The sequence below is a fragment of the Rhipicephalus microplus genome, chromosome 8 (assembly GCF_043290135.1).
Source record: "Rhipicephalus microplus isolate Deutch F79 chromosome 8, USDA_Rmic, whole genome shotgun sequence".
Classification (NCBI taxonomy): domain Eukaryota; kingdom Metazoa; phylum Arthropoda; class Arachnida; order Ixodida; family Ixodidae; genus Rhipicephalus; species Rhipicephalus microplus.
Window position 1 is genome coordinate 106,974,947 of NC_134707.1, and position 66,098 is coordinate 107,041,044.

Genomic DNA, 66,098 nt, shown 5'->3' on the forward strand with positions numbered 1-66,098 from the left:
CACTAGGACAGCCATCTGTGCGCCTCCCTCAGACGTCGCGGCTGTGTATAACATTTGCTCAGTCACACATTTGACGCCCGGTAAAACGAGGAGGGATCGATGGCACACGTTGTAGACTACGCAACGTTTTTGCTGCTAACTGGTGCCGGTCTTGCTGTGGGGTGCTACTTCACATTTCGCAAGAAGGCTTCACAAGCAAGAGTAGAAGAGATATTCTTGGGCAGCAAGAGCCTGATGGTGATACCACTGGCCGCGTCGAGTCTGGCAACCGCCGCCTCTGCGACGGGCGTCGTGGGCGTTCCGGCCCACATGTATGCGTACGGGTTTCATCTGGCCTGGGCATTACTGTTCCACATCGCGATGGTTCCGGTTGCCATCAAGGTTGTTGTGCCGGTGCTGTACCAACTCAACCTCACTTCTGTCTTCCAAGTAAGCAGATATTACTCTATCACCTTTCAACTGCAGTGCCGGTGTCTTCGACGGCTGTAGCTTCTGAAAACTACTCGACTAAACACTAGACATTAAGAATACCCCTACGCTTGGTAATTACGACACCACGCTTTGTCATCTTCCTGTCTTCATCCTCATCCTTATCACTTTTTCTCCTTTCTCTTTTCCCCTCAGCATAGTCACGGGCTCTGTACCCAGAGTAGTTCACAGAGTATAGTACCCAGAGTGCAGAACCTGTATGTGACGTCACAAGAGAATTAAGCTATACTGCCACATAATAACAGACGTTCAACGGCGTGTTTGTAAGACACATAATTTATTCAATTGCTTCTCGCTCTAATAACAAAAGAAAAAACTAAATTTTGGGGGGTAATAATGTCGAACTACTTTTTGTTGCGAATGCATCGACTGCAAGAAGTCTCGCTAGCTTCCGCAGCATTGCACATGATGTGTGAAACAGAATATAACTGCCTCTCTATTCCTCGTTCCCCCGTGAATGTATCGGTCGAAATGTCCTCACATGAGACAGTTATCGTGCACTCTACACCTCCACGTATTTTCTTACGTTTCCGTTTTTTTTTCTTCTTTTCCTCAAGAATACCCCGCCCCCCCCCTAGCTCCACTCAACGTATCTGTCTTTCTATAATATATCTAATCTGTTCTTATTTCAAGAGGATTACTGCCGACTACTGGAGCCTCACTTTTCCTGAAGAATTAAAGCCAGAAGAGGTCTCTCAGCAGCGTGGCATTTGGTGTTCATGGCGCCAATATAGTGAATATGTGACGATTGCTAGATACGTTTGCTAGATACGGGTCGCCGCTACCTATGTCGGATATTTCTTAACACTCGTGCGTTAATATTGCCCATGCGTGTTCTGATTGTTCCTAGGTAAATATTTAGTGTCAATCACCTGTGGCACGTACCCGCATACCAGCGGCACATACCTGCCCGTGGGTATGTGCCACTGTCTGGCGGGAAGTGTTTGACGATGTAGGTGACTGCATTGGGACATTATTCATGCCTTGACCAGCGCATCTTATTTGTTGAGCCATCTTACCCTCCCATGCTAATTTTGGTTCACGCCAAGTTAAGGGAAGACCACAAGAGAACCCATACGTAAGCGGCTATACATAGATAGATAGATAGATAGATAGATAGATAGATAGATAGATAGATAGATAGATAGATAGATAGATAGATAAATAGATAGATAGATAGATAGATAGATAGATAGATAGATAGATAGATAGATAGATAGATAGATAGATAGATAGATAGATAGATAGATAGATAGATAGATAGATAGATAGATAGATAGATAGATAGATAGGTAGATAGATAGATAGATAGATAGATAGATAGATAGATAGATAGATAGATAGATAGATAGATAGATAGATAGATAGATAGATAGATAGATAGATAGATAGATAGATAGATAGATAGATAGATAGATAGATAGACAGACAGACAGACAGACAGACAGACAGACAGACAGACAGACAGACAGACAGACAGACAGACAGACAGGCAGGCAGGCAGACAGACAGACAGACAGACAGACAGACAGACAGACAGACAGACAGACAGACAGACAGACAGGCAGGCAGACAGACAGACAGACAGACAGACAGACAGACAGACAGACAGACAGACAGACAGACAGATAGATAGATAGATAGATAGATAGATAGATAGATAGATAGATAGATAGATAGATAGATAGATAGATAGATAGATAGATAGATAGATAGATAGATAGATAGATAGATAGATAGATAGATAGATAGATACGCTCAAAGAAATTCGCCGAAGTTAGATAAGAAACGCTTCACATTTATAACCAAAATAAAATTAGATAATTGGAGTAAGTACTAAACGAATACCAAGGCGATAAAGACAGACTTACACTCGAAGTTTGCTTCAAAAGATTCGTGTTTCTCACCTCAAAAACTGTTGCATTTTCACGCTTTTTCTTTTTAGAAAAACGAACAAAATCGCCATATTTACGGTGTAGTAGGTACACCATATATTGAACTGGTAATACTTATAGGATACTCATTTTATAATCATGACATGCAGCAAAGGCTATCTGGCATTGGCAGTGCTGCATTACATTACTCGGGTGTATACTCGCAAATGTATATAGGCGAGAGGGTGGTTGCCTGTAGGCTTGCATGAATGTGTGCACATGAATGTATTCCTCGGAAGGGTTTCGACTCCTACTAACCAACTTTCTGGTTGTGCCACTAACGTCGCTATCCGACTCCGGTGGCTGAATTTTTGATGGAGGCGAAAATGCTGTAAGCCTGTGTGCTCCAATTCGGGTGCACGTTAAACAACTTCAGGTGCTCCAAATTTCCAGAGCCCTCCACTACGGCGCCTCTCATAATCATATGGTGGTTTTGCAACGTTAAATCCCACATATCAATCATCAATGTCGCTATCCGAAAGAATTCGGTTCAGGTACCCTCGCTATAAACAGCATGCATATATTGAGCTGAAGGCATGACTATTTACATATTGGTTTTTAAATTTCCCCGCTGTCGGACTGCGTGCACAATTCAACGTCGTTGCAGTGCTTATTCCTACAGCCGTCGGCGTACCCATTCGCCAAGTAGCAACTGAGGGCTTCGAAAGCATTATAGACCCTCAGTAGTGATGTGCAAAGTGCAGATCTGCTGAGCTGTGCGTGCGTGGTATATTTATGTGCGCGTATTTTTTGGAGACAGGTACACGCACAACATAAGGAAAATACAATGCGTTGTCCCTTCCGGCATTCCCAAATATGATAATGCGACATACATGGCAGGCCCCGAGACAACAAAGCTGAATATGCCGGGATATATGAGCGGTCGCGCCCGTGACTCGGAATGCGCGACAGCACACCCACCACGCAAGCGCGCTTGTAGGGCTTTGCGCACTGGTCCCTTGTTTCATAGCGCTACTATTCTATTTTGATTGCACATGTGTCTGTCAGATAAATTCCAAATGGCACAACGAGAAGATATAAGATAGCTCGCAGTCTCTAGATTCCATTTGTCCACGTAAAATCCGGGAGTCGTATTGAGCAGAATTTTGCGAAAGTGTCTAACAGATACTTTTCGAAGAATATAAATGTTGAGTCACGCATTTCTCTGCCAATCGTCGCGTTTAAACGTGTTCGCAGATGAATGAAGGCTTGACAATAACGTCACAGTGGTTACGCCGCTTCAGTGAATGATAACGTAACGTAATAATGATTTATCGTAGCGTGTAATAAAATGAACATACTAATTATTGCTAATTATGACAATCAATATAGAAGTCTGCATAGGCACTATTATAAATGGCTCTCATTTCGATAAAGGAAAGATCGTCATGGTCTCTAGGAAAAAGCCATCCGCAGTCAGTTGACGCCACGCTGATTGGAGGTATTCTCTAACAACAGACGAGGCAACACACTAAGCGATGTATCTTAAACTGGCTTATATCTATACTGAAACCGTGGCAGCCGGTTATAGTGTTTTTGTTTCTTCAGTCGCTCTGGGCTGTTTCAAGTGTGGAGCCTACACTTGTTTAAAGAAAATAAACTTCCAGCTCCACTCAAAGTCATTGATATACCTCCCACAGATAATTCTTCATGTTTTTTAGAGGTTACCGCCTCGTTCAGCAATTCTGGCCACACCTGTGTGTGCGTTTGTGTGTGCATCCGATTCCCTGCCTCCCTCTGTCTTTCTTACTTTCGTCTCCCTTTACACCTTTCCAAATGCAGAATATCCAACCAGATATTTTTCTGATTAATCTCTCGGACTTCCCGCATCACATCTTGCTCTTACTAGTTCGCATATGTGCTTTGTCCATAGCGCTTAATAATTAACCTGACGTCAATCAGTTATTGAACGTTTCGCGCAGTTGACTTTCCCAGACATTGGCACGCTTGTTGTCACAGGTCTCTATAGGCTTGAATCTTGAAAGTCCGGGTGACTTTTATTAAGGACTACCCCGTCGCAGCTCGGGTGAACGTGACAATTTGTAATGACGAGCACATTTAACCCTTAATGTGCGTACTATGTACATCAGCTGAAAACACGTTCTAAGAGTGACCAGCGAGTGCAAATGTATTTCACAAGTGATGAAAAGGCGCGCGGCGGTTCTCTTTAAGTGCAGCATATAATTATTCATTTCGCGATTCATACAACTTTATTTATTTATTTATTTACTTATTTGTTCCTTATAGGGCCCTGTAAATCTTTTCTGAGTTTTAAATGGTATAGTCCCACTATTTAAATGTTAAATGTGTTAAATGGGACAGACACACTTCCCGAATCACACACCGCAAACATCTTTCGGAATCCGTCAAGTAGCAGCGGAGCTACAGGTATTCGTCGCATGCTTCAGGCGTTTTCGCCCACTCCTCTCAGGCTAGCGAGTTCGCTGAAAGGAAGGAGGATCACAAGCAATACAGAATAGGCGGCCCTTCCTGGAGCATGCGCGACGATCCTCAATACTTTCTTTTCTTGTTTTTCTTTAAACGTGTAGCCTAGTTTTGATGTGAGTATAGGCCCAGCGGCGTTTTTGACGCCTGAATCAGCCAATCGCCTTGTGCGCTCTGAAATGCAGGTATATTACATCATTCGTAGGCGATTCCTTTGTGAAATTAGGAACTGACAGTAAATTCTAGGCCATGTGCTATGCTATAGTTTGGCTCGCGTGTTCTCGCGAGTCTCGACTACCGATCAGCAGTGTTTGCTGACCATGCTCAGAGAGTGTTGCCGGGCTCCTTTAAGTGAAAATATATATAAAGTATTGATAGGGTCGTTTCATGTGCATTTTTCTATTAAGCCTAACGAGCCCACAATCTTTAAAAAACAGGTGGTAACACTTTATTATTATATGAATATTAATCAATGACATCAAATACCACCCAATCTCTGTGATTCTATTTCAGTACGTTCGAATGCGCTACAACACGCCCATTTCCGTGGTGACATCTGTGACCTACATTATTCTGTCCGTGAGTATCCAAATAACAAAAAAAGACGACCTATACACTTAAACTCACACTCGCCAGAATGTGCGAATGCACACTGAACCGAATGTGTCACGATTTGTCGTGAAACCGGTAAATAGGAAATGAAAAACAAAAGTTCCGGGCCTCAAGATGGAAGCTGTGCCGTATATGTACCATTGTTTTGATCATCGTTTCTGTTGAAACTCTGATAAGTTGAAAGCAAGATGGCGGAGTATGGAAAAGATGATAGCAGCCGCAGCCAATTTTTTTACATCATTCCACCTATTCGCTAAATACACAGCTAATTTTATGTATTGTATTAGGTACATTGAAGGGTTTACTCTCCAAGTGGGTCTCTGCAAATATTTAAGTGCGAGCCGTGGCCTTGAACGTCCATCATGTTTTAAATATAGCACTTGAGGCCTCAGCAATTGTCACAACTGTAAACGCTTTCAATGCTGATTCATAAGAGTGTGAGCTGTTGTCAGCTTGTGCTGTCCTTTTATTCTGTTCACGGAGTCTGTCTGACTCTTCTTTTGCTAATTTTAAGCGGAACCTAAGAGCGAAACGCCAGCTGATCTTCCTGAATACGCTTGTCGCACTGTACGAATGATGAGTGCGGGAGCTAAAAGATAGTGATGCTGAATTGGAGCTCTGGCAGCCGGGTCTGGCCGGCAGGGCACGAAAAATGCTTTACAGAAAACATTTTTCTTTAGATCAACAGTCATCGTAACTTCGATACGCGATGACTTAGTAATCACTCTTCTTATGAACTGTAAGTTAATATTGCCGAAGTAATTCCCAATGTTGATACGCCTGATATTGTGCATAGATTCACCGTTCAGCCAGTACCTGTGTTTTATGCAGCAGGGTACGGAGTGTTCTGATAATTGTGTTTCGAAATATTCGAAAAATAAGCGAAATACTGAATTTTCGTCCATTCATTGCCTCCGTTATTTTTCAGTAGCGGAAGACAACTTCATGCGGCATGTCTGTGGAGAAGAAACATTACTTGCGAAAGTATTTAAAAATAAAACCAATGAAATTTCATTAAACGATACAGGTGGTCTGTTCAAATACAAGTGTTCTCACTGCAAAGAGCCGAACGCTGCTTTCATATTTCCGAAATTAGGCCTTTCAATGTTTTTAAAGCAGTGAAATTAGATTAACTCTAAATCAGAATGACTAGAAGCGCAACTGACAAATAATTTCAATACTACTTGAATGAGCGAGCATTCAGTAACCAGCCTTGATTCTTCTTCGCTTCGGGGGTGCCCTATATGAAAGCGTGCATATCAACCATGTATTCACGAATACCGAACGCATTGACGGAAACAGTGACGTTATTCATGTTGTCTGCTTGGCTATTGCAGCTGCACGCGTGGACGCTATTGTTTTCGCTTTTCGGTGAAATACGTCATATTTTATTACTCCGTAAACTCAATTGGTCAAGAGGCTCGTCACAGGAAGGGCTTCAATACACGCATTGCATTCGACCACCCATTTAATTCAATAAATAGTTAATAATACACATGTCCACAATTGTTGGTGTAATTATTCCATCGAACAACCCTAACGGGACCAGAGACACCTTATTATACGGTTGTCTGTCGCCTCAAATGTATTAGTTACGAAGACTGTGAAAAAATATCTTATTGCCACTATTTTTCAGAACTGTTGCACGCATTTCTTGAAGCACAGGAAGATTTATAACCATTGTGCTTAAAAAATGAACAAATGTGGCTATTTTGTTCCAAAGAAAAAGACAAAATGAAACAGCGAGCCTTCTCACGGCTGGCGTATAATACAGAGTACACTGGCTATGTGTAAGATAGTGTTAGCAGTACTTTCGATAGTTTACCCACTTCATTGTTGGTGAATTTTTCAAACAGCATGGCAAGTTTCACGTGGATCTGCTTTGTTGTCTTTCGTTTTTTTTTTTGCTTTCTCTCGTTTGTAATTATCCTGAGTGCACTCAATTTATATATCTCTATACGCATGTGGAGTTGGTTTGCCTGTTGTCAAATTACATTCGAAGACATAAGACGATTTTAAATGTAATAGTTCTAACGAGTGGATTGATGCAACGAGCGTCAAGAAACGGGTCTGGAATAGGACCGCACAGGACAGGCACTCTACTTTCGAATAAGCTTTATCGAATGTAAGACAAAAATTTGTATGAGAAACCAATGAAGGTGATGACATTGATGATACATTCACGCAACAACAGTGTCAAGACCTCATTAGAGAGCACATCGTCGCCACGTACCTATGTAGAATCAGCTGTTTGACATGAAAAGGCGATGAAAATCGTCTGAGATAATCGTATCACCTCATTCCTTTATTAAACGAGCTTAGAGAGCGTTATGGTTGTAGTGAATCTGGGCTTGTGCTTATGCACCCACTTGTCAGCACTCGTTTGTTACACGTCATTTTCATTCAGGCTTTGCGTTGAGACAGGATACGGATTGAGTATGGAAAGAAATGTTCACCCTCTAACATTACGTGATGAGTTGGATTATGTAGTTAGCGCCAGTACAAATACTACTGTATTTTATGGCAGTATTTTAAGGACAAATCGTATAAAGCAGATGTGCTGCATAGTACGAATAGTTTTGAAATGAAGCGCTTCACTTACCGGCAACTGAAAATTTTTATATGAAACACCCGTCCGTAACAAACACTTTCTGTTTTACAGCAAATGGTGGGAGCAATAGCCATCTTTGCCTCGTCCGTGGCCGTTTCCACAGGTGAGCTATATGCTGAATTACATAAACAGGTATCTGAACAGCGATGCTAAACTTCTGGGAGAATTTTATATATTTAGGACTCCTAAAGGCACTGATAACCCAATTGCCGAAACAGGCATACGAAAGAATGTTACGCTAGTTTCCTGTAACCTGGTGATTCAAATGTAATTCACGCTTTACACATTGTGCGTAACGCTTAAGGTAACATGCAGACGTGAGACTACATAGGCGTGGAACTCGGTGTGGAATAGAGTTGCATTGCGTAGCAGAAAGGCCACCCATCTTGTTTTGTTTTTTTAAGAATTGTTTTAAGTTTTTGTAATGGAAGGAAACAGAAGAACGTTTGCACTTGAGACGCAGTTCCTAACACAACAAGGAAGTGATTTGGTCACAATGTCCATAGAACGAAATGGCCATAGAACAAAAACAACACGCTAAACAGTGCGTCTACTGCACTACAGTGGAAGGCCTGTCGCAACCACTACTTGTTGTTACAACAAGCAACATGACACCTCCCACGCAGCTTACAGCAGCGTACATCTTCAAGCAGCTTACATCTTGAGTGAACGTTGTCTTGTGTACTTTATTAACACCGTGCGCACCCAACCTCCACGTTTAGGCAAAAAGCAAACAGGAGTGAACATATGCAACAAAGCATTAACCAATATCAGCAAGCACTATTTAAAAAAATCAGCAAGATAGCTTGTGTGGAGGTGTTATTACCGGGATAAAGTTTCACCCGGGTGAGTCAATGAAAATTAGAAAAAGACTAAAAGAAACAAATAAAGAACAATAATAATAAGAAACCTGTGAAGTTATGACAGCCAGTGCGAACAAAACACCGAAGTGCCGAAAAAACGAAATCACATGAGCTGTCTATGAACTTTACGTTAAATGGGGAAAAAAACGCAGATATGTATGCGTATATACGAATTGCTAGCCTTGCTATGGCCTGTCTTGATTGCTTTGCTTTGACCTTAATCACGCCACCTGGAATATATGGTTCAAAAGTCGGACCGCTAAAGTGTAGCGCACTTGAAACGACAACGCGACAACACCTTCCCGGAAAACGTAGCGCTAGATTGAATCATGTTGCCCCCATTAAACCTTTCAACACTCGCACGGACATCTTTCGGTGGTCATTTTTTTCCGGATGCTATAGAACAATAGAATCGCTTACCCCATTATGTTGTTAATAGTACTGATGTGCAATTTTCGACAGAGAAATTTATGCTTATTTTGGTCATGCTTGAATTGACTTACTACCAATTTTTGTTTCTTGTGTGCATTGCTATTTGAGTGCCAGTTGTTTTGGTTTTCTGTTTGTACTTAATTTGTACTCCCTCCCTGTTACGACCCTCAAGCGAGGGTTGACAGTATTATTAAATAAAAAATAAAAAATGATAGTCAGCGCCATATCAGACAACAAGCGAAAAAAAAACGCAATCAACACGGTCAAATACACGGGTTTTTAGTTTCATAGGCGTGTGTTAGTTCACGCATATTTTAGCAGAACAGCTTAAACAACGACGCGAAGATAAATAGCTAACCATCGTCAGATTTTTTGTGCAATTTTTCGAACAATGATTGAAAACTTTCACAAACGCTTTCAGGTGACTTGGCTGGTAGGCTTTCTGTCAACGCTTAACAGAATTTTATGTATTAGAAATTAGACTTTTTCTCAAAAAGGAACTGCGGTGGTTGTATAGGCTTTAATGCAGAGTTTGAGGACACTTATTTTTTATTGTTTTGTCACGTAGAGCAGAAGTGAAGAGTATTGACGAACAGTGGCAGAAAACGGTTTTCACCTTTAGGTGGATTATTTTGCGAAGTCTCTTATAGAAGTCCTTTTTATGTACTTAGAGTCGGGACTGCCATGCTAGAAAGAAGGCGTTAATGTACAAAAAGTAGACCTTAGTATTGGCGCTATGGTTGACCTGATTCTCGGTGATATACACCTTTCAACAAGATTAAGAAACGTTTTAGAGGTGCCTTAGGTTATTCAGTTATTCGAGAATTTCATTATGATGATAAAAACTCAATTATTTAAGTGGTGAGTAGCTTCAACCTGTGGTTACCTTAATCAGCTAAAAATTTCAAATAAATTGTTTGGGCGAAACATAAGCAATGAGTTTCGCTCTGAGTATTGAAATACAATTTATATACAATTCCTTCCGTTTCATGAGAACCACATTTGCTGGCTAAATGCTGCGAGATCTTAAAAACCACTCTTACGCTTCTCGTAGAAGCTTAAAAGGTTGTGAAAATTGGCATATGATTGTGTCATGCCATCGGTCCTCCTACACCAAGTCGGGGGAGCACACATGAGTAGCAGCAGCTTTAGCGCATAGGTTACGTGTCTATTAGACGTAGGTTGGTATGTGGGGTTTAACGTCCGAAAACCACCATGTGATCATGAGAGATGCCGTAGGGGAGTGCTCCAGAAATTTCGACGACCTGGAGTTCTTCAACGGGTCAGCATCCGAGTACCTTAGCCGCTAGATCACCGCGGTGGGGCTTAGACGAAGATTTTCCTGGCACCACAGTAGCCACAGTCGCATAACGTTCTGAAAAATCTGTCTTCTTATATCTGAGGATGATTGCGAAAAACAGTAATAAAAGTTTACTAAATATTGCGTACACCATAGGATCAGAAGAAAGCCTAAAATAGATACGGACTTAACGTTTTTGTGGTGGCCAGTAAGCTTGGCAAGATTTCTGGTGCTATGCAGAGAAAGGAGGAGCGAGTAATACACAGCAAGCGAACTGGCTCGCGTTTCGAAAAACATACCAATCATAGCAATTCAATGATTGCCGTAAAGTTGTAGTACGCGACCTTATTTCGCTAAAGTAGAGTGGTGGTTGCCGGGTGTAGGTAGAGTTTATAACCGGTGACTTCTAGCGCTCATTTCGCTATGAATTATTCTTTTGCTGTCCAATTTAAGTGCTTCCTCATTTTCCTCACGGCTTGCTCTACGCCGGTGCCAGCGTGTACACCTGTGTTGCTAGTGTGTACAGCACAACGGTAGCCACTTAAGGTCGCTTCTCCAGTGATTCCAATAATGCTCACTAGATGACACGCCGCCACCTAAGGCATCGGTGGGGTCTGACGTCGTAGCGCTGGATAGAACAACTGCGGGAAATTACCCTGGAAGACGGAGTAGGTCATCGTAGTCGAGCTCTGCTGGTGCAGTGTGAATGTCCAGCTTGAAGGTGTCGCGAAAACCGAGACGGCAGCTGCGATGGCCTCAAGCCAGGTTCAGGCTGAGTGGCACAGAATGGCGGTGAACGGATAGACGCAGGCACGGACGCACAGACAGGTGGTCGGACGGACGCACCGACGGACAGACAGACATATGAACGGATGGATGAACAGACAGACAGACGGACGGATGGGTAGATGGATGCATGAACGGGCGCACGAACGGGCGCACGAACGGAAGCACAGACGGACGCATGGACCAACACACAAACTGATGGAAGCACGGATGGACATATAGACGCTTCGCCCCACTCATCGTCATTCACTCCGTGGATATGTTGTGATTTCTTTCTCAGGTCACCCTCAACGACGCCAAACCGGAGATCAGTACTGGGGGAGAGAAAGGAATGTGAAAGAGGGAGAAAAATTGGCCCCGTATCTGGATTTTGTCTGCAAATGTCGTCGAAAGACGATAGGTGTGCATGTGGAGAGAGTGAACAAAACATTTATTTCATGTTCTGCTCAAGAAAATCGGTGAATGGTATTCTGGAGGTGCTGCGTTAGAGTGCCTTGAGCCGGCAGCGGAGGCGAACGAGTGCATCATGTCACGTCACACGTGAGACATGAGCGCCATCTGGCAGTTTTTTTTTTCAAAAACGAAGCGCGTGGCTCTAAGACGGGTGTGCGCGACCGCCTCAGATGTGATAAGGTGTACAACGGAAGGCGATCGTTTTAGCACCACCGTATCGTTTTAGCAATGCGTTGGAACATCCATGCGAGCGTTGGATGTTCAGTGCAGCGTGATAAGCGCTACGGTCCCTAAAATTACTTATGTGTGCCTTTTCTAGTAAGGGATTCGCCGCTAGGGGGCCAACGTGAGCGGATGCCTGCAACGTCGGCTCCGGCAAACGGTACGTGCTACTCTTTACCAACCTTTCCTGCGGTCACTAGCCTGTTCGAACAGCGACATAAGGGTCTGAGGAAGACAGAGACGACGCCCATTCCGGGCAAGCTCCGACGTTCTGTGTGCAACAATTCATGAACCGAGACGCTGAGCATCCGAGCTAAGCCTCTCTGAGACTCCGCTCCTTCGTCGACACTGGCAGCAACGCCTCCCGTTATTATGGAAGTAACGGTTGAGGGCCACACCATCTCCGCTGAAGAGCTCCAGGCAGGCAATTGGACACCAGTTCTCTATAAAGCCTATGCGTCTCGACCAGCCTGTTCACAGAAACCACTTTCGCAACCCAACGCTACCGTCAAGGAGACCAACCCGAACGCCATGCGCGTCGAAGCAGCTGCAACTGGAAGAGGCAAGACGCCAACCCACCTACCACCTGCTACCAAGGAGACGCGCATCATTGTAAAACGCAGCAAGCAACTGCCGCCACTCCCACCGAACGCTATTCGCGTCGTTGTTCGTCCGCGAGGTCAACTGCGACTCCTAGATGTCCCAACGCCTCGACTCATGAAGGCAGTGCAGGCCGCACTTCAAACCACTCTGCCCGATGATTTCTGCCTGCGCATACACCCCACTAATAATACATTCACGGCAGCTACAACACACTCCGCCGCAGCCGAGCTCCTAAAGACGCTGACTTCACTCACCATTGGTGGCCATGCTTACCCCTGCATGGCTTACGTGGCACCCCCACCAGGAGCTACAAGAGGGGTCATCTCAAACGCCTTTGACGACGAGACGCCAACCCAGCTGTACGAAGACCTGGTCAAACGGAATCCTGAATACTCTATACTCGCAGCCCGACGAATGGGGAAGACGCACTCCATTCTCATCACCTTCGACGCCAATGAGGTGCCACATTCCATTAAATACATGGGAGCCATTCACCGCTGTACTCCATACCGCGGAAGTCCGGATGCTTGTACGAACTGCAGACTACCGGGCCATCGTCACGACGTATGCCCAAGCCCCAAGACTAATCTTTGCCCACGCTGTGGCAGCCAACACTCACCCCAGGAACCTCCTTGCACGCCTAGGTGCATTCTGTGCGAGGGCCCTCATCTTACCGGCACTGGTTCATGCAAAGGACGCAACCTTCACCAGCCACGCAAAACGACAAAGCAACCTCAAACGCAGCGACAAGAACCGGTTCCACACGGGGACAACTTCCCCCAGTTGTCAGCGGGACCCACTCAGCCCAGCCAACTCAGCCAACCCAAGCAAGCCTGGACCGAGCCGCTTAAACAAGATTGGGGCCCTCCCCGTTCGCCCTGCAAGAACGCACTATCATCAACAGTGACTTCCAGTCTGCAAGACGCTCTGGCCAAGTCTCGGGAGGAGGCAGCGGCAGCCAAAGCAGAAGCTCAAGCAGCCCGAGCTGAAGCCGCTGCCCTTCGAGAACACATCGCGAAGCTGGAGACCCAGATAAGTACTCTCGCCACAAGCCATGCCACTCCACCTACCCCAACTCCTACTACATCCCAAACTCCTGCGCACAACCCACCCAACACCTCTAGCATGTCTTTCCCACCCAGCCATGTCAACGCGACATCCTGCTCTGATTCGCTTGAGTTAGATATCGACACGGCATTTCCTCGGCACACAAATCAGGACATTACCCCGCGTCCCTCAACACACAGCTCACTAGCCGATATTCCAACCATGCTTGAGTCTTTTACTGCTCGTTTTGAGGCAAAATTGCAGGAAGGTATCACCAGCATCAATCAGGAATGCACAACGCTCCAAGATGCGGTAATCCGTGTAACAACAGACAATGCAGCACTTAATCATCGTCTTGATGCTTTAGCTCAAACATTAACTGACCGCTACAACAATCTTGAATCACAGCTCAATTTGTTCGCAACATGCCTTGCAAAACGGGATCTCACCCCAAGTAAACGCAAGAAGCCCAAAGCAACTGAAGGGCAAGACAATCCACTCCCTGACGTCACTAACGACTCCCAACCTTGCGCGGCGGCTACGCCCCTTCTCAATTCTCATGATGGCAGCTCCAAACCGTAATCTGACACTCTGGCAGTGGAACTGCCGAGGTTTTGGCCAGAAGCGTCATGTTGTCCACCAACTGCTATCTTGCGCTGCGGGACCCGATATCCTTGCCCTACAAGAACCCTCCAACCCCCTAACCTTACCTGGCTATACTTCTATTACACCCACATCCCCTACACCCTCTCGGGTGGCGTTTCTAATTAATCGCTCAATCACCACCATCTCCCACTGTTTAGCAGTCCAAGACATTGATCACCTCTTAATTGAGCTTGTGCCGCAACATGCCAGAGCTAAAAGCCTCTTCATCCTGAATGTATACAGCAGCCCTAAGTGCTTACAGGGCAACTTCCAGCGCCTCTTTACGCTCGCGAAACGCATAGCCAATAAGTGCCCCCTACTCGTCGTGGGAGATTTCAATGCCCCACATACAGCCTGGGGTTATCCGCGCGACACACCAAAAGGACGTCGGGTGTGGTTAGCAGCGCAGCAAGCCGGCCTCTCACTGCTCACCGATTCTGCCTTTCCGACACGCATAGGGAATAGTGTCTGCAAGGACACTACACCAGATCTCTCGTTCGCACATCGCCTCCCTCATGCCACATGGTGCAACACACAAGAGAATTTGGGTAGTGACCATTACATTATCGAAATTCTCTTAAATATGCAACTACCCCGCAGGGTTCTCAGAGGTTCCACTTTTACCAACTGGGATTTTTTCCGCACTTATAGGGCAACACGCACCCACGCCTCTATCACGGACATCACTGAATGGTCAGAACAACTCCGGAGTGATGTCCGATCCGCAACTCGTCTAGTACGAGAGGACTGCCCAAGCGACACAGTTGACTCTCGTCTCCTACATTTATGGGACGCTAAAACAAGCCTAGAACGACGCTGGCAAAGCCAGCGTTGGAACCGAACTCTTAGACGTCGCCTGGCCCGCCTGAGCAAAGAGATAGAGACCCATGCAGCCACTCTTTCGCGACAGAACTGGGAATCGCTTTGCAACAAATTAGATGGCAATATGAGTATGCCTCAGACTTGGAATTTGTTCCGACACTTAATTGACCCAACTCAGTCAAAGACTACCCAAAGACACAACCTCACCAAACTCCTACATACTTGCGATAAACCTCCACCAGAACTACTACAGGAACTTCGAAATCAGTACTTCCCAACATACCCTGCCGTATTGTATCCCGATTATACAGGTCCTCCTAATGAGCTCCTCGACCAACCCATTACAGTAGCCGAAGTTCAAGCCGAACTACAGAAACTAAACACTTCCTCAGCCCCCGGTCCGGACAATATTCACAACAAAGCACTCCGTAATCTCGACGACCAATCAATTGCCGAGCTTACTGAATACTTTAATGAGTGCTGGCTAAGGGGCATCCTCCCACCACAATGGAAAGAGGCCAAGGTTGTCTTTATACCCAAACCTGGGAAACCTCTCCTTACGTCTAACCTCAGGCCCATATCCCTCACTTCTTGTGTCGGCAAACTCATGGAGCACGTACTCCAAACCAGGCTCTGCCAGTACCTAGAAGGCAAGAATCTCTTGCCTGCTTGCATGTTTGGATTTCGCCCTGGACTTTCCACACAGGACGTTTTCCTACAACTAAAACATCACATTCTTGACTCTCAAACCTGCGATACCAGAGCTATCTTAGGAGTAGATCTAACAAAGGCATTTGACAACGTTGCGCACTCAGCTATTCTAGAGAACCTTATAACCCTGGGAGTCGGCGTAAAGATGTACAACTACGTCCGCGACTTCCTCAGCCACCGCACAGCAACACTTACCTTTGGCGATCACAGCCTGCCAGGCATCACGCTTGGAGCCCGTGGTACGCCCCAGGGAGCAGTCCTCTCACCTATTCTTTTTAACATAGCACTTCTACATCTGCCCCAAAAACTGGGTCAGATCCCCGACATCCACTTCAGCTTCTATGCCGACGACATCACCGTCTGGGCAAACCGTGGTAGTGACGCCGAAATAGAAGAACACTTACAGTTGGCACTAACCACCATCGACACATATGTTCGAGAACGTGGCCTTACCTGCTCCCCTTCCAAATCAGAGCTCTTTCTTTACCGACCGAAGCAGCATGCTTCAGCCATTCCCCCTATCTCTCTCACGCTAGGTGCCCACCCCATCCCACTTGTCTCAAAAATTCGGGTGCTAGGGCTAGTACTCTACTCACATGGCGCACATGGAGAAGTCATCAGGACTCTCCAAACACATGCTCAGCAGACCATTCGGCTGATTCGTCGCATAGCGAACCGTCGGGCTGGCCTACGCGAGCGAAACACGCTTCGCCTCACCCAGGCTTACATCGTCAGCCGCACCACGTATGCCCTCCCATACCTACCTCTCCGACAAAAAGAGAGAGACCGCATTAACGCGCTTCTACGAAGTTGCACAAAAACAGCTCTACGCCTTCCCCCAAGCACATCCAATGACAGACTCTTCAAACTTGGTGTACATAATACATTTGAGGAACTCGCTGAAGCCACCTTTACGGCACAAATATGTCGTCTGTCTAATTCGGTGAGTGGCCGCGCTCTTTTGACCCAATTAGACTTATCCCCAATAACAGAATCACCTGGAAGGGTCCCTCTTTCTTCTAACCTCCGCTCTCACCTAAACGTACCGCCCATTCCCAAGAACATGCATCCTGTGCGCGACGAGAAACGCAGAAAGGCAAGGGCCCGGGCCCTCCAGAGACAATATGGCGAGGACCAGAATGTAGTCTACGTTGACGCAGCGGAATATGCGTCAAGATCCCGCATGGCCCTTGCGGTGGCTGACAATCAGGCAAATCTCCTAACTTCTTGCTCAATTATCACAAATTCCTCCACAGAGGCAGAAGAGGCAGCCATCGCGCTTGCTCTCATCTCCACACCTGCCACCACTATCATTAGCGACTCGAAATCAGCTATTCTTAACTACGCCAATGGCCTGATATCATGTAGCGCTGCTCGCTTGCTACGCTTCTGGCAGCCTCAGTGCTCCACAACCCTGATCTGGACGCCAGCACATGCCGGCCTCCTTGGCAACGAGGAGGCTCATTCTCTAGCCCGAGGTCTCACATTCCGGGCAGGAGAAATGGAGCCCCCTCCACAGGTCGAGGAGCGCTTGCTTTCTTTTCGTGATATTCTATCGTATTACCGGGAACAACGAAGAATATACGCACCCCCAGCCCCATCCCTAAACATAGCGCAGGCCACACATTGGCGACGCCTACAAACTCGAACTGCTCCATATCCCGTATTACTAAACGCCCGTTACCCAGACCATTTCCCCTCTTCATGCAAACTTTGCGACAAACCAGGAGACTTCCTCCACATCCTCCTCACATGTCCCACCTTCCCACATCCCCCACCTCCGGCTGTGGCAGTGTCATACTGGGAGACCATCATGACCAGCACTTCTGCGTTCGATCAGCGCCGGATCATCTCGTGCGCCATGAAGAGGATCGCACTTCAAGGGCTTTCCTTTGCTTTGTAAGGGTGCCTCCTCACTGCGAGGGTGCACCCACGTGCCATGAGGGGGCTCGGCCCCCACGCTACACAGTGGCAATAAATGTTTCTACCACCACCTTTTCTAGTAAAAGGCGCGCATGCAGAATATATACGTGTTGTTATGGTGCCCCAGACACGCGCAACAGTTGCTTTTTATTCGACGATTGATTGATTGATATGTGGGGTTTAACGTCCCAAAACCACTATTATGAGAGACGCCGTAGTGGTGGCCTTCGGAAATTTCGACCACCTGGGGTTCTTTAACGTGCACCCAAATCTGAGTACACGGGTATTCGACGATTGCACAAGTATGAACGCTGAACCTTGAGCAACATAGGTGGGCGCTGCGGATGGGGTCGGCCGTTTCGAGTTCGCTATGCTGTTAAGAGTGGACAAACAGACAAACGTGCAGACAGACAGACAGACAGACAGACCAAAATGTTTGCGACGAAGGTCCCCAAGAAAGACTATCGTCTTTAAAAGAGGGGAGTTACAGTGGTGTTTGGTCTGGCCTCGCACAACGCGCGCCGCCTCTGAGATGGGAGGTGAGGGGAAAAAAACCATCAGACATGCCAGCAGGGTGAGGAGAATTCTCGCGACTGCGTTCACTACGTTCTTGTCACTTCGCAGCCACGGCAGCACGTGACAAGTTCCTGTGATGCGTGTTACGCACGAGTACCGATATCGTCCTAGGCTCCTTTACCTGTCTGGTGAACGCCGAAAGCTTCATGACCGCCATTTAGGAGCGTTAAGAATTTTACTCATGGCAGCAGCTGGTATGGCATCGCGGGCAGGTGGTTACCGTGCCGATCGATGTGGCCAATACTGTACAGTGCCAGCCTCGGAACGTGCCGTACAACGCTGCCTTCGACGAACACATCATGCGCCTGTTTGTTAAGCAGCGTTCCTACAAAAATGGTCTCGCCAATGAACGTCGCGTGCACCTCTTAGTAAGCTCCTCTAATATGTTTCACTTCGTGCATACGGCAGTGATTTTGAAACACGAAAGTGTTTTATGCCATGGTCCGCCGCGGCTTCACTGACGTATTCCCGTCACGGACATGACGTTGTAAAATACACTTATTCAGATTGCAAAGAAAAAAAGCGAAGAGGATAGCCTCTTTCGTGGGGTATCGAGCCAGCGTCCATTTCAACTACGGCACGCGGCGCTAAAAGCTACGCCGTGAAGCGCGCGTTTCGAACGCTAAAACAAGCAATTTATATACACCATATACCCGTCAAGGGTACTCAGCGCTTCGTACCCTCTGCACGTTTTGTCATCAGCTGCCAAATGGCGCGAAGGTCTCACGGTGGGCGTGCTCTCAAGGTCGTTCGCTCTGGCGTTTCGATCAGTGCTGCCTTCACAGAGTGTGGCCGCTCCTGCGGGCGCGCTTATCAGACTATTGCTTCGTGAGAGCGCGAGGGTTAACTCGCTCACTGCCACGGCCACGTCCACAAAAGAAGCACGCTGCCTACACACGAAGAAGGAATTGTGAAATCTGCTTGAGTTTGTCCTGTGTTTACGTGGGCGTTCGTTTTATGAGTCTTTTTTTCTGTTTAAGTAGCGTGCTCTAAGTGTCGAGCTGCGACAGTTGCTAGTACACGCACGGCTTGTGTATGCTCATTTTTGCGTGCTTTCTGCTTGAAGTGTGCGCTGCAAGTTTCGAGCTTGTTGTCATTCTTCGTGTGACTGTGTAATATGTGGCTGTAGCATTCATTCCCTCGCCCTTGTGGCCAATGCACAAAAACACTTAACTACCTCTGTGAAGGCCCCTTTCACTTTCGTTTTATATATACTGATTCCAAGAAGAGGGGCCAACCACTTTTTTATATATGTACATATGCGATAGGTTGTATAATTCTATATTTCGCTAAAAACCGCAATGTGGTGTGTGACCGTGTCAAGGCCCCTCTAAAACTTTTTTGTTGATCAAGGCTGCAATAAACGCATTCTTTCTTATGTCAGAACCATTTAGCATTTCTTACTTGAGTAGCAGGATTAAGTCTTGTGCAACCACGTACGTTGTAAAGCCAAAACTTAAAATAAGGAAAAGCTTGTGCTTCGCGCTTGAAGAACCCATCTCTATTACATTGGCTCTGTCGAGCAGTTTACCCATACAAGATTTCGAAGAGATGACTCTAAGATTCTTTAGCTTCTCGGGTTTTCTGAATCTCGGTATTTTATTATACCGCCAATAAATGTCATCGTGCACAATGCAAGTAACAATCCTGTCTCTTCCCTTTCTTCCAGTGTTCAGTGCTTCGGCCATTTGGTGCTCTGTCATCATTGGATTAACATCCTCGGCGTACACTGCAATGGTAATATCGGTAAACGGCGACAAAAGGTGCCATGTATAGTATGCTTTAGCTGCCCCAAGCTTCTAGGAACCTATTCTACGTTTGGTACACGAGCTGCATAGCTGTGGAAGATGGGCGAACAGTTCAGAAAGTGTAGACTGTCAAAACCTACGTGCCTCATGCCTACACTTAGTCGTGAAGTCTCGAGGTAGCCGAGCACAAGTGATCACTTCACATTATGGTGTAAGGGAAACACTGAAAAAAAAATTAAAAGGGAAGGGGGTAAGTGATCCAGAACAACGTTCGGACAATCATATTAAGGCTTGTTTGTTCCAAAGGCACGAAACCTAAGTACACACCCAAACATGGTTATCAGGCTGGTATTCCACGTAACTTCGTGGTTGATTGTAACGGCGGCTGTCAGTCGTCTGTTAGTTTTTGATGCGGAGGCGGGCGAGTTGCCGAGCTTCTTCGGCGCACTGGAGGTAGACAATCACGTCGATGTTTTCTTCGTCACTGACATTGGGTAACTTGGCGTCGTGCGTCGTGGTCGTGCTCCTTCAATAAAACAAGTTGAATGGCGTCATATGTGTCGTTTTTTGCATGACAGTGTAATACGTGAAGGTCACGTACAGAAGAATTATATCCCACATCTTGTGTTAGATGTTGACGTACATGGTCAGCACAGCGGCGATGGTCCCATTAAGACACTTGGTGAGGTCATTGGCTAGTGCATGGTAGGTGGTGGTCCGGCGGTCTCTCATCTGGCTGTCCCTCGGGATCGCCTGAGCTGGGTGCGTCGTAAATGTCGTACCTCCGTCAGAAATGAGGATCTGCATTCGTTACGCAGGACAATGTTCTTGACAATGAACTCATTTACCTTGGAAGCACTGCCTTTGGGCAGGGCCCTTGTCTTGGCGTAGCTACTTATTACCTCTGGAATTCTTCAACAGTCTTGGGCGGGTTGCGCCCAAGCCCTGGAAACAACTCTTCTTTGACACCACGCATCAGGTATAGGAGGTTCTTCTCTTCGGCCATGTTAGGGTCGGCGCGGCGAAACAGCCGGGTCATCTCTTTGACGAAGATGGTCTCGTTTTCGTTGGGGAGTTGTACATGCCTCTCCAACATAGTTGTGACAAGTTACTTGCGGAAGACGCTCGTGAACTTGCTAAGGAGCGTCGTCCAAAAGATATTCCAGCTTCATAGCAAGGACTCCGGTTCTCGAACTATGCCTTCATGGCATTGTCTAGGTATTTATGCATAATATTTATGCACCAACAATACTTTTAGTTCTTCGTTTTTCCCGCGGGCAGTGCGAGAGTGGAATGCTTTACCCGAGACGGTGGTTGTGCAGCCCACTGTCAACAAATTTTACGAACTTGCTGACTAAGCTGTTCTATCAGTTACATGATAGCGACGCTATCAGGATTGTACTGATCATTGTCCTCCCTGCCAGTACATTTGTGGTTTAAAAAAATTACGGCATATTCACGGGGTGAATGATGATGAATGGGCGAAGCTCCGGAGGGATTCATCGGTAAACTGTGAATCTTCCGTGTAATTCGCCCAGTCGATCATCATGTAAAGACGTGAGAAACGCTGTGTGTGTATATACACAAATCAACTTTTATTTGTTCTTAGACGATGGATGGCTTGCGATGTCCCTTGCCTCGCGCGCTCGCGCATCGGGATTCTGTCTGCGAGCGCGCGCTGCTGCCGCCTTGCGCTCTCTCCGCTGTGCAGCCTTATCCATCCGGCGACTCCGAGCGCGCGCCAACAGCGAACGGATTTTATTACAACGCTCCCCCTAGCGTACGTCGCCGCACTAAATCGAACAATTGCCTTCAACCAATGACACGCGCCATATGTGACATCATTCCTATTTTATAAGATCTCGCGTCTTTCATCAACTACAAGTACCGCTTTCTAGTTTATAACATCTTGCATCTTTTCATCATCAGCTACAAGTACCACCATCTAGTAAACACTACAAGAACTAAACGAGAGGTGGCTATATACAGGAGACGGTACCGCCATCTAGTGAACACTGCAAGAACTAAACTAGAGGTGGCTACATACAGGGGACGGTACCGCCATCTAGTGAACACTGCAAGAACTAAACTAGAGGTGGCTACATACAGGCTACAGGGGACGCACAGCCCACGCCCTAAGGAGCTTCGCCCCTAAAAGGTGGAAGTCGGTACCAACTTTGTATGCTGCGTGCTTACCTTTTTCTTTCTTTTTTGTGTTTCTTTTCAATGTGTGCACATGTGACTGAGACATGTGCCTCGTTAATAATGTAGGTTCATAATTGTTATCATTTTATACCAGAATTTTTTGTACCCATACAATTGTATAAGTATGTAAATATAGAATGTTTGTTGACACTTTCCAACCCACTCCTGTAAAAATCCCTGTCGTCATTGACAGTATTGTTAAATAAAAATAGAAAAGCAGGCACGGTGGTGTTTTTAATCATGGTCTCAGCTGTTCAAGGCGGCGACTTGGTCGTACATCTCCAGCCAGCTCTCTGGGTCTTTTACTCATGATCCGCGAAACGTTGAAGCATCTTTGGGCTACCGGAGCACGATTGGTGCAAGTGGCATGACGGTGACCATCGTGCCTGTGGTTGAAGCCGCGGTCTTGGTTTTTGAGGTGTTTTTTGGCTGAACCCCATGTCCTGGCTTCAGACATTGCTGCCTCAAGCTGGTTCAATGATGATGATTGTCTTTTGCCCTGTCTTCTTTGGAGCTTTGGCGGGTTTCACGGCTTTACGGGGGTATCTGGTACATGAACGAGCGGCCCCTCCACCAGATGTCACGGGGTCGTGACTTGGACGAAGTTAGCAGGCTGGATGTTCAGATCGAGACTATTTGTTGGGCCGCACTTGCGAATGGTAGATGGAAAGTCAGATTCCAGTTACACATCAGCACCGCTAGCGGCTAATGGAGCATTGGGGGTTGATCAACTAAAATGCGGTACAGCGCGCAGGCATTTATACATGTAGCCTTGCGCAGAGCCTAGGAGAATGATTGTTGGTGAACAATGTACAAAAATTGTGAACTGTCTTCAACAATGAGGTGCAGTTTGCGTTGAACATTCAGGACAGGTTTTGTGCGCGAAAATCAAATGAAACGAAAGGGTGCGGCCATACAGTTTCAAGCTTAATAAACAAATAAGAACCTCAATGCACAGGGTGTGTTTTCAGTTTGCTCTTTGACCCATTTCTTTCAAATCTTATCTGAACTAAAAAGCTGCATATGAGAAGTCACTGAAGTTTTTTGGTAGGTATTTCCTGTGGAGTAAAAAATGTTCTGTCTTTCACACCGAAAGAATCAAGCAGATATTTTCTTTTCTGTTTCAATAGAGCCGAAACAGCTGTAGGCCCGTGTGCTCGGATTTAGGTGCACGTTACGAAACCCCAGGTTGTGGAAATTTATGGAGCCCTCCATTATGGTGTCTCTCATAATCATATGGCTGTTTTGGGACGTTGAACCCAAATAACGAATAATCATTTTTTCTTTGTGCAAGAAAGAGCTATCCGGCATCACATAGCGACATTTTACAAAGCAAGGAGTTTGACATCAACATGTGGCATTTACAATACAGAGAAACACACAGTTATTGCTGCTCTATCGCTTCACTGAAGCTGATGAAATCATTGATGATGCAATATCTGATTGGCATCACCAATCGTTTCAAAAGTGGGGCAACAGCAACTGATGAACGGGAATCACTGGGAGTCCATGTCGCGTAAATCCTGAAATTTCACAATATTGAAGCTGTACTTCACACAGACACAAGTGTGGCACAAACGCTAAAATGATCTCTGGTCTACTTCCATACACTTCTCAGGGTATTACTGAGTGTGTCTTTGCATAAGACATCAGTATTTTTTTTTGTTATCTCTCCTTTCATAATTCCCAGTAAGCGATTCACAAGTGGTCTGATCTTTCAGCTTTTCAAAAGAAACTTTGTCTCATTGCTTCTGTCGATATCTCTGATAGCACCTTCTCACGTGTAAAGTAGCTCTGTCGTGATATATGCCTCCAGAAAACTTCCCAGTTCACCATATATATTTGCTATATTAAAAAGCACTCGTGTGTGTGGATCTCTCGTTTCTACTTGTGCCGTCTTCCGTATTTGCGCTGGTAATTTCAACTCAGTGATACATGCCATATTCTTAGAGGATTCAAGAACGAAATTCAGCAGGGGCCCGTCGGTGTGTGCTACATATTACCTTTGCGAAGGAGTTCAAGTCGGTCAGCTTTTGCTGTATTACGAAGCATAGCAGTACAGTTCGAAAGTATGCGTGATCGTCACGAAACCAAGTTTTAACAAATTCATTTCACAGGGAGGACTACGAGGGGTAGTGTGGGCTGACTGTCTGCAGGCTGTCCTCACCATATCTGCACCAATGGTGATAGTGGCGAAAGTTATGTGGGATGCCAAGAGCGGTGACACACGGATTCAACCACTCAGTGAAATACTTACCTACAAGTACTTCTACAAGTAAGTACATAAAGAAAAATGGCGTGAAGACGGTTGACAAATCGCTGTTCTCCACCGAAGCTTGTAATAAGTATGTTTACTGATCGACTAATGTGATGCACGATCGTGCGGCCATCAATCATACTGTAAGCAATCGAGTGCCACGTTTCCTAAAATTGGTGTCCTTACTACACAGTTTAAATTTGCTGATCTTTCTCTCGGTGTTTTTTTCTGTTATTCTATACTAGCATGACAAGTGTCCTATATATGCCAGCTATTCTTCAAAGTTGTTTTGTAATGTATATCGAGCGTAATGATTCTGTAAAATGATATTTCACTGGGGAGTAATGTTCAACACTAGCATGCACTACAAGAAACTGCTGTAAAGTGAAGCGCTCCATGGAAATACAGGTTCGAAAAAACCATTTACAGACCCTTTTACTGTGTGCAAACACACGCCCTTAAAGACATCCGCTTTCATTTATCAATGTGCTTTAATTGCATCGGTGGGCAATAATAGCTTTAGAAACTAGCCCGCTCACTTTCTACACTTTTCTTTCCTTGTTTGGCAAAATATCTTCAAGTCGATGTTCTTTTGAACAACATAAAAATAATAAAAATTTTCTCCAACTTAACACGCGTTCCATTGTGTGAAAAACTGTTGAGACACTTTCGTTTTCCTTGAAGAAAAAAACTTGAAAAAGTACTTTCGGTTTGCACGTTAGAAGCTGGTAACTGAGGTGCCCGAAAGTTTTTTTGGGCTACATTACTTGTGACCTTCAAGCCGACCTTAAATAACATCAACTAATGCGTTTACTTACACTATTTTAAATTTTATTTGGTGTTTGTGACCCTACAAATTCGGTAAACTGAGTAAAAAAACATGTTCGGTTCTTTCTGGGGATTTACTGCACTTAAATTATTCTGAGCAGAAGCACGAAAGAAATATTTGATAACATACAAATTATTGATTGAGCGTTTAGCGAGATAACACATTTTCGCTTTTGATGTACCAAGCATTTTCTAGAAAGCTTGTCGGTTTTTGTTCAGTTAAAAGCTTCTAGCGACAAATTACAGCATCATCATGCATTTCAGTTATAGCTTCGACCTTACCACAGACGAAACTATTTGGGCAGGGCTTCTTGCAACAACGCCGACCTTCTTTAACCGCATCTGCCTGGACCAAGGTACTGCGCAAAGGTACTTTGCCTCGAGAAATCAAAAAGAAGCAAAATGGTGAGCAAACTTAACATTGGCGAATGCCTTAACATGATTTTTTTCACTTGCGGTCCCTAAACAGGTGTCTAAATGCCACATCTGTTACCTGTGTTTGTATTAGTATACCCAAGCTGTTATAAGTATTTTTAAAGCGGCCGGATTTTGCTTGTTAATTCATTTTCCTGCTGAAATTTCCGTTCTTTTTCTGTCGCGTGGTCATTAGCAGTAAGAGGTAAACAAAAAATACCTAATGAAGCCTTCGGTAACTAGGGGTCGTAGCATTTTTGTCTAACCAGACTATTTAAATTTGTGATAATAATTTTGTAACTGGACGTATCTTGTTTTTATTCATTGTGAGGCTAATTATTTCCTCGGCACCAATCACTAAGGAAACTTTTTAAAGGTTTTGTCATCGTTCGTTTCGCTGGTTGAATCACTCTCGCCGACATAGTTGTTTTTTTTTTTCACTGCTGTTGCATGTTTTTGGCTTATATATGTATGTACAGCAAGAGTGTCGCTACTTGGGCTGATGAGTATTGCATTTCAATAATAATATGCTTTCTTTGTGCTCAGAACGTTTCAGAAATTAAGTGCACTACGTCCTATCTGACTTCTTTTCCGAAACGTTCTGTGCAAAAAGAAAGTATGTAAATGTGCAGGTGATGGTAACAGTGACAATTGCTCTGTCGGAACCCACGGCGTTCAGCCTGCTTCATTGTCCTTTTGTCTTGCGTTGGGCATTATAATAAGCCTGACAACGAATGAACCAAAGTGCTGCTAGATCTTATAAGCAAAGGGCACTGCAGAATTTTTGATAGATAGATGAATACCTATCAGTAAACGAAACAATGTGCCCAATCATTCAGAGTGTTAATGAAAGATCGACTTCAGATCCTACCTCTGAATCGTGACACCTGATGCTTTGCAGGACTGTCATCGCCGGTACACTCATGACGTGTGTCTTCTATGGTCTTCTGGCATGCGCTGGCGCAGCACTCGTATGCAGGTACCGTGGCTGTGATCCAGTTCTTTCTGGATCTATCAAGAAATTTGATCAGGTAAGATGCCTAATATCTTGACGCTCAGTTTTGCTGCAGCTTCCCGGTGTGTTGCGTGTGTGGTTGGTGAAGTGCATAAAAGTTTGTGTATATAAGGTTCACGGTAGTTTTTGCCTCAGACTGAACCTGATGGGTGCAACTGGCACCGCATAACATGAAACTTCGGCTTAGTCGTAAAAAAAAACTTCTACCCTTAAAAATATCTCCCAAATGTGACTCTCAAAGTTGATGGTAACTAAGGGTGATTTATTATTCGATAAGATGATTTGATGATTCAGCTCGAATGCAATATCTGTTGAGCAATCTTGAAGCACTATAACCATCAGTGCGGTGGCAATATTGTGTTGGCCTTTCAATATACGTGACAGTCTATTCTGTAGTTATCCTGAAAAACGTCTCGCTAGTTACGAAGAACAAAAGTATTATATTAACTGAAAACCTAATTTTAAACCATACGTGTATTCCCAAACTCTACAACAATTTTTACAACAACAGCGATTTCGTATCTCTTCACCAAGTTCCCAATTCACATGTCATGCTTTTTTCAAAGCCAGAATATTGACTGTGGTGTTTCTTGCTTCATTTATTTTTAAACACTTCCATCAGTTCCATCACTTTCGTCACTTTCATCAGCTTCCCAGCCACTTCTCCAGCTTACGGAGAAGGTGGAAATTACTCCGATGAAAGTTTTCACTATAGGTGGACCGTGAAACGTGCACCGTCACTCATGGTCAAGCAACTTTTGAGCTTCAAGAGTAGCTTTAGAGGGACCCTGTCGTAAAGAAGCTGTCCGCCGCGCTTAATCAGTCGCAACGATGCTGGGTTGCAGACCTGAGAGTCGTGGGTTTTATCCCCATCACAGCAGTCGCATTTCGGTATAGGTAAAAGGTTCAAGTCCTGTGAGGTGCGCGAAGTCAGTGCACTTCGAACAACACAAAATAAATTGAATTCCCGGAGCCCTCGACTACAGTGTCTTTCATAATCACATCATGGTTTTGGGACGCAAAACACGAGATAGTATTATTATTCGTGCAAACACTGTATTCCTTCAAGAAGCATTTGCTTCTTGCTGTTTTGTATTCATTCATACGACTCTCAGTCGCACAACAATCATTTCCAGTGATCACTCTGTCTTTTGGCCTATACCATTCAAATAAGATTACACTCTTAGAGAACCTCATTGCCTTATGGTGTTTTCTTTTGGTGTTTAGAAATGGCCCATGTAGTGTATCCTTTTACAAGACACGGCTTTGGAAACGTAAAGTTAAGCAATGATAGCAGATAACTCCCGAATTATCCGATACGGCATGAGTCAGCAAAAAGTTGGCGTATACGATAGTGCAGCCATTGCTGTGCACGAAGCAATCTTGGTTCGGCGTGGCACTTCAACGCAAACTGAGTGCAAAGGACAGAACACGAAGTAAGCTAGCTCCTAACGCCTGTCAAAACGCGACGGAATGACCACACCTGGTCGATAAAAGCCGTTTCTGCGGGACCGATCAGCCCCCATTCCGGGCCTGCCATGGGCATTGCTCGTTACGAAACACGGCCGGCGAGTTTCCTCTGGACTTGCGCCTTGAACTTCGGCGGCCCTCACATAGTTTCACTAGTACTGAAGGCGTATGACAAAAGGGTTGTGGCACGATAGCTTTTAGGCTTGATTTTCTAAGCACATTCATCATACTTCATCGTTATCGCTTGTACATAACCATCATCATCGCGGAATAAACGCTCCTACTGGTCTTGCCCGGTGAAGTCTTCCTGCGTCTTTCAGAGTGGTAGTTGGTGCTGGGTAAAAATCCAGACGTCCTCCTACGTTCGTGTCCCACCTGGAGCTACGATCCGTTCACCGATTGCGACCAGCCACCCCTACAGCTATACAAACAATGGGAGCAACCCCTAGATCTAACCCTTTTGCACCGATGCCTGCAGCCGCCCTCGTTTCGTCCACCATCACCAGACCTCAGCGCGAACCACCCATGTTCGTGGGTCTCCGCAGTGACGACGTCGAGGACTAGCTCGACCTTTACAACCTCGTGAGTTCAGCCAATAGGTGAACCGAAACGGAGAAATTGAGTTATCTGCCATCGATATGTAATTCTTATGTGATTAATAATGAGAAAATAAGAGAAAAGTGAGCCCCGTACCCGTTTGAATCAGAGTGCGACACCTCAACAGTATCTCACGAGGGATGCCATTATATCTGACTGGTGTAGCTAAAATGTAGTATTTCTACCACGAAACTGGCTTCGTTGATCAGTTTGCCACGAAGCTGCAACGAATCTTCGGATGCTCATCAGGTCGTTTGGAAACCGCAAAACAGAAACTGGCAACGCAGGTTCAATATCTACGCGACACGTGCACTTCGTATATTGAGGATGTTTGGCCCTCTATCACCGTGCTAACAGCGATATAACGTAAGCCGAGCGCGTTCGCCCGATTCTTAAATGAATTGACATGATTGCATTCAACGCCTTCGCTGTTAACAATCCTACTATGGTATGATTAAGGCGTTGGCATTTAGACATGCCAACGTCTTGATCAGTTGCAGTCGCTACGTCTTCAACAAAACAGCGATCGTCGCCTTATGCGTCCATCTAATTTGGAAGCACTAATCCGCGCGATCATCTGTAAAGAGTTTCGAGACCAGGAACAGCAATGGTTCACTGCCGTCTTAACTCTAACCGCATCGTTCGACCTGCCGAATTTTGTGAAGCAGGAGTTCACGGCCATGACAACACTGACTGCACCGGTTGTTTTAACAGCACGGCCGCTGCCAACATACGCTGATCTGACCTCTATGACGACACCGACAGCATGAGTGTATCATCCACTAATATCCACATATGCGCATATAGAGGCGATTCTGCCTCCTGTGGTCATATCTGGGCCTGCTCATATTACTCTAGGCCGTTTGGCTTCTGTGTGAGGTGGAGTACCTGCTCCATCTTCTTATCCTCAGTGGCATTCGAGCCGTCCTGCTTGTTTTTACTGCGGGATCCGAGGCCACATATCTCGTTACTGCCATCACCGCCAGCAGGATGAACGGGGAGGCTATGCTGAGTTCGAGTGGGACCCCTATCGACGACCCTATTATTATGATCCAGACTCCTACCTGTTCCCGAAGTACTGGTCTTCGTCCCCTCCACGTCTCCGCGTCAACATCAGGAGTATACCGCCCCTCCACACGACGCTTTTCATCACTCTAGCTACGCTCGGCATCCCCGCTTCGCACCCTCTCTTGCACTGTTGATAACACTCGGAAAACTAAGGATTGCAGTTTTTGGAGGGAAAACTGCATCCTCTGTCATCAAAAGTATACCTCCTGTTTTCCCGGCCAACCTGTTGTCAGTGACTATTGCGATGTTTATGTGTAAGCGCTTCTTGGTACAGGTGCCACTACTTCAGTTATACGTAGTGGCTTGTGCTCGCAGCTTCGTGAAGTCAAAGCCCTTTATGTAAGACCTGTGTTACGTGGTGCAAATAACGTACTCATTCATCCTGATGAACAGTGTACAGCTCGCGTTTTCATCGACGGCTTCCGCACACCATCGAAATGATTGTGCTACGCACGTGCGTTAATGCAATTATCCTGTGCTGGGACTTCCCACTTTCCGCCTCCGCTGTCATGTTACGTAAAGAACCCGTCGTTCACATCGCAGACACATCGGGTGCATCTCTGTCAGATACGCCTTCTTTGATCTTCAACTTGACTGTCGCTGAAGATTGTTTCACGCCCTGGTCATGAACACGTGGTAGCTGTTGCATCTAGCCAAGTAGCCGATGGTGACGCCCTTCGATGGTGACGCCTTTCAAGGTGGCCAGCCTGGCCGCAACTCAAAAATCAGCTGAGCGAGTAATGATAGGCTTCATGCGTGACCCGTGCACTATTTTAGTGCTGCGACGATGGTGGTCAGTGACGGACTGAAATGAAGGCATGAGAAAGTTCACAGGGAAAGTTTGTCGTAGTACAGTGTATGGGCCAACGTACTGGTGAAGAAATTTCTCACAGAACCCTAACGCTCGAGTCGGGGTCTATAGTAAGACCTTATCTCCGGAATGAAATATCATGTCACGTCTTTTGCTATCACAGCGACGCTTTTGTTCTTCATGAGTGGCTTCCGTGTTGCACCAAGCAATTTCACGGCACTGCATGAATCTAGTTGCGAACTGTTCTGATACGGACGTACTGGACAGAGTAGATGCAAAGAAGAACGCTGTATTGAAGAATGAGGATGCAGATCGTCTATACACCAGGAAGAAAAGGCTGTAGCCGGTAAATCTTTGTGTTGTGGTATGATATGTGAAGGTTACAAGCGGTAAAATATTGTTATGTGAAGGTACACGCGGAACTATGCATTCGAAGATATATCTACAAAGCGCCAACGCGCAAGCCAAAATGGAGACCAAGTACAGTGCCCTACACCAAAATCTCGTCGCCTTTCTCGGCGCCTATCTAACCGCTTTTGTGGGACATTGTCTGATACTATATCCCCCGGGTGCTGAAGCACCGTCGCGGTGCTTTCGATGATGTTGCCGAATGCTAAAGCTTAAGGCGAGATACATGATCAATGTCTGTAGACATTGGAAGGGAGGAGGAAGACTCGAGCGGGGCTATCTCGTAGGTCACATTTGTCACCTGGCGCAATACGCGGTAGGGTCCCAAGTAGCGGGAAAGCAGTTTTTCAGAAAGTCCAACGCGCCTAGTCGGAGTCTACAATAGCACAAGAGAACCCGGAGTAATGGAAACTTGGCTATGATGGGAGTTGTAACGCTACCGCTGCTGATCTTGCGATGCTAAGAGGCGCTGACGGGCAACTTCTCGTGCTTTTCGAGCTCTGGTGATAGCATCGCGGGCGTATTCGGCCGTCAAGTCGACAGCTGTCGAAGGATGGTGTCAAACGGTAAAGTTGGATCACGGAAAAACACGAGATAGAAAGGCGAAAAACCAGCTGCATCATGGCGGGAGGAATTACAGGCGAACGTAATGAAGGGCAATGCAACGTCGCAGTCCTGGTGGTCGGACGATACGTACATGGCGAGCATATCGGTTAAAGTCCGGTTGAATCGCTCAGTCAGTCCGTTAGTTTGCGGGTGGTAGGCTGTCGTAAATTTGTTTTGTCTCGCAGGAGCGAAGCAGGTCGTCTATAGCTCGAAAAAGGAAATAGCGCCCACGATCTGTGAAGAGTTGGCGTATGAAGTATGACGTCATGCAGAAGAAAATCGGCAACGTCCGTGGCCCAGCTGGTTGGTACAGCCCGTGCAATGGCGTACCGGATTGTGTGATCCGTCGCAACAGCTATCCACTTATTCCCAGAAGTGGACTCGGGGAAAGGGACCAGGAGGTCAAGACCAAGAACGGATCAAAGGGAACGTCAAGTGGTTAAAAGAACCCAGCAGGGCTCACCGAAGGTTTTTTCGGCGATGACACTGGTCGCATGAGGCGACGTAGCTGCGGACCGAGCGATAAAGACTGGGCCAGTAAAATTGACGCTGTACACGGTCATACGTCCGAGACAGTCCGAGGTGACCGGCAGTGGGAGCGTCGTGGAGCTGGCCGATCACGCTCGCACGTAAGTGGGAAGGTACCACAAGGAGCGGTTCGTGTCCATCAGGGCGGGCGTTGTAACAGTACAATGTGCCATCCTTGAGCACGAACGATTGAGTAGACGGATCGGGTGCCGCCGAATGAAGCTTCTCGATGATGTTACGTAAGACAGGATCTCGGCGCTGTTCCTCGCGGATGTTGCTTAAAGCGGAGAGAGACAGGACACATGGCGCTTTATCGAACGCCTCAGGTGGGTCCACTGGATTCCGAGATAAGCAGTCAGCGTCATGGTGTAAACAGCCAGATTTGTAGGACACCGAGTAGTTATACTCTTGGAGTCGTAATGCCCATCGACCAAGGCACCCAGTGGGGTCGTTCAAGGATGCGAGCCAGCAAAGTGCGTGGTGATCGGTTGTGACAGTGAAATGTCAACCGTGTAAATAGGGCCGAAATTTCGCTACTGCGCAAACGAGAGCAAGGCATTCCCTTTCGGTAATTGAGTAGTTCCTTTCCGCCTGCGAGAGGATATGGCTGGCATAGGCGATGAGGCAGGCGCAGCAGCTTTTGTGCTGAACTAAAACAGCACCAATTCCGTGGCCACTGGCATCGGTGCGGACTTCTGTAGGGGCGGCATTGTCAAAATGAGCCAGAACAGGTAGTTCTGTTAGCAATGCAATGAGTGTAGAGAACGCCGTAGCCTGCGCAGCACCCCATGGGCATGAGACATCTTTTCTCAAAAAGTTTGTGAGAGGACGGGCTACTTCCGCATAGTTCTTCACAAAACGTCGAAAGTATGAGCACAGTCTGAGAAAGCTGCGGACTTCCTTGGAGCAGGTCGGAATGGGGAAGTTCCCCACGGCTCGCACTTTATCGGGATCAGGGCGGACACCAGAGGAGTCGACAAGGTGGCCCAACATGGTTATTTGCTGGCGTCCGAAGTGGCACTTTGACGAGTTCAGTTTGATACCGGCATTGCGAAAAACAGCCAGTATTGAGGATAGGCGGTCCAGGTGGGTCTCAAAGGTCGGAGAAAAGACGATAACGTCACCAAGGTAGAATAGACAAATTGACCATTTGAACCCACGCAAAAGAGAGTCTATCATCCGCTAGAAGGGGGCCGGAGCGTTGCATAACCCGAAAGGCATGACTTTAAACTGGTAAAGACCGTCGGGCGTCACAAAAGCGGTCTTTTCTCGGTCCATGTCGTCGACAGCAATTTGTTAGTACCCTGATCTTAGATCAATGGACGAAAAATACTTAGCGCCATGAAGACAATCCTGGGCGTCGTCTATGCGCGGTAGCGAGTAGATGTCCTTTTTATTAATCTTTTTCAGATGTCGGTAGTCAACACAGAATCGCCAAGTGTTGTCAATCTTTTTGACAAGAACTACAAGAGAAGCCCATGGACTACATGATGGCTCAATTAGGTCTCTGGCAAGCATTTTGTCAATTTCTGCTTCAATTATGGGACGCTCGGTTGGAGATACGCGGTATGGCCGTCGATGGACAGGGGAGGCATCGCCGGTGTCAATGCAGTGCTTTACAGCAGTGATTTGACCTAGCGGACGATCACAAAAGGCAAATACGTCCCAGTATGACTCAAGGACTTGAAGGAGTGCGTCAGCTTGATGCGGCAAAAGGTTTGACGCGATCATTTTTTAACGTCAGCAGATGGGCTTGCTTGCGAAGATTGATCACGCGTGTAGCTACAGTGTCCAGAATCGTTTGAAGACAGAGCTGAGATGACGCATTCGTCAGAGGGAGTCAGCATGGCGAGGGCAATCCCACGCGGGAGCACTTGTGGACACAGAGCAAAGTTGAGCACTGGAATGAAGGCGCGGTTTGCACGTAACTGAATAACATTGTGAGTCAAAAGAATGAATGTAATGGGCGCGAGCTCATAGTCGCCATCGGATACAGGTGGTGAGGGCATTACGGTGATGCAAGTCACAGTTTCCGGTGACCAATGGACATGCTCAGCAGAGCACATACGAGCTTGGGGTGGACTGGGCGGATCAATCCGACACGGTAGGTCAAGTTGCACAGTACCAGCTGAGCAGTCAATGAGGGCGGAATGAGTGACCGAAAAGTCAAGACCGAGGATCACATCATTGGTGCAGTGAGAGAGAACAGTGAAGATAACTGAAGTTTGACGGCCGGCGATAGTGACGCGTGCAGTACAGACGCCAATAACAGAAGCCGTACCACCATCAGCAACACGAACATTGCGTGAAGCGGCTGGAGTAAGGACTTTCTTTAAGCGGTCGCGAATGTGCAAGCTCATCACAGAAATATGGGCGCCAGTGTCCACTAAGGCTTTAATAGATAAACCGTCCACTTCAACATCGATCAGGTTCTGATTGATTGGCAGCATCAACAGGAATTGGAGAGCAAGTCGTATCAGCAGCGTCAACTCCGGGAGCTGCAGCCGTTAGTTTTCCGAAGAAAACCGCCGGGCCGAGAATGGGGACGAGGAACAGGGTGGCGGTGGAGACCGGGAAAATATACGTCGAGGTGAAGGTGAGCGACTGTACTGGGCAGTGGTCGTAGGGGTCGGGTCTTAGTTAGCTGACCCATCACGCCGTGGTAGTTCCTAGCCCTAGAGATGGGCTGGTGAGTGGAGGTTGGAGAAGCTTGAGTTTTCCCGATACGGTGATGTCCCCGTGCTTCGACAATGGCGGGAAATGTGCCCCACTCGTTCACATCAAACGGAAATCGGCCTGTCATCAGGCGTGCACCACGCATTTGGGTCATGGTTACGTGAAGCAGGGCGGTGATAAGGCTGTGGGTGGCTGGAGGTAGATTAACTGAAAGCCTCGGGACGGTGCACTGAACAGACCGTGTGAATACCCACGTTGGCTAGTTATTGGCGAACAACGGTCTGTATTAGCGAAATGGTCGGATTAGTATCACTCAGTGCTAGAGCTCTCAAGGGTGCGGGTGTTATGGCCTCGATTTCGCGGCGTACGATTCTCGTGATGTGACAGGAGTGAGAAATGGGCTGGGTCGCTATACGAAGATCCTCGCAAGTTGACGTCGCAGCAGTGTTGAGAAGGTGCGTACAATGGTGGGCAATGCGATGGCTTTTAGCTTTTTGAAAGCGTTGGCGCTCCGAGATAACATCTTGCACGGTGGAACAGCCTCTGCACGCAAGGAGGTTAAATGCATCGTCTGCGATGCCCTTTAGCACGTGCGCTACCTTGTCTGCTTCAGCCATGGTTCGGTCAATTTTACGGTAAAGGGTCAGCACATCTTGTATATAGGCCAGGTAAGACAGCGTGTACGTCTGAACACGTGTGCCAAGTTCTTTTCTAGCGGCCTGCTTGCAGCCGGTAGACTGACCAAACAACTCGCGTAACTTGGTATCACATACGTCCAAGCTCGTGATCGCATCCACATTGTTATAAAACTATGCCTTGGCCGTTCCTTGCAAATAAAAGATGATGTTTTCCAGCATCAAGGTTGGGTCCCACCAGTCGTTTTGGCTGACGAGCTCGCAAAGTTTAAGCCACTCATCCACATCATCGCCTTCCGTTTCCGAAAAGTTTTCGGGATCGCGGGGTGGAGCGGCCACGAGAAAAACAGGAAAGGTCGGTGCTGTTGATGCATTGGGCGCGGCAGTTGACAAAGCGTTGCTGCTGGTGGACATGTCGGAAGCAGCGACTAGGCGTCCACTGCGTAACTCCGTCGTGCGTTGTAATCCTGCACCTTCCATCAAAATTTTACGTGAAGGTACACGCGAAACTAGGTGTTTGCAGATATATTTACAAAGCGCCAACACGCCATCCAAGATGGAGACCAAGTGCTGTGCCCTACTCCAAAATCACGTCGTCTTTCTCCGCCCCTATCTAACCGCTTTTGTGGGACATTGTCTCATAACAATATTGTCCCAGTTTTTTTTTATCCGGACGTAGGTACATGAAGGTCATGTCAGAGAGCATTCGATAAAAGCGCTCAGTAAGGCCGTTCGTCCGTGGGTGGTAGGTAGAATTGGATTGATTGATTGATATGTGGGGTTTAACGTCCCAAAACCACTATATGATTATGAGAGACGCCGTAGTGGAGGGCTACGGGAATTTAGACCACCTGGGGTTCTTTAACGTGCGCCCAAATCTGAGCACACGGGCCTACAACATTTCCGCCTCCATCGGAAATGCAGCCGCCGCAGCCGGGATTCGAACCCGCGCCCTGCGGGTCAGCAGTCGAGTACCTTAGCCACTAGACCACCGCGGCGGGGCTAGGTAGAATTGGTTTCACGCGTCGTTCTACAGGCTCGAATTTTTATGTTTATTCTGTCTAGTTGCTTCTGGACAAAATAATTTGTGGTGTTTGAAAACGTGGCCAGTGAGCAAGAAAGAAAGAGTCTGGGTCGTTAAAGAATACATATTCTGATCGTGTTACCGAATAGCTATAAAATTTTAGATAAGCCTGAGCTGTCAGGATACGGAATCGACAAGGCAAAGTTGGTAAGCGCGCTTCCTGGTACAAAACATCGTTCGCAACAAACTTAGGGAGCACTAGGCATAGTCGCAAGGCCTCATGCTTCAAAACAATCAAAGGTTTAGGCTTATAAGCTGGGCCACCTGAGAATTACACACATCCAACTTCTAGAATAGGACGCATATACATTTTGTAAATTATAAGCAGAGTGTCCCTGCGTAAAGCGTGGCGTATGCTTGTCAATCTGCGAATCATGCCTAGGGCACGTTGTGCCTTACATGCCCTACTCTCTATGTGAGAAGTCCAGTTTAATTTAACATTATAAATCATTCGCGAATATTTAGGCGGCTCAACTTGCGTAATAGGCTCTTCTTTAAAACAAATAATAATTGAGATAGGATCTATTAACGGAAGTAGCAACATTGCACTTTTGTTTACAATTAGTGACACGCATATTGTCTCTAGCCACCCCTCTAGCAAATTCATATACCTCTGCAGTTTTTGATATAAAGAATGAATGTCTATGCCCATCTTCCTTCATGTTATGTTCCTTTTTCTTGTGAGGCGAATTTATTCACACGCCGATTCAAGGAAGTGTTTAGTTAGCAGGTACAGAATATGTGTACGCATGATACATTATTGAGTTTTCATTTACAAATACTTTGCCTAACCAGTTTCCAGGAGAGATTGAAAAGACCGCTGTATTGTGTTGTTCTTCCTCGCATACAGTTGCTGCCTTTTTACCTACTCGAAGATCTCGCTAGTTTTCCTGGACTTTCGGGAATTTTTATCGCTGGAGTCGTAAGTGCTTCCATCAGGTAACGTTTCCAGTCGTTCATTGGCGTACTTTTGTTAGGAAACAACAAAGAAACAAACTAGAATTTAAGAAGAACAATATGACCTTAGGTGGTTTATTTCGAAGTTTGAACTCCAAACTCTTAGAGTTGTGAAATGTATATATTTACGTGAAGGCTGCCTGACTGTCACGAAAATATATTTAGCGATACTGTTTTAAAGTTATGGGCTCGTTTTGTTTTGTTAGAAAAAACAATAATGAAAACTACAACCAATAATACCAAGAGTAGTACCGAAAAAAGAAGGAAAAATGGAGGAAGAAATGACAGAAAGGTGAACCAGCCTACAGGCAGCCGGTTTGCTACCCTGCGCATGCAAGGGGGATGGGGGAGATGAAAGATAGAGAGCAGAGAGGGAAGTACCGTAGAAGAAATTACAAGTAATTATGGTGTAAATGTGAAGAAAGTAAAGCGTACAGCTAGATAACTTGCCGCCAAAAGGCATAAACCGGTGACCTTCGGACGCTTTGGATGCTCTACTACCGACCCATGGTAGCGGTCACCTGTACGTCAACATTAGAGGGTATGTATGTGTATTTAAACGTGGGAGCGCCAGTCAGTGCCACCTCTTGGCTTTGCGGTGAGTGTAAAACAGTCCAAACTTTCTTTCATTCAGCATGGTACCTAAACAGCATTTTGTTGAGGGTTGTGTACATCTCAAAACTAAAACACGTCGCGCACTGGCCGAACAAAATGAAAAAAGAACGGCAGCTTCAACACAAAGTTCTCTTTGTAAGCGACCTTAACCCATATACGAAAGTTGTTGCCTGGCATACAAACGTAACACAGGAATGCCTACAAGTTTAACTAGATATTTACGAACGCATAGCTTCTGGAAGTGACCCTTTTAACAGAAAGTCAAAATATGTGCTAGTTAGTACCAAAACAAGCTATGAAGATGTTGCTTACAGATACAGTGCAATGTATTTAACAACACTATTGAAACTTAAGCATCTATTATTGAAATCGCCACGGCACTCTTCGTGCAGCTCGCGAGCATAGTGATCTGGCAGGGCAGCTCAGCTTGTATTCATCAGCTACCAGCTCGTAATAAGATCACGCGCTGCGTTCTGCCAACAAGCAAACGAGAGTGCTCCACACTCGACATAAGGGCAACAGGTGGCACTGCCTGACACTCCAACATAACAAGTATTTAGACAACAGCAATTATTTTAGAAAGTATTTCGAGAACAGCAGAATACCAAGCCAAAAGAAGACATCGGTTAAGGAGAAGGTAAAGGAAACAGAGAGGGACATGTGGAAGATGGGAATGCTTACGAAATGATCACTGGAGACCTACCGAACTTTCAAGTGGAAATTGCAAAAGAGGAAAAAATGTACTATAATTCTCGGTGTAGTTCTCTGATGTCCAAGGCCAGAACGGGAGTATTGTGAACCAAGACGTACACAGCCAGATACGTAGGCACAGACACGGTATGTAGTGCGTGTCAAGAGGAAGAGGAAACAGCTGAACATTTGATAATGTTTTGTAAAGGGCTCAACCTATAGTCCAAGGTAATGGAGTGTAATTTTTAAAAGCTTTGGAGTTTCGGGAAATTGAAGCTAAAATAGACTCTAAAGGGGTAGAAATAGCCAGAAGGAGTCTAACTGATTTGTGGCTACAATCAAGGCGCGAGTGAAATTTAGTCCTTAAACACATAGTGATAGTACTTATTTTATGGATAACTGGCGTGAGCCACCGTCCGATCTAAAGGGCACGGCCGGATCCATCCATCCATCCATCCATCCATCCATCCATCCATCCATCCATCCATCCATCCATCCATCCATCCATCCATCCTTCCATCCATCCATCCTTCCAGCCATCCATCCATCCATCCATCCATCCATCCTTCCATCCATCCTTTCATCCATCCATACATCCGTCCATCCTTTCATCCATTTTTCCATCCATCCATCCATCGAACTTAGTAAAACACATATACAGAGTGTTTCAGCTAAAAAGCACCAAGGAATCAAAAATTAAAAATGAGTGCAACGCGTCTCCAGCTAGCAAAGCGTTGTTTTTTTTTTCGGGCCCTCTCCCCCACCATCATGTTTATCGTTGGCCAAAGAAGAAAAAAAAATGTCTGCGCTGCGTCGAGTGCTGCCCCCGGTCTTGTATCGCAATGTACGTGACACGTGACAGCCGCTTTATCGTCAAAGATTATTGTCTTCGTTTTTTTTCTTTCGCCCCCCCCCCCCTTTTTATTTTCATTGGTACCATCCAACTATCGCTTAATGTCCATCGTAGTCACTGATAGCTTGTTCAAGCGACCTTCGTGCGTGGGAATCCTTTGCTAATTCGTTCAACTTACATTTGAGGGAAGTCAAAGCACCACGCGTTAGCATGAAATCACGTCGTATTTTTTTAATTCGCGCAATTAAAAGAAACCCTGGAAGAAATTAACCATCGTTGCTATCTTACCGTCACTTGATTTTTTTTATTTCTGAACAAGAGCTACAAGTCTTGCATTGAAAGTATTTCTTTAGAGTCAGTATTTAAACAGTTGATTAAGCAATCTTTGTTGATTACCGTGCTTGATGGCTCAAAAAATATTCTGATGTGCCACATACAGCTGAGAACAATACTGCGCTGGATGGAGGCACGAAGCACTAATTTTAATTTTTATTGCTTGGTGTCTTTTTGTAGCTGAAACACCCCGTATATGCTATAAAGTGAACGGTGGATAAGCGCCACCGCAACTGAGTGGTAGAGCATCGGACGTGCTAATCGATGCTTACAGCTTTGGTGCCTGCCAATGGCAATTCGTCATTTAGATTCGAAGCATCTTATGGTCGAGTTTATTCCGGTGTGCAGCGTGACCACCCTAGAGAGATTGCGCGCCCCTCCCCTCCTCTCCTGTCAGTCACTCCCCCTTCTCTCACCTCGCAATGCTGACGCAGGGAGTGTCAACTAACCTACGCGCGCTCCCCTCTCTCTCCGTCCTCTAGGCATATCTCCCGTCAGTGTTTACACACCCAATGTGCACGTGCATATCCTTTCTCTCCAACGCTCCCCCTTCTGTCACCTTGCAACACCGATGCAGGCATCAGGTGCTAGCCAATTTTTTTTTTATTAAAACAAAAATGACTGCTCACACCGCACAGCCGCTCACTGGCCATCCGGCATATATAGGCACTTGATCTTGACCTCCAAAGTAGTACCAGTGAGATATTTCTTCTGTGTGTAGTTGAATAATTAAAATTCGCAAAGTGCGTACTCACTAAAGGTGGGCTGCGGGTCTTTGTTCCTTCGGAGCCCTCTGTTTCTCATTGCCAATGAGTAGTGATTGGCACGTTCCAGTAGAAAACACCGGTCCATTCCTGCGAGCCTTCCACCCGCCCAGTTTCTCTCCTGCTCAACGCCACAATGGGTTCCATAATCAACGCCGCCACTAGTGTAAGCGTTAACGCGCGCTTCTTCGTATCCTCACATGGTTTCCTCTAACGAAAGATTGTGTAGTTTCTTCGTCCTCTTTTCTTTTCTCGCATTTACATCACAATTACATTTAATAACATGCCCTATATTTCCCTTCTCATTACTCTCTGTTTTTTTTTCAGCAGATATCTCAATTCGAAATGTATACTCAATCATCTGTATTTTAACTTTTCCACATTTATCAATGCCTATTATGCATGTTTGTCTTACCATTGCTCCCGTAATTGGCAAGCTACGCTGCGCGAAGGAAATGTTCTTTTTTTTTCAAAGTTTTTGTACAGCAAGTTGAACGCGGCAATCAATACAAAACTGTTCTACAGTTATTCACTTGTTTTATAAATTTTATGGGCCACACAGCACGCTGTCATCACTGGTGAATTCTCAAGCTGCCGTGTGGTACTTCGATGTTATCACACCCTTCTGCAAGGTTCGCGACACCCAGGTTGATCTCATTGTCAAGGCTCTAGGTGAGAACTTAAAAAAAAGCACTTTGAGCTGTTCGTTTGATGCTCTTAGCGATATTAGGACTTTTCGTTTGAGGGTCCTTTGCCCCCTATGTTTGCATATTTGCATCATTATGGGGTATGTATAAAACATGTAAAATGCACTGTATAGTGAGTTAGCAACTTAAAGCGAATGACGGAATGCTGCTCAGTAAGAGTATTTATGAATATAGAGTAGAGTGGGCGGCTGAATACATCAATTGCATACCATATGAATGGCTCTACCAATGATGGGCGATTCGAATAATTGATTGATGTATGGAGTTTAACGTTCCAAACCACCATATGATTATGAGAGACGCCGTAGTATAGGGCTGCAGAAATTTTGACCGTCTGGGGTTTTTAACGTGCACCCAAATCTGAGCAGACGAGTCTACAGCGTTTCCGCCTCTATCAGAAATGTAGCCGTCGCAGCTGCGATTCGAACCCGCAACCTGCGGGTCAGCAGCCGAGTACCTTAGCCACTAGACTACCGTGGCGAGGCAGGGCCAATTCGAATAGACGCAGGGTTCGTATGTGTGTGATGGAATATGAGCAGTCCTTAAAGCGTTTGTACTATCGCATGACAGGCACGTAAAATTGCGCCAGGCGTCGGGACATGTGCATTGCACCACGAGTGAGGGGTTTAAGGGCCCGCCTATTACAAAGTGCACCAACACGTTTAACTATCATCACTAGCACAAACATAAAACGCTTGAGCAGCTGCATAGGATCGCATGCTGCCAAGCCGACGCGTAGTGTGTTGTTCGCCGATTCGAAAAAGGAAGAGTTTCTGTGTGGTGGGCACTTCGCGAATCGGGACCTTCACTGATGCTGGTGTCCACAGCCAAGCACGCGCTTTTGTTCCAAACGTGTTGCCTACTCGTTCTCCGTATATCAAACGTGGATCAGATTCGGGTGCACGTTAAAGGACCCCAGGTGGTCGAAACTTCCGGAGCCCTCCACTACGGCGTCTCTCATAATCATATGGTGGTTTTGGGACGTTAAACCCTACAAATATATTAAACGTGGAGCCCGCCAAGGAGGTTTTTTTTTAACATCCTTGGGATCAGAATAACGCCAACGCGAGACGCCAGACTGCATGGCACCAATGCGAGGCATGAGGCAACGACGGGGTGGTCCCTTGAGCAGCTCTGCAGTCATAACAACGGAAAAGAGATTATAGAACAGAAAATAAATACCCCCCGAACAAATAAGCTATCACAAAGAATAAAACCGAGAATCATATGCTTACACACACAAAAGAAAACGCCAGACCTTCGCTGCAGGTGGAGCACAGTCACAGCGAAAGCTAAAAAGCTGGTCTTTGAGAGCCTTTTCTAAACACTCATTGGGTAACCTGCTACAAGCACACTTTTTCGATGCCAGCTAAGACATTATTATAATATTTTTGGTAGCAGCCGGCATTCGCAAAGCCATCTTTTGTTATTTTATGAGGATCGTAGAATCTGCTGAACACTTGCAAGAACTTTTGTGCCAATTGTTCGGCATTGGCTGGCAACGATCAGGAATTATATTTGAAGTAGGTATGCACCACAGTTAATGGGTGATCAAGAAGAAGCTTTTGTAAAGGGCTGGATTATTGGACGACCTACTCGCGATGTGTATACGCTATTCGAATTGTGTGGCGTGGTTGTACTTTTGCTGTTCTAAAACGATTTATTACCATATTACCACGATTCCTTTCCCCACATCAAGCCTGGCTAAGACAAGTTTGCGAACATGTCCCAAGCACTGGCATTGTTCATGTGAGGAACTCACGCTGTGTTAGCCATTTAGTGTTTATGAGTAACGCTTGAGCGCTTACTTTGGCGATTTGATTGTACTTTTGTTCGCTTGATTTTGTCTTTATTGCGCAAGTACTTTATTAAACACCAGGGAAAAAAGCACTGGCATTGCTCAGAGGTAGAATACTGGTCAGGCGCGCAGTGGAGCCGGGTTCAAGTCCCACTGTGTTCTCTGTACTAGACTTTTTTTTCTTATTACGTGCGATAGTGGTTATGCGCACCGGCGGCGGACCACTTAGGTGCCGGGCGTGACCCGAGTTGTGATCCTATAACAGCTTTCGCTGTAAAAGAGCCAAATAGAGAGCCGATTGATACAATAACATCAAATATCAGCAAGTGTTATGAAAGAACATTCTAGATAAACCTAGACAAGAGTGAGAAACGAGTGACACAAAACAGAAGTGCATACCAACAGAAAATTTATTGAAAAAAAACACGAGACATACCAGGCAATAAAACACCGCGTGTACAACAAACTCCAGAAAAAAAAAAACTGCACGTGGACAGCAAGATACCCAATGTTCGCTTGGTTTAATATAACAGGGAGCTTGGCGGTGCAGCTAACTCCCGTTTCGAAAACAAAATAAGCTTTGACAATCTCCCCTGTAGTGTATTTCCTTCTTCCGGGCCAGAACTTGCATTCCTAAAAAAACTGGGCTGCGCCTAATATTACGGTAGTGTAACGGCCGGTTTGTTGAAGACTGCCTTTTCATTGAAACATGGGGTCATTGAATCTCTCGATGAGGCAGCGTCCAGCTTATCCGGTATAAGAATTTCCACAAGACGGAGAAACGGAGCATACCACTTCCTCAACACATTCTGATAGGCCATCGCTGTGGTCAACCAAGGCTCAAACAACTTAGGTGAGGTGGGGTCAAATAAATTGCCAATTCATTCAACAGCCTGTTCTTGTCTGAAACAGTCAGATAAACGCAAGGTAAACGCCTGGGAAACACTGATATGCAGTTCATAGAGCTTTTACTTGGAGTTGAAACTATCCTAATTTTTAAGACGATTGTCTTTCTTGCAATACTTTAACCCAAAAAATTTGGTTTGTCTGTCTGTCTGGCGGTCCAATGATTGAGACACTCGGATAAAGTTTACCAAGAGCCCAAAAGTCACTCTTCTTAATCTGTTGGATGCGTTAATACTTGTAACCTTTTTGAACCAAAAGCAAATAGTACACATATTTTAGGGCACAACATCAATACGCTTGTGTAAGGCAATCTGTATTTTCATAGAGAAAATGCACAGCTGCATAATTCTCAAGACTAAAGTGTCTATTACGCTGCGTTGAAAATGCGGCGCTACGAACGAAAAAAGGGTGTTCCCAACGTTACGCCAAAAAACTAGGGGCTTTGAGTAAAATGACCTTGTGCTGCTTCCTACCAGTGGCTCTGCGTTATAAAAAAAAATCGTTAGTTTCTTATTATTACTGCCAGATTTAGCTATACATTGCGCAGCATCTCCGGACAGAAAACTTTTGTCTTTTGACGTCCTTCGCAGCGAAGCTCAGAGACACGCGGCCAATTTTCAGCCTTCTTTCCACATCTTCTCCTTATCCACTTTTGAGGTTGGAGTATATCTAGCGAGAAGCACATAAACAAGCTGCCAAGGAATTCAGCTCCTGTCCCTATATTGAGAAGTCTAGTAGTCAAAACGCAAGCCCTAGAGCCCTAGTGACATTTTCTACTTTATGATTTGCATCAATTCCTGTCTCTGTGTTTCACCTAAATTCTTTGTTTTTTAAGTATCCTAGCCTTGTTTCATAAGGACACTTCTGATGACGTTTCTCGAGCAGCTTTCGCAGTTGGCGGAGTCATGACGGGGTGCAGCATGGTGGTTCCCTACCTGGGCTCTGTTACAGTGGTTAGTTGCCTATTTACCTACTTCAGTACTTAGATAGAGGAACAAAGACGAAAGATAGGCAAAGCAATTTGCCTGTGTGAATAAAACAACTGTTTTCAAACAACAGCTTTCATATTAACTTACAGCTATCCCTTTTTGTTCGCAGTCTGTCTTATTCTTGACAATTTTGACATTGTGCAAACATCAAACCAGGCTCTGGCTTTTTCATTCCCCTGCAGATGTTTATGGCAGTGAATTCAGCTATCACTGGTCCCTTCGTGGGTCTTGTCTTACTCGGACTAACCGTGCCGTTCGCAAATAGCAAGGTAGGTGCCATGAAGTACGTTACCAAACCAAACACTTCTAGATCGAGACGTCTTAAGTGGCTCTGTAGTTCATACAACGCAGAAAAATCATCGCGCTAAACTTGAAAAAGACACCACAAGACAATATAGCTATAGACAATATAGCTAGACAATATAGCTAGACATATAGCTAGACATTATAGCTAGACAATATAGCTAGACAATATAGACAATATAGCTAGACAATATAGCTTTAGTACTTGAAGATGTATATAAAGACTTTAGTGAGCGTTTGTAGAAAATGTTAATCAAGCCAGGTAGATATCCGTCATAAATGTTTGCATTTAAGACTGATCGACGTATCGCTGAAGCGAGAACGCGCCTTTCTGAGACTAAGTGTGTCCACATCTCACACAGGGTGCTGGTGCCACTGCTCTGCTCATGGTTGTCTACCAACTACTTCACATGTCTGTCAGGATAAATTCTGGGGCCCAGGCGCAGCGGATGCCAGTGACCCTTGAGTTCTGCCCAGGCAATGTAACAACCAAGCCAAGTATTGTCAACGTTACACTACCAGCCTTTTCAAAGCGGTATGTAGTAAAAGCGTTATCGGCCTTCACGTGAAGCCGTAATCGCGAAAGAGAAGGGTTTATTCTAACGAACAAAAGCGGAATTTTAGGTCCCCAAAAATATCCACTCATGTAGACATCTTCCTTTACGTAAACTTTTGCTGCGTTGTAAAAGCACCACCAGCTTTTTTCACACGCAACGAAATCTCATCCGTCACATACAATATGAGATCAAGGCATAGGCTATGTAAAGCGATGTAGATTCTATATAACGCTGCATCCTTCCTTCAGTAGTAGCAACAATGTATTTGGTGGTGTTTACGGGCTCGCATGCTTTCGTAATTCTCATAATAGGTACGTTGGTGCTCCGATTCGCTAAAAAGACGAAATAATAAAAAAAAACTTGCCTGTGTGCTCCCCACGTACAAATTTATTGTCACTCTACGGCCCTGTGCACTGTATATTTTTTTAACGCCGAATATTATGAGCCATGTGATTTTTTCACCATCTGTCTTCCTTTTTCGCAGATCAGTCAACGCGTTTCCACTGTTCCATTTGTCATCTTACTGGAGCAGCCTTTTCAGCACAGTCGCCACATACATTGGAGGCATTGCCTTAAGCCTTCTACTAGGTACCTATTTGCTTGTACTTGACTTGCGTGTGCCATCTAGCCGGGAAACCAGTTTTATTAATTGATTTATTATATATTTATTTTTATTTATTGAAAATGTCAGCCAAAGGCCTTTGCAGAGTAGGGTAAAAAAATACACTTCACTTGTTGACACAAGCACAACAAAATGGAATTTAATTACATTGGTGTTGATATTTTTAAGACTTGCTTGACTATGCTGTCTTTAAATTCTACTTTATTTACTTGTAAGCATTAAACAATATGTTTCCTATCTTGAATGTGTTAATTTACACCTGTTCCTAACTGATGAGTTTTTATAGGATTGGCATGAACATAGCTGTTTCAATCTGGGTAAAGTTTTTCGAAGTTCCCCGTGCGCAATGTTCTCTATGATGTGGAAAGTATGTAGAACACAAAGGGAAACACGTGAAAAATGATTCACAGTAATTAACGTTTACAGTTCACAAAAACCAGGCTCAATTGTTTGCAGGCAAAAAAGCGCCAACTTGTTTTGATGTAAATACACTTGCCTACTATATTATATATTGTCGGTAAATATGACCTGTGCCCTCTAAAGGGTTGGTAGCGATATGAAGAGGAGGTCACAGTACGTGACCTTTTGATGCTTACTTCAGATGCAACTGCGTTGTTCGAACGCTGAGGGGAATGCGAATGAGTTTATTATGCGTATTATTGATCTTGTTGCTTTTTGCACGCATTCGGGAAGCCCAGATCAGGACTAATAAGAATTTCAAAGTTGTAGTTTTTGTAGTGTGAATGCGTAGGTAGAAAACACGATTTAAAGATAACTTGCCGATGTTCCGGATCGAGCTTGCGACCTTCGAATTAAATTACAATTTACAATACGGTTACTATTTAAAACATCTCCAATACTTTTCTTGGCATAATTGTTTCCTATAGTTCTTGTTAACATTCTGTGTAACAAAGAAAAGCAAGCGGCCCTTAAATTTTTGTTCCGTTGGGAAACATGTTGAGGTATGCATGCGTCTACGGTGTCGCTTTAAATCGGCGGCTTTAACACCAGGGGCTTCACAATCGTTCATTTCTTCGTGCAATCAACCCCAAACTTGACTGTGTATACGCCAATTTCAGAGAATCATGAAAAAGTTAGCTAATTTATTGCTGTTTCTTATATTAACCAAATCCAGTGATCAATCAGACGCAGTTTGGAGCCATCCTCTGACCTTGTATACGTGCTTTCACGTCTTCAGCGTTCTTATTTCTATTTGTTTCGACAATATTTTGTCACTATTTTACTCCCTCTGGAGATGAGTATCGCGTCATGCAGCAAGTATCACGTTTTGCCTTAGTTGGTGAGTGCAATATTTTGGTTTAACCGGCTGCTCTACTCACGTTTATGCGAGAGATAACTTTAGTGATTGGCAGGGCGATCAACAACAGTTGCGGCATGTGTTTGCTACCCTTCATTCAGAAAAGTAAATGGAAGAAAAAATGGGAAAAAAAGTGGAGAGAAAAGAAGGCGCACAATAACAAGAAGAACAAATAACAAAACGAACATGTGTAGGGGGAGTACTATAAACCTATTCAACAGGCCATTGCCACGCAAAGATTTTAGTGAGGCCTTGACTGATTTCTGGTGCGAAGAGAGTTCGCGACAGCTTTCTAGCACTGAGTGTTTCGACAGAAGCCTGTCGTCAAGGCAGTCCAATACAGCCGCTAGCGCCGTATGTGTGTGCTGTAGCGAGGGCAGTGACACAGAACTTGGACTATCGTATCATCGCTGCCACCACGGCTGCAAGTAGAATTGTCTTCCATGGCAATTCGGAACGCGAAAGGGTGAAAGATTTGGGGCAAACGACAAAATCCGCACATGTTGTTGAAGATCGCTTCACGTTTAGTTTCATGCATTTTTTGTTGTGAAAGTACCATGCATTTTTTGTTGTGAAAGTACACTCTGTCCTCCTTAACATATTCGCCTCGAAGACCGTACGCATAAAATGAATTTTCCTGGTGAAGGTCACAATAGCATGCAGCCACGGCGTGAGGTACGTATGATATTATTGCCTCAAATAACCCAATATTGTTGCTGCCACTTTTACAGGTGGAACAAACTTCACCGATGTGGAAAACACGAAATTAATGTCGAATGTACTATTTCCAATCTGGAGATTTTTGACGCTGATGCCTTCTGCAAACAAGGTAAGGGCTGTCATCAATGACGCTCAGTAAAAGGAGTCTCTTGTAATAAAGTGCACTGCTCGTAACCAAACCTTAGACTCTGTGAAACTCGCAAAGAGTTACTACTTAAAAAAGTTCACCTTTATGCATAATAATATTCGTGTATATTGGGCGTTCAGACAAGTGATATTGTCCACCCAAGGGCAGAAACTGTTGTTGCTAACTTCCAGATGATGAAACCACTTGCCAAAACATTGGCCCCATTCACATGGTGTATTCAATTATCTTTCAACTCTTCAAGCTTCCAACTTCCCTTGAACATCTAACTTAGTTGAATACTACCTGCATACAGATTATGGTAGCCACCAAGTAGCGAAATAACTCAGGTTCCAAAAATACTAAAAAAAACTTTTCATATAGCTGATGTTGCTGCTGCAGACATCAAAAAATAATTTTGCTTATAGAAGTACTCACTACTGGGCTATTCGGTGCATGCCTAGATTGAACAGTCAATCGCGCACCAATATTGCGACCAAGAAACAAATAGAGGGGACGTGTGCTCACTTGCACCAACTTGCGTTGTCGAGAAAGGGATTTATCTTAGGCTGTATTCCTGAAGGAATGAACAGTTACAAGTGATCACCCGTCTTCTTCACGTGTTTCTTTTCAGTGTTGTCGTGATAGTAGCGGGAAATTGAATATTGAATTGCTGCTTATGACAGGCTTACAAAAAAGAAGTAACAACAGCACTGCACGTGATCAATATAGGTACACAGGTGAACTTCGCAACATCAATTACCTCGCGGACGACTTATTCAAGAACTCAAGTTTTTCTCTGACCACGTTTTAATTTTGCCGCTCGCACAACACAGTTTGCGCAATGCACAAACTACCTACAGTTGTGTGTAGGGCCAAGTATAGACTATCGAACTACGCTTGATCAATGAAAATTACTGAAGCCAATTTCCTGGTGAGGTAAATTGCTCATGATGAGCCAGCGAGTACATACATCGCTTTCCACTGCTGGTTATCAGAGAGCATCAGTAAATACACAGATGCTCGAGGGGAATCAATTTCGTGCTGTTATTCAAAGCGTTAAAGGAAGCTTTGCACACCACTTGTGAAACACTCCAACCACCGTGAAGCAGTTCATCAGTGAGAAAGCAACGATCGAGAGGGCACTCGCCATACGACGACGGCAGTACGTATGCCACTTAGAAGCTTTCGAACCGCGGAAACTAATTTCAATGATATGGGTCCAACCACCTTTCGACAAATAATCTACGCTATTGTACGCGAAGAACTGCAGGAGCTTTGGCTGAAAGCCGAAACACAAGTGTCTATTTTTGTCGCACGTCACCAGAGAAGAGTTAGCTACACACGTTCGTGCATCAACTCAGCGGGCACCATAAGAATCACAGACGCAACCTCTACAACCACCCCCGGACTAATCGCCCTCATATAATGTTTCAGCAGTAGGCTTACCAATAACAAAGCATGTTGATGTCGAGCACAAGCTTTTGGATTAGCTTTTTCCGCACCTAACATTTGCGTACAATATGGCACATGCGGAGACAACGTGGACGACTCTCTTCAAGCTTGCTTACAGCCGACAAGTTACCACCGTGGTCGCCTCCATGCTGCCCTACGTTGTAAACTGCGATGCTGACGCGGAGGTTGCTGCATTTTTAACGCATTTATGAAGCCTGCTAGCTCGCCCGCGTTCGCATCAAGAAACAACAACCCCTCGAAGCCGGTCATTACAACTGAAAACAACTTCACCAGCAGTGCACACCTCGTGACCGTGTCACGGTATGGACACTAATACACTGTCGGGGTCTGAACGAGAAGCTCTTTCATTGCTACCTTGGGTCCCAAAAGGCCACTCTGCAGCTGATTTTACTTGCGTACGAGGTCGTCTACGACGGGATATTACTCAACTTCAATAACGTTAGCGGCTTACGAAAGCAGTCCACATCGTACGCCTCAAGATGTTCTACGACCACTAGCGGCCCTAAAATATGTCATTGCGATAGCAGTTATATAGACAATCTCGACTGTATTTCACCGCTGGCGCCGGCCTGGACGTCGGCGTCGACGTCGTGCACCGTATTTTTAAACGTATCTATATATATGAAAACGCCAGAAATAACGAAAAATCTAAGAAAAAGACTCAGGCGCGCGAAATCGAACATGGGACCTCCGCATCACTAATGCGAGGCGTTAACTACTGAGCAACCGAAGCGTACTTCCTCGAACGTTTAAACGGCAAGCTACTTATATCTACCACTTACCGCCGCTGTTGGCGGGCATCTCAGGAGTGGCGCGGGGGGGGGGGGGGGGGGGGGACAATTGTCTTTTTAGCATTATCAGCAAGATGGCGCAATGAGCGCGGGTTGGCTCTCATCTCTCACGCGTACTTTGGCCCGCGTAGAGGAGAAGAGTGGACGATCTCTTGCACCCCCTTGTCTCCCGGTGGGAAGGATCATACGTCTTAGATGGCATTGTGGCACTGGAACGATTATGTTGTTGTTACGGGGCGCACAAAAATAACGGCAATCGTTGCACAGCCTCCGTTTGCGAAAAGGGCGTGCTTTTCAGACACAGCGAAGTAACAACTGAGACGCTTATTCGCTTTCATCTGTGCCTGTGAGTACGTTTAGTGCGTCATTTGTGTGTGAATAACACAGGGCACGTTTCCATCTGCTTGCCATTCTGCGTGTGGCCTTCAAATTTGTTGCTATCACGTTCATTGGTTCGCCTTTGCGGCAAAAATGTGACTTTTTTTTCAGTAGCCGCCTTAATTACCGTACATACTTATAATTCTCGGGGTAATGATTCATCATGGGAGGGCAGTGCCGCGTGTGCTAGTAGGAACTGGCAACCTTCGCCGAATACTTGGTTGTAGCCGTAACGAATGCTTTAGCTTTAGGGCGAAGATTCTTTCCGAGATAAACGAGGTACACGGGAATAGGCACTGCGCTGGCGCTCATCTTAAGCAGCTGAGTGAGTGTGGAGGGTGTGCAAGCTGTTTATAGTTTTGTGTAGGATTACCAGGCAGTTGTTGCTAAGTGGTGTTCTTTTTTTATTCGTCTGGCTATGCACTGCCATGTGATTCTGATTTAATCTTTTTTTGTTGTTGTTGGGCACAAGTTTGCTAAATAGGAATTTTTCTGACTTTTGTTGCGCTGTTTCTCCTGACTGCATCTTACTTCACCTACGTGAAAATGTGCAACATAGATGAAAAACAATGCTTTGCACTCGAAATTGCAGTATACTTGAACGAATTCCTTGCTACCCAAATCACAAAGCACGGTTTCAGTCATACATTCACAAAGTGATATATACAGAGAAAGTTTCTTTAATGTCTGAGTTGTTTTTTTCCTTGACTGTTGTGGTAATAGCGCCTCTGTAACGTAACGTTGTGCACATTTTTCACTGATTTTTGCTTTCAAGTGGTTCATACTATAGCAAAGGTACAGTAAAACACAGCATTTGCCGTCTAAAATGTGTTTTACAGAATATAATGTTGCAGTGCTGGTGATAACAAATTGAGTTCAGAGACACACATGTTTCTAGTATAAAGGTATCCAAGAAGGTACGGTTGTTATGAAACAAAGATTACACAGATTAAACAAAGATTACACAGAACAATAATGAGGTATAACAATCATGGCAAGAATTTTTTCGTTAGATCTAATTTTTATTCTGTCTAATAAAGAAAAAAATGAGTCCTTAAGAGCACACGTTTTTCATTCAGGAAGTGATTATGTTGTATCGCTAGAAAGTGCTCCTAAATTTTTAGAATTTGGCCAATATTGAAGTATTTAAATAGCTCATCAATGTGTTGCACAATTGCTACGTACCCAATCACTTCACTTTGTGATATGTATATCGATTAATTTTTGATGGATGTTATATTTGCCCATGAAAAAATACAACAAACGATACGTGACGAAAACAAGCAGTTAGAAAGCGTTAGATTCACAGAAACTGTCCGAAAACAACGCACCGAGCAAAGTTATCCAAACACTCCAAAGATTAGAAAGTTCAATACCAATTAGAGGTACCCAGAACATTGTTCAATCAAACTTCAGTCATCGAGGAGGAGTGACGCAGAAGGCTAGCACAAGCGTCTTCACGTTCTTTCATTTACCTGCAAGCGCAGTTAAAAAGCTGTTGAGCTTGCATGATGAACATAACGCGTCGTGATGTATGTTTTCTTATTCAGCAAAAGAAGGAGGGGGGGGTGGCTTCAGGGTTCTCTGCATTCAGCTAAGACGCAGACATGGATGACGAAGACGAAAACTTTTTTTTTCTGAGTGGTAGCGTTGACCGGTCTTATTCTTCATCGGGGGAGAATGTATTTACAGAAAGACAGACATGCCGCCCTGAGTCATAATTAGCTCTGGCCTTCATCTCTACACTGGAGACGAGAGCACAAGAAAGCGAAAGAGAGATGAATCATGATGGGAAAGGTAGGGATATCAAAATATATTACTGTTATGCTGCGCCAAATCTAAAGATGTCCATTTAGTCCGGTGACTTGTAAGAATGCTGCGATGGCTCCTACACGCGCATTCGTGCTGCTGACGTCAGTCGAAGGACCTAACATTACCTCAATGGTCCATGGTCCACTCAAATGTCGTCCAACCGAAGAGGTTGGACGACAAGCACCTGACCTTCACTTGCCAACGCTGAACTAGCTGAAAATTTATGTTGAGGGTTTCTGGTAACTTGCAGTGGCCACAATCGTAACCTGTCTCTTCACAAGCTGAAGCGAAGCATCGCATCTATGATACACCTAATTCCTGTCAGTGTGGCGCACACGAGAGGTGATGCCAACTTCCTCATTAATGTTTCTGCATTACGTGGTTTTACGTTGCCTCCAGATCGGAGCCACCTCACCCGGTTTCGTGTTGCCTCTGTGATTGGCCCACTTTGAAGAAGTTACGATGTCATGTGACGCCACCATCATGTGACGTGCCATCACGTGAGGTTACAGTCGCAATGACATCACATTCTTTTGCATTTCAGAGTGTCATGAGGACGTCATGTGGTAGCAATATCCCTGGCATGATATTCTTTTTTTGCATTATTTGTGGTGTCCCGCAGTGGGGGCTAAAACACGAATGATGCAAAAAATTACCGTGTTAGAGATGACCTCATCATATGACGTTCTCATGACGCCCTGGAATGCACGAAAAATGTTATGTTACGACGGTCACAATGCGTGATGTCATGTCCATTATGGCATCGTCACATGACGTCGTAAATTGGTAGATGGTGGGCAGTGAGACACCACCAATGGCGAACTTTCACGTTCAATGAGACATTTAGGGCTTTCACCTTGGATGATGGTGATGATGATTATATTGAATATACTAACAATAATAATGTTTATTTTTATAACAAGACATTTGAGGAAGAACAACTGTTGGCGAAAGCTACTTTTCTAAAGAGACAGCTTGACAGGGGCTCACAGATACTTCCATCAAACCACTGTGCCAACAGTCAGCCGTGTAAACTCACATAGCATGCAAAAAAAAACAAAGCCTAAATTCCGAAAAAGAAAAATAACAACACTAATAACAATCTAGGAACGGCTAAGAACGAAAAAAAACTGAACATGTGTAATTCGCGCAAATGGGTCTGTCTACCATGGAGAAAATCTATGCCAACTTTCACAAATATATGCCAGCCTCACGTTTATGAATAGTGCTAGTGTACAGTCAAGACTTCGACGCAATCCCGTCTGGTCGGGAACAAGCATAGTAGAAAAAACAGAGATACCGACCAAGGTTATATGCACCAAACAAAGAAGAAAGTCTTTTCACCACCTCACAACGAAGATCCCTACAAGGCCCCCGTACATAGGAAGCTGAATTGTCTTTTTGTGCATTTTACATTGGTTGTCATTGTTAGGGGTCAAGCTTCTTAAGGTGTGGTTCATACGTCTTCTGTATGTATTATAGCTACATCTCGTTTTAGGGGCGAAGCCCCTTAAGGCATGGGTCTGTCGTCACCGCTATGTATACACGTATGTAGTAACCACCTCAAAAACCGTGAATTATCCACTGGCCGTGTCCGTCCGTCTGTTTGAAGCATAGACGGACGCGCGGGCGGAAGGATGAATGGACAGACGCACGGACGGACTGATGGACGGACGCAGAAAAGGACGCACGGACGCACAGATAGAAGCACGGATGGAATGATAAACGCTTCAGCCAACTAAATATCACTCACTCTGTGGATGTTCTGTGCTTTTTTTTTTAAACCCAGAGGCCCTTACTGTGGTTTACTACTGAGGGTCGCCGCGTTTTGGAGAGATTGGAGTGTTCGGCAATACCCACTTAATTGAAAAGAATCACCCCTATGACGAGCATAAAACAACACTTTGCGCGGTTCCTAGAAGAAAACGTTGTGCACGTAATTGCCACACTTATCTAAGAGATTGCTAAGTGTTCGAGCCTGTGTAGGGTAAAATCAAAATTTATCATTTGCTTGAATTTTTCGTTATTATCATCAACTAAGGTCGACGAATAGTTAACACGAATGTTTTGTTTTTCAGCCTTGCTGCAATGATTCGGAGAAAAGACTGTCCACGAATACAGTGGATCCGAGCGAACAAGCTCCCTTGAGTACCGAAACATTTGTGTGAATCTCCTCAACGTGTATATATGCGGAGTGGGCGGTGCAGCATTATGCCGTTCAACACTTCCAAGACCGACAACATCAAAACATGCAGACAACTTGCATCCAGCAAGAAGTTTTGCTATGTTTATTCAATAAAGTTACACATCGCAATTGCGTCTTTCTCGCTGTCTCTTTTTCTATTCTTATTATGCGGCTGCGCTTCCAAGTACCTTATTTAACGAGGAGCATTCATCGCCGGCGTATTCAGTGAAGTCTCCTGAAGCATGATACTAAGGAAGGTAGAGGCTTTCCCCGATTGCGTGCAAAGTGTTCCTTATGTTCCTTTTGCCTCAGTGCCCTCATATCACGCGAAAAAGCGTAATGCGACATAGAAGGGGTGATTAGCTGTCACGGGTCATCACGTATGTGGTTCACTATATTTACACACACACACACCGTATATTTACCACTACAGCTATAATCATCGACATCTAAAAGTTTTGCCGGCAACGTTGGTTTGTTTAGTTTTTTTTTCGTGCGACAGTACAAAGACTTCATGGTTGTTTCTGGGCTAATTAAATAAACGTTGACAATGAAACTAAATAAACACTTATTATTATTATTATTATTATTATTATTATTATTATTATTAATATTATTATTATTATTATTATTATTATTATTATTATTATTATTATTATTATTATTATTATTATTATTATTATTATTATTATTATTATTATTATTATTATTATTATTATTATTATTATTATTATTATTATTATTATTATTATTATTATTATTATTATTATTATTATTATTATTATTATTATTATTATTATTATTGTAGTGAATAAGAAAGACGTTGATACCATCAGGTGAGCTATCATCAGCACAAGAAGAAGGCACGAGATCGGCGATCAAGCACCGTCATCTGGGTTCGCCTGCGTTCCTTTCAGAGCTACCACCCGCTTGCTCAGTCCTTCAATAAACCCCCTTTACATTTGGTGGATCGTGCTGGGTAACTGCATCACCTACACCCTGGAACTCCGATCCCGCACGCTGCCGTCGACCATGCAAGTTGACGCTGCTCAACAGACAGCACCTCTCGCGGCTCCTACTTGCCCCGGCCCGGTTCACCAGCGAGACCCCCCGATCTTTTCGGGCGCCGAAGACCAGGACGTCGAGGACTGGCTGTCGTCCTACGAAAAAGTCAGTGGACCAAACAGGTGGGATGACGCTGCTAAGTTGAGCACCGTCAACTTTTACTTGGCTAATGTGGCGAAACTGTGGTATACAAACCACCAATCCGAGTTCGAGAACTGGGCCACTTTCAAGCAGGCAATATCCTCGGTTTTCGGTCGCCCTGCCGTGCGGAAGTTGCGCGCCGAACAACGCCTGCGCTCACGGGCACAAGAACCTGGCGAAACGTTTACCGCCTATATTGAAGATATACTCGATCTCTGCAAGCGCGTCGATGCCGCAATGAGCGAAAGTGCCAAGATCCAGCACATTATGAAAGGTGTTGATGACGACGTCTTTCAAATGCTCCTGGCGAAGTCTCCTGGCACGGTGTCTGAAGTGGTAACTCTGTGCCAGAACTACGATGAATTGCGACGGCAACGAGCTCTCACCCGTCGTCCATTTCAGCCTAACCAACCACTCGCTGCCCTGGACGTCGTACCTGACCACTCCCGCCTTCTAGCACAAATGAAAGACTTTGTGCGTGAGGAGGTCGCACGTCAGCTTTCCCTCCTGCCGTTTTGTCAGCGCCAAGAGCTCCCGCAGCAGCAGCAAGAGCAACCACCGACACCGTTAGCTCCCATGCTCCGACATGCACTTCAGGACCAGATTGCCGAGGCTACGCCAGTGCCCTTTCAGCAGCAAGTTGTCGCCGCGCCTCTTACTTATGCTGACGCAGTAAAGAGGCAGCAGCCACACCAGCCCTCGCCGTTCAATGGACTGCCGCATGTCACCGCTCCTACTCAGCCTTCCGTCGCATGGGCTCCTCCCCTCGCTACCACAGCCTCGACTCAGCCGTATGCCGCGTGGGCGGCGCCCCTTGCTGCAAATGCCTGGCGAACGCGCGATAACCGGCCGATTTGTTTTGCGTGCGGCGGACCTGGCCATATCTCCCGATACTGCCGTCGTCGCGTGCCCGCCTACACAGACGTCCGACCACGAAGCAATTACATGGACCGACCACCTTTTGGTTATGAAAGTTCGGATCGTCAGTCAAACATGTCTTCCCGTGACTATCCGGCAACTTCGTCTCGTCGCTCACCTTCACCCAATCGACGCTCCTTGTCACCCATGCGTCCACGACCAGCCCCTCAAAATGAGGGAAACTAGCCGTCGCAGTTCAAGGGGCAAGAACTGCGCTATCGAAATGTTCAAGTCCTCACACCTTGCCGTCAAATATCGTCGAAGTTTTTGTAGACGGCGCCCGTGCATACGCTCTTGTGGATACCGGTGCCGCTGTGTCTGTTATAGACGCCAAACTTTGCCGCAAGCTCCGAAAGGTGACCACGCCGCTTGATATGTTCTTACGTGCAGCAAATGGAGAACCTGTTCGACCTATAGCCGCCTGCACTGCCCGACTCAAAATTGCGGAGGACCACTACACTGTTGAGTTTATCGTCCTTTCCTCGTGCTCTCATGACATCATACTTGGCTGGGATTTCCTATCCCGTAATCGTGCCGTTATAGACTGTGCCCGTTCCGAACTTGAACTGCTTCCGTTCTTCGAGCAGCCCTACGACCACACTAATCAAGCCGCGCACAAGCTAGTTGTCAAAGAAGACACTGACATTCCACCGACAACAGCTGTTTTGCTCCCTGTGGTCTCCGACGGCATGCGTGATGAAGTAGCATTTTTCGAGCCATCACGCCTCTTTCTAAGTAGGAAACCACTTCTGCTCCCTTATTCAGCCCTCTCAATTTCTAATGGAGCCAGTGCTCTCTGCCTTACCAATCCCTTTCCGCATACCATCAAACTGTTTAAAGGCGAGTCTCTTGGATGCGTACAGCCCATTGATAACGGACAAATTTTTACCGTGCCGCAAGAATCATCCCAAAGTGACCTCGCCGCCGTCAGTGCTCTTAACCACTCTCATCTACAGGCTTCAAAAGTGTTCGATTCGGCGATCGCAGACGGACTGTCACCATCTGAACGATCTGAACTCCTCCAACTGGTGTACGAGTACCGTGAATCTTTCGATGTTGTTCAACCTTCACTTGGCCGCACTTCTACCACTCTACATTACATCGATACCGGCTCCCATGCGCCAATACGACAGCGACCATATCGTGTTTCTGTGAAGGAACGCCAAGTTATTTCCGAACAGGTGAACGATATGCTGCAACGTGGCGTCATTCAACCTTCCCAAAGTCCATGGGCCTCACCTGTAGTGCTGGTTAAAAAAAAAGGATGGTTCCGTTCGCTTCTGCGTGGATTACCGGCGCCTAAATAAGATCACTCGAAGAGACGTGTATCCTTTACCCAGGATTGACGATGCCCTTGATACTTTACAAGGTGCCGAGTTTTTTTCATCATTAGATTTGCGCTCAGGGTATTGGCAGGTCCCCCTTGCCGATGCCGATCGACCAAAAACAGCCTTCGTGACACCGGACGGTCTGTATGAGTTTAATGTCATGCCCTTCGGCCTCTGCAATGCGCCTGCCACCTTCGAGCGCATGATGGACTCGGTTCTTCGGGGTTTGAAATGGCAAATCTGTCTCTGCTATCTCGACGATATAGTCGTCTTTGCGCCAGACTTTAGAACACATCTCGAGCGCCTCAAACACGTCCTCACGTGCCTGAAGAATGCTCAGCTCCAACTCAACCTCAAGAAGTGTCACTTCGCTGCTCGCCAACTTACGATTCTCGGGCACGTCGTATCAAAGGACGGTATACTTCCAGACCCGGCTAAGTTACGTGCTGTCGCCGGCTTCCCCAAACCAACGACTATGAAGCAGTTACGGAGCTTCGTGGGGTTATGCTCCTACTTTCGCCGGTTCGTGCGCAACTTCGCCTCTATCATTGCGCCTTTGACCGAACTTATAGGCAGCACCACTGATATTTCGGCATGGTCTTCTGAGTGTGACCAAGCCTTCTGTACCCTTCGTCGTCTCCTCACTTCGCCACCAATACTGCGTCACTACGATCCTACGGCAGCAACTGAGGTCCACACCGACGCCAGTGGTGTCGGCCTCGGTGCGGTTCTCGCGCAACGCAAGCCTGCATTCGCCGAGTATGTCGTCGCCTACGCCAGCAGAACTCTTACCAAGGCTGAATCAAACTACAGCGTCACCGAGAAGGAATGCTTGGCGATCGTTTGGGCGCTTGTCAAGTTCCGCCCATACCTTTATGGCCGTGCTTTTGATGTAGTAACGGACCACCACGCATTATGCTGGTTATCGTCGCTTAAGGACCCATCAGGTCGTCTTGCCCGGTGGGCTCTTCGGCTTCAAGAATATGACATTCGCGTGGTATATCGTTCCGGCCACAAGCATGCCGATGCTGATGCACTGTCACGATCTCCCCTATCCCCGGACATCGCATCTGTTTCCTCGGACAACACGTTGTCAGCGCTTGACGAGGACACCATCTCTTCTGCACAACGCAATGACCCATAGATCGCTTCGCTTCTTGACGCGTTATCCGAGGCACCGACACTTCCAACCACTCGAACCCTGCGCCGCCAGGCTCCGCACTTCAGTATTCGGGATGGCCTTTTGTACCGGCGCAACTATTCAGCAGATGGTAGGAAATGGCTACTAGTCATTCCCCGAACGCTGCGCTCTACCATCTGCGCGTCGTTTCATTCCGACCCGCAATGTGCTCACGCCGGTGTTTTCAAGACCTACGAGCGCCTACGAAAAAGGTATTACTGGCGCGGAATGTTTACCTTCGTCCGCCAGTTCATTCGCGGCTGCCATGAATGTCAGCGGCGGAAAAGCCCGCCACATCCTGCAACAGGTTCATTGCAGCCACTTTCATGCCCAGACCGCCCATTCGACCGTGTAGGAATTGACCTCTACGGACCACTCCCATTAACAACCGCAGGCAACCGATGGGCTATCGTGGCAGTGGATCATCTAACACGGTACGCTGAAACTGCTGCTCTCCCCACAGCTGCAGCACAAGACGTCGCAACTTTCATACTCAATCGTTTTGTGCTTCGTCATGGTCCTCCTCGAGAACTCCTCAGTGACCGAGGGCTTGTTTTCCTCTCCGATGTAATACAAGCACTTCTTCAACAGTGCCATATGGTTCACCGGAAGAGTACAGCCTACCACCCACAGACGAACGGCTTGACTGAGCGGTTTAATCGTACTCTGGGGGACATGCTCGCTACGCATGTCGCTTCTGATCAAACAAACTGGGACCTCGTTCTCCCATTTGTGACATACGCGTATAACACCGCTACGCAAGTCACTACAGGGTTTTCCCCATTTTTTCTCCTGTACGGTCGCGAACCATCACACACCATCGACACTTTACTCCCATACTCGCCAGATCCCTCCGAATACAAGCCTGTCTCGGAAGCCGCTCGTTACGCAGAAGAGTGCCGCAAGCTAGCCAAGCGGCTTACTACATCCGACCAACAGCGCCAGAAGGAGATCCGTGACGACGACCATCGTTCTGCACCAACGTTCGTTCCTGGAGCACTTGTATGGCTTCATGTACCGCCCTGCGCCCCTGGTGTATCACCCAAGCTACTCTCCAATTATCATGGTCCCTACCGCGTGGTCGAGCGTACTTCACCCGTGAACTACGCCATTGAACCCCTCACGCCACCGAGCGACCGTCGTCGGCGTGGACGTGATATCGTTCACGTAAACCGTCTGAAGCCGTACTTTGACCCGCTTGTCCCCACGTGTTAGATCGCCAGGATGGCTTCAACTTTTTCGCCGGGGGTAATTGTAGTGAATAAGAAAGACGTTGATACCATCAGGTGAGCTATCATCAGCACAAGAAGAAGGCACGAGATCGGCGATCAAGCACCGTCATCTGGGTTCGCCTGCGTTCCTTTCAGAGCTACCACCCGCTTGCTCAGTCCTTCAATAAACCCCCTTTACATTATTATTATTATTATTATTCACACAGCTATCGTCTTCTGACAAAAATGGCACGTCTTCTGGCAGTGTTACAGCACATTTTAAGAAAAAATAATGATGAACCAGCCGCGTATTTTAAAGCACTCACACCGAGGGTGTGCTGGAATGCGCTAACAATTTCTGCGAGAAGCATGAAAAAACAACAGAAAGATATCAGCCCAATAAAAAAATCAGTTTTTGAAGCTTGGCAGCGCGTGGCAAGCAAAAAAAGAATATCAAAACATTCGCGCTTCAAACTAGCCGTACAACTAACGTTCTCCGGTGAGCCAACTGTTTCCGGATCGTCTCTCTTCAAAGCAAAACAAAAAACGAACAATCTTATTCAACAAACAAAAATATTAAGACTAAGCTGATGCGGCCTTCACTTCTAAGCAGACCAGCCAGATGAGTTTATCACAAAATAGTTTATCACAAGTGGCTCTATGTCAGCGCAGTATAACCAAATCATTTTATATGCAAAGCTCCAGCTTCTTAGCGTCCATCGCATCAAACGGTTGACAGCTACACGGGCACCATGGCAGTCATGAGTGGAACTAGGGCCTTCACACAATCAACGAGTTTGTATCTGAAATCAGACATCAATCAATTTGATTCACAGACGCCCGCGGTGAAGATCGAGTCGGTCCACCGCTTTTGCTCTTGCCGAGGAGCAACGTTCACGCCGCAACACCAGCCATTGGCACGATTCATCGATCATAGTTATCGCGCAGGTTATGCACACAGGCACGCAGAAGTAATGTCATGACATGGCTACTATGTATCGCATTGAATTTTGCCGCGCTCGCGACGTGTCCACTCACAGCCACGTGGCCGCCATGGTGCGAGCGCCCCTGGTGAAAACGTGTTCATATATATCTGCAATATTTGATAGAAGCGAAACGAGCAGCACGAGAGTGGTGCGTGTGCACCATCGTTACCTTCGAGAGTACAGATTTCTATGCTGCAAATGGAACAAAATAACCTGTCCAAAAGAGGAAAAACGCCCACGAACACGCCTGTTGGAGGCACGTGTTGCGTTGGCAAAAATATTGACGGTCCTGCACAGCTGAAATAATGACTAGGTGGCGGCGCTAACGTGTACACACATGTGCCGCGTTTCTTTGACAACCACCGCATATGCCCAACAAGCATTTCTGTCGGCGTGCAAATTTTTGTGGCCATTTGTATCAGTGTTGCTATCGCACACTCCTCACCGTCCTGATGCCATAGCTGCCATAGAACGAGCTCAGAGCAAATTTGCCTCCCCAAGAAGCTCGTTCTATCCTGCATAGCATTCTAGCTTATTTTTAAAAGCGAATGTATTGCTTAGTCGGTGCGTGTCAGGCGTCTGTCGGTGTCCACACACCTGCACGTGTTACCTCTCCTCTCTCTCTCCCTCTTCCTTAGAAACAGCTGCGGTTGCGCGCGTGCTTTTTTTCGTTGTAGCAAGTGGAGAAAGTGGTGGGGCGGAGTAACGGAGAGTGAGTGAAGAGGAGGAGCGTGTTCCGGTGTATGAGGGCGCTCGCATACGCGCTCCGCGGGAGCTCGGCGGAGCTCCTGCGTGTGTGGAGAGAGGGTAGGAGAGGGTAGGTGACTTGCATCGCCGCTGCTTCTCTCGCCGATCGCTAACCCTCCTCCTTGCACTCCACTTGCATCTCCACTCATTTGTACGTGTAAATAAATGGAATGAAGCGCGCGTCGTTCTCGACCACTCGTTGGCTTATGTGTATATAATGGGTTACGATACAAATTCTCGTCTTCTCTTTAATTTACGCCATTAAAATTACTACGCCATGTACTCGCGGGGTGAAAAATGCATTCGCATTTCCTCACGATTTCCTTCGGGGAGGTCAGGACACTTTTGTTTTCTGAGAGCAGGCCCTTCCATTCGTCCACAGAATACTTTTCTCGTTCGTCGTATGTTTCAGTGAAAGTGTGCTGACTGAAGGTCAGCCATGAAGAGCGACTGCAGCCTAATCTCTGTGAAAAGTCATCTTTGGTGCACGTAGTTGAGATATTGCGTATCAGATGCATGAAAGACTTACACCGGCCGTATTGATAAGCTTAGTCATTCCAAGTGGCGTAGTTATCTAAAAGTCGATAAGGAGACGGGTTTCTCAAATAATCACACATGGGCAATCAAGAAATGATGAGCCTGCAAAGACTATTAGACCGATAAAGGCTCGAATGCTGAAGTGGTTATTCTTTGCCCTAAAATAAACGAAGAGAAAGAATTCATATAGCAAATAAACCACAATAAAGAAAGTAATGTATTATTACTGTGCCAACCATTCCCCTTGCCAGATAACTCACTGAAAAAAAGTGTCCAAGTTATGCCTTTGTGGTACTCAAGTTTACATCAATGCACATGATTATATGTGATTTATTTTTGGCCTTTTAGTTTTCCCCTCATATTCATCTTCCCCAGTGCAGGTTGCCAAACTGGATGGGTGTCTTGTTAACCTCCCTGCCTTTTGTTGCTTATCTCTCTCTCTCTCGTATCTTGTGATGTCTTTGCGAAAGTCCACTGAGAATAGACTTAGATAATACGACAGCATTTCTATAAACATGCCGTACGACCAAGCCATTCTGGCGAACATTTCAAGTGGGTTCTAAAACATTCCGCCAATTTCACGACCTAAAGGTAGTCGAAATCCTAGAAAAAACAGACACGAGTTTTTTCCCCCATGGGAGCCTTCTGAATTCTGCCGAATGTCTTCTCAGCGTTGTTTGTGAGAAAAAAAAAGGTATTTTGAGAGTAAGTGTGGCTTATTAAGATGGGCTTGGTTGGTGCACCCTGACTAGAATTTTACTTAGCACAAAAAATGCGCACAAAAATATCATGTGTATCTTTCATGCATGCTGCGTTTTCTCAGAATAAGTGATACTTGTCGGAGTGGATCGCTTCTTGTTTCTGTAGCAAATTTCACATAGGTAATAAACAAGCAAGTTAGTGAATTTTGTTCAAATGTCAATAATGTGATTGTAATTGTTTGGTTATGTAAACAGTTAGAAATATTGCAGATATCTCTTGTGTTTTAATTTTCGTCCTCATATATAAACTATGTATGAATACTGTGAATACTTAGTTAGGAAATACTTACTGCACAGAAGGCGTATTACTTGTTAAAACAATCTCAGACCACTGATGGTCCTAAATTTTACGAAAGAGAAATTACAAACTTGAAACATTGAAAGTCTTGGTCTCTATGGAGCACAATACATCAGGTGGTGCTCCCATTACAAATCAGCTGGAGACCTACCAAACTTTCAAGCAAGAAACTGCAAGGGGAAAGATCTACGATAATTCTCGGGGTAGTTCCCTGCTCTTCGAGGCTAGAACGGGAGTATTGCGGACCAAGACGTACCGAGCAAAATGCGAAGCCACATACACGGTATGTAGTGCGTGTGTAGTGGAGGAGGAAACGGCTGAACATTTGATGGTGTTCTGTAAAGGGCTCCACTTTATAGTCGAAGATAATGGCACCGAATTTTTCAAAGCATTGGTGTTTAGAGACAGTGAAGACAAAATTGACCTTAAACGGATAGAAACAGCCAGGAGGAGGCTAACTGAGTGGTGGCTACAATAGAGGTGTGAGTGAAATTCAATCCTTAAACACAAAATGATAGCACTTAACTTTATGGATAGGTGGCATGAGTCGACGCCGGATTTAAAGGGCCCAGCAGGACCCACGTAATCATCCATCCAGCTGCTTACCTAAATCGAAAGCAAATAAATCATTTTTAATGGCGAGGTTTAACGTCACAAACTTTAATTGCAGAAAGAAAAGACACTCAAGGTCTCCTTTGAATGGAAATGGGAAACTTCAAAAATATTTCTTCAGTTATAAAAGAACTGACATATTGAAACAAGCCATAGAGGAGCTACCGATACACCTCGGCTTAACGAATTCACCGGGACCCGTGAATTACTTCAATAAATCACAAACTCCGTACAATCGAGGGAATTCCATATTTCATTCGAAAGATCGACAACATTATTGCCTAGTCAAAAAGCTCATTATTTAGCCTGCACACCCTTCGTGAGAAGTGAGATCAGACACTTATTTTAGCTGGCCAGTTAAACCGAGGCGTCCTTGGCAGGCTCGTGAGTCCACACAACCTCTGAAGACCAACAGCGTCCATCACTTGGCTTGGGATGGGCCCAGTAGCTTCGACAGTACCCGAGTCGTTGTCATAGTCAGTAACGTAGCGTTTTGGACATATTGGTACGTCATACTCTAGCTTTCCAGCGCACGAAAAAAACACAGACAGATAAAGAAGAGAAAAGAGGGAACTCTCGAAAGCTTCTTGTA

General features: G+C 45.7%; 1 protein-coding gene across 1 annotated transcript; it reads left to right on the forward strand.

Moving 5' to 3' along the window:
• The first annotated feature begins 24,553 nt into the window (after window positions 1–24,553).
• Window positions 24,554–46,949, forward strand: LOC142768345 (sodium-coupled monocarboxylate transporter 1-like). The gene is made up of 9 exons (XM_075870317.1): window positions 24,554–24,702; window positions 25,777–25,917; window positions 26,828–26,957; window positions 37,675–37,763; window positions 41,599–41,708; window positions 45,333–45,400; window positions 45,619–45,705; window positions 46,102–46,274; window positions 46,781–46,949. The coding sequence occupies exons 1-9, from the start codon at window positions 24,608–24,610 to the stop codon at window positions 46,947–46,949; spliced, it is 1,062 nt and encodes a 353-aa protein (XP_075726432.1). The 5' UTR covers window positions 24,554–24,607.
• The last annotated feature ends 19,149 nt before the right edge of the window (window positions 46,950–66,098 follow it).

What these genes read in the sequence shown, in the direction of transcription:
- LOC142768345 (XM_075870317.1), top strand. Translation starts at nt 24,608, where the DNA reads ATGGTGATAGTGGCGAAAGTTATGTGGGATGCCAAGAGCGGTGACACA. An exon ending in AATCAAAAAGAAGCAAAATG is followed by an intron (nt 25,918 to 26,827) that starts GTGAGCAAACTT and finishes GATGCTTTGCAG; the next exon opens with GACTGTCATCGCCGGTACAC. An exon ending in ACCTGGGCTCTGTTACAGTG is followed by an intron (nt 45,401 to 45,618) that starts GTTAGTTGCCTA and finishes ATTCCCCTGCAG; the next exon opens with ATGTTTATGGCAGTGAATTC.